This window comes from Ruditapes philippinarum, unplaced genomic scaffold (genome assembly GCF_026571515.1).
Source record: "Ruditapes philippinarum isolate M1 unplaced genomic scaffold, ASM2657151v2 ctg2006_1_1_1_1, whole genome shotgun sequence".
NCBI lineage: Eukaryota > Metazoa > Mollusca > Bivalvia > Venerida > Veneridae > Ruditapes > Ruditapes philippinarum.
The window spans coordinates 14,874-86,962 of record NW_026862248.1 but is presented as its reverse complement, the minus strand read 5'-3'; the positions used below and the strand labels follow the sequence as shown (position 1 = coordinate 86,962).

General features: G+C 33.4%; 1 protein-coding gene and 1 long non-coding RNA gene across 2 annotated transcripts; both read left to right on the top strand.

Moving 5' to 3' along the window:
• Positions 1 to 34,481: 34,481 nt before the first annotated feature.
• On the top strand, positions 34,482 to 36,953 carry LOC132718421 (uncharacterized). Its single transcript, XR_009624084.1, has 3 exons — positions 34,482 to 35,127; positions 36,404 to 36,530; positions 36,878 to 36,953. It is a non-coding gene; the product is annotated as an uncharacterized LOC132718421 (long non-coding RNA).
• A 3,275-nt stretch (positions 36,954 to 40,228) lies between these two features.
• LOC132718420 (uncharacterized) lies at positions 40,229 to 45,576 on the top strand. Its single transcript, XM_060702117.1, has 2 exons — positions 40,229 to 40,327; positions 45,112 to 45,576. The coding sequence occupies exons 1-2, from the start codon at positions 40,229 to 40,231 to the stop codon at positions 45,574 to 45,576; spliced, it is 564 nt and encodes a 187-aa protein (XP_060558100.1).
• The last annotated feature ends 26,513 nt before the right edge of the window (positions 45,577 to 72,089 follow it).

Genomic DNA, 72,089 nt, shown 5'->3' with positions numbered 1-72,089 from the left:
AATGGGGGATAAAACTATGCAGGCCGCATAGAGTGTTAGCTTATTGAAAAGTTAAATGCGTAAATACTGGATCGTTCAATTATGATTTAAACATGTAAAAATTTACGCATGCATACATATATTCAATATCAAGACAATAGAAAAAAATACAAAAACAAAGATTGAGATTAATTCTCGCTACGGAGTGAAACAGTGAAATTTCATAGTGAATACAGTATATTTATTAATTAGATCTAGATTTTCTCTAATGCCGGGATAAAAAGCTAGTAACTAAAACAAATTTTAATATTTTATAAACACCCATACGCACTGAAATTGCCTTTTATAAATTAAAATGGCCATTTTCTAGTTTTCTGTGATATTTTCTGCCATTTAGAAAATTCTGGCGTATTTGTGACAAACATGAAAATAAGATTGCCAATGTCCTGTTTTTCAAGCTTTAACCCATTACTTCATATACACGCCTTTTAACGCCTTTTTCACCCCCCCCCCCCTTTTGTGGTCTCAAATGGTGAAAAAATGCCTTATTTAGGCCCCCAACACTTGTTTTTGTTTGAGAAATGTTGTTAAAAAAAGTGACCTCTTTTTCGGCGCGGCCCCCCATCCAAAAGATACATCAGGGGGTTGCCAGAAGGGGGATGTGCCCCCTTCTGTTTGGGGGGTCTGAAGGGGGGCGGAGTCCCCCTCATCGCCAAGAAAATTTTGGACTTGTGAGAGGCTGTAAATGACCCCATATTGATCATAAGGTAACGTGTAACCAACGCTGAAAAGCATTTGACTCTATCTCAATCCATTGAGAAGTTGTAGCACTTTGAAGTCAATTTTGATGGAAAAAATCAACGCAAAATAGTGATTTTTGGCAATTTTGAGATGTCCCCTCGTTGCCATGGTAACAGAAAATTTAAGCCTGAGCATGTTGTTGCAAGGGCAATGGTCCAGTCAACATTTGTGCCAAGTTTGATTAGTGTTGAAGCAGTTTTTATAGTATTATAGCAGTTTGAACTTGTAACGGGAGACTTTTCAATGAAAACAGCCATTTTTCACAAAATGCTCATGAAGTAATGGGTTAATAGAACAACAACAGAATTCATTCTGTCAATAGTTACTGATTCTTTTTCATTAGGCCTATGCCGTATAAAAATATTTCAAAGAACCAGTGAAGGATATAATTTTATAAATAGTCTGGAAAGAACGAAAACCATGTGGCATTGACTTTTATAATTTTAGATTCGCAACAGACGATAATAAGATAATTTTGATATTAAAAATTATTCTTATGGTTATAAAAATAAAGACCTTTTCCTAGTAACTTATTTCATAGATATATAGATGTGTATATATAAGCGCCACTGGGCCGTAACATATTAATTAAAAGGGTGCATATGTTGTATATACAAGCGGGCACTTGCCTGTGATATCATAAATCACCAGGGTGCATTTTTTTTAGAGTTATAACATTACATCAGATTACGTCACTTTTGTTAGTTGTCAAAATTTTATAGTCGCAGTTTTGTTATGGATCATCCTAGGACTTTATAGGTCCATGCCTTACCGATTTGACACTCGATCCAGAGTCCTACCAACTGGCACAGTCAAAATACGTAAAATTATTATTATTTTTTTGAATATTTTGATAATATAAGATATGAATAAGATATGAATAAAAAAGTATCAATTTGAAAATATCACTTTAGCAGCTTAAATATATTGGTGGGATGTACGAGTTGACAGTCATGTACATTCAAAAGAATTTTTACTTTTTGTGCCTTTACATTTTTTTTTTAAATAACAAAAAATAATATTGTTGTTTTTCTTTGTCTAAGTAAAATCAAAATGATTTTTGTATACATTGCTTGCAATGTATACAGAGTTATAAGCTATATCTCAGAAATAGATACAGGTTTATGTTTTACCGAACAACAGAAACTAGTTCTTCATTCTGCAGTATTCCGACTACACATCATGAAAATAGTGTTTGCAAAGTTGTTTAAATGCTTTGAAAGTTCCAAATCGTTCATTTTCATGAAGTAATAGACTCTACATTCCTTTAAAGAAAACAAAAAATAACAGTTCATTGATAAAATCGTAGTTTATACCTACGCGTTAAACTTCGCATATACGCATGCGCTTGCTAGCATGAATGAATACATCGTACATATAGAAAAAGTCGTCAGAGTAAAATCGATACCGCTTATGCTAAAACAATACAAAATAAGCTTTTTTTAAACCGCTAGTTTGTTGTGATTAAATGTCCGATTTTAAAATATATTACACCAATAGAAAGCTTTGGATCTTAGCTTCATCACAATATAAACTTCAATACATCTTTTGACTCCAAAGTATTTAAATTAACTGTTAAACGTACCATATGTCAGACCATTTTACATGCGATTTATAAAGTGAGAGAATAGCCTGTCGTCTGCTAGTTCTGAAAGTGTATATCGGTGTATTATATAAATGGGAGATAGATATTAAATCAAATAAAATTCCTGATTTACATTTATGCGATAAAATTGCCCTAAAATGTTTTACAAAATGAGTATGGAGCTCCGTCACAAAATTTACCAGCGTATACCGGAAAATGTTTTTTTTTTTTTTTTTTTTTTAAAAAAACTGGCAATTATCGTGACTTCGAAAAATAGAAATTTCGTAAGCTATTCTTTTGAATACCTTTTTTACACATGATTTTCCTTTCACTTTTGTATGCCTTAGATTTTTTAAAAGAAATATGTTTCGAAATTCAGCGAAGATTGCCTGATTCAGTACGTATAAAAATAAAGATTCGGCCGCTCGACCATTCGACCCATTACAATTCGTCGAACTTGGGATATTGACGATTAAGCCAGAGTATGGAGCTAAATATAGGCATATGTGGCAAGATTCGACGAGAAGAAATAATCCTTTGAAACTGTAAATCAGTGTAAGCATTAAGAAATAAAAACATTATGTTATTTTGATCTGCTTATATTAATTGCCGAAAAACACCAAAAAAATACCGAAAAACACTTAAAATACAAAGAAATATTAATTCAGCAATATAAACAATTTTTGATGGTTATTTGATGAAATTGGTTTTTGTCGGTTATTTGATGAAATGGGTTCAATAATATCAGTTTTAAATCGATGATATATACAATTGGTATAATTCCAACAAAATAAGTTTATCTACTTTTTTCTATCCTTTAAATGATTAAAATTTACTTTCTTTTTGCAACCAGTGTAAATTAGAGAATGATTCTATTCTGTATTAAATGCGATATGAAAGTGTTTTTCGGCAAAGTAACAGTCTAGCGTCAAAAAACATGGAAAAGCCGGAAAACACATTTTCACGGGCATTAAAATAGTCGTAGTTAAAACAAGAGCCGCTATTTTTTTTCAACCTTTTAAATGAATAACTATTATTTTCTTTTGCTACCAATGTAAAATGTCGGTGATGTTATTTTTATAAATACAGCATGAAAGTGTTTTTCGGCTACGTAACGGTCTAGCGTCAAAAACATGGAAAAGCCCAAAATAAAAAAAAACAACACACATTTTACTTGCGATGAAATGGACATTTCAAAAATAAGAACTATTAAATAAAATTTTCAACCGTCTAAATGAATGATTATAGCATTATATGTGTAAGCAATGTAAAATATCAGTAATATTTTTGTAATATTGTTTATAGGCTATGATACTGCTTAGCGTCAAAAACATAGAAAAAATAAATAAACAAACAACACATTTTACTTGCAATAAAATACTAGATATATTTTTTTTAAAAAATTCTGCTAAATACATTTTTCAACCGTTTAAATAATTAACTATGACATAGAATTTATTACCTTTGTAAAATGTCAGTTATTTTTTGTAATAAGTACAGTATGAAAAAGTCAGTGGTGAAACTTATAGGTTGGCTCAGGGTGAGGTTAGCCTGGGTTCCAGTCTGTCGATTTTTTGTTATGTTTCTGTTTGGCAAAATCGACACTATCAAAACGACGAACGAATTTAAGCGCATATGTTATGAACAAAAATCAAAGCACAGAAGGCGCTGAATTTGTTTGGGTCTCAGAATGTAAGAAAGGTGCAGGTTGTGAGATTATATGTATAGTGCCACCAATGCTTTCCAGCGTTTTAATTGTAGTAAATTGGCTATAAGACTAATTGCAACACTGATATTCAATCCAATGTTTATTTGACTTTAACAATTTGAAAAAAAATGAGTTACCTTTACTGGGATTTGAACTTCAGACCTCTCGCTTCCTAAGCGAGCCCGAAAACCCTTCAGCCACGGTGAATTTATATGTGAACGGGCTGAAAAAAACCATATTATTCTAAATTAGGGCTTTGTAACGACTTTAACTGTTGTTTTAACACAGATGTAAATAATCCTGGAGCTTACTATAAAGCATTTTATATTTATAAAGAATCAAAGGGCTGCAAGTTCTGTTGGTATTTTCTGATCTTTGCAATCTAAATCAACTGTATATCTGTTATGCATTTTCCTGTATAGGTTTATTTTTATGTATTATAATTCATTTTGGCAAGGCACCAGAGTTTGATACATACGGAATTCTGCATAACTAGAGTTGCATCAAAAAATCATTTATGTTCATTTTTTTCGACAGCCACACTTTATCCTTGCATATCATGGCTACTTCCTTAACAAAAACACTTAAGGTAGACCATGGGTAATGGGGCACCATAAGGAACTGTAAAATTGACAAATAGGACAGTTATATGTCTTCAAGGTGAACTGTATGCAAAATTTAAATAAAAATTTACCGTGTGGTTTATGAGTTTATGGCTATATTTCTTAAACTAAGAACTTTGCCATTAGAAGGGCTTATTTTCAGAAATGAAGAAACTCTAAATAATCTGTAATATCATCATTATAAAAAATATTTTTTCTATTTACCCATTGTTAAAGAAACAAAGAGTAACATTCAGGTAACAAATTACACAAGCAAAATGTTTTTTCTAAACAAAAATGTTCTTAATTATGTATAAAAATGTTTACCCTACCCACCCCACTTTAAACACTAATTTTACCATTTCCCTATCTAAAAAGCCTTATTCAAAATATTCCTAAAATTTACCATAATGAGGGCTGTTTTTTCAAAGTTTGCCTAAATTTTTTTTAAAGGTCATATTGGTTGATCCTGCTGAAATATAAATACTTTTACCGTGTAGTTTTTTATTTTATTAAACTTTTAAAAATTATCTGGTATGCATATTTTCTATTAATTTTTGTCATTATTTAGGCCAAATAAATACCTACAATAATTATATAATTTAAATCAAAACCGTTTTTTTCTTTCATAAGGGATCAGAGAGATACATAAAAAATGTTAAAAAAGGAAAAAAAAAGAAAGAAAAAAAAGTTGCCCCATTTGGGGCTTGAACCCACGCCCCTCAATTTCAATGTAGTTTGCAAGCGAATTTAGCCTATTTGGAATACTCTTCAAAATGGAGTTTATGCATTACCCGTGGTCCACCTTAAAAAAGAATTTAACAAAAAAAAAAATTTCCCTCGACTGGGATTCGAACTCGAGACCTCTCACTCACTAAGCGAGCGCGTTTACCACTGGGTACACACGGATAAATTATACACAGAAGACTGAATAATATCAAGTCATTCTAAATTTAGAAAACTTCCATTGCATTTCGGGTTTGGTAATCCTTATTAATTTCGAGGTATTTTCGTTCAGGGTAAACCTGTTTGTTTAAAATTGAAGTAAATATTTTTTTTAGCGAAAATCCTCTCGCCAAACAGTCCGACCTGTAGAATCTATATATTCCACTACTCGGTTTGTGTAGTATTCGGTAATTAATAGTATTTTCATTGATAAAATCATATTCATCCGCGTTAATTTGTGATTGTGCATTTTTGACAATTCTATAAGCCAACGCTATTGTTTAACTTTAAATGCGTTGTAATTTGTTGGATACTTGTAACAAAATAAAATATTTCTTTCTTTTTAAATCGCTAGTTTTAAGCTGTTTTGAGAACTACTTGTTGTTAGGTTTGTCGTAAACTTCTGTGTCAGAGATTGAATGTCCGCTTTGGTATTTAGTTATTTTCGATCAGAAAATACAATAAAACAATATTAGAAATCTTCGTCCCAAACGGGGAAATTTCTTTGCTTGAAAAAAATTTATGGGGCCTGTCTTTGCCATCTTTAAAGCAGTTTATCTCCCCCGTTTTTTGGCTTTAGTGGGACATACCCAAAAAGGGGAAATAACCCCCCTTCAAAAAAAAAAGGGCTAAATTTCCGGGGATTTGCAAAATTAAAAAACATTTGACCTGAAATTTTGGGTACCCTTTTTTGTTTTGGGCTGGGCGGGCCCCAAAAAAATAAAAAAAAAGTTATGAAAAAGCAAAAAAATATTTTAACGCCCCGAAACCCCGGCTAGGTTTAGGTTTTAGATTGTTGAATTTGGCCCCTCCATCTTAAAGGGCAAAAACCCGGGGCTGTCCAATTTAGCATTTGGGGCGGAAAACCCACGGCCCAACCAAATTTTAATTTATCCGTTATGTCATGTTAAATATTAATCAACCATGTGTATCCGACGCTGACATTACAGTTGTTAACAATCTGCTGGTCATTTAGTTTGTGAACACTCTACTGGTCACACTTTTGTCCCAATTGTCACACAACATCGTAAGAATGTGTGTGACAGGTTTTGGTCGAGTTTGAACATGGATCACCTTGGTTGAAAATCAGAAGTATGTCACAGTAGCCAAAAAATAGAAAAAAATGTTTTAGCTCAATGGTTCATTTAAAGTTAAGAAGTTGGTAACACAACCTGATTATGGAAAACCCTTGTTAACTTGCTGTCCAAAATAAATGGATTTCTTGGAAAAGTTGTTCATGAAGACTATATGTAACAATTATTGAATAATGAAAATATTACAGTACATTTGAATTGTTGTGATTATAGATTTCATTTTTATTAATTAACGATAAAGTAATGCATTTGAAAATTAATGTGTAGAGATTAATACAACACACCGGAATATATTTATTAATGCATCAAAGTACAGTACATAGATGTACTTTAATTTGGTAATTAAGTCTTGTAAGATGATTCAATAAATTGACTTTGTATAGAGTTCAAGCCAGATCATGTATTTTATCAGATAGCATCACTGGAAACTCAATATGACTGTTTCAATATTCTATACTGCAGTCCATTTAACGGGTGTTTCAAAAAATGATTTCTTTATTGCTCATCTATCAGCTTGCCCTAGCAATACACAGATGGAACATTACATCTTCCTTGACTCATAAATAACTTTTGAAGAAAAAAGCCTTGGTGCATGTGAATCACTTGTTAGGGTCAGAAGATGATCCCTATTGTTTTCGAGGGCAGTAGGTTAAAATCAACATGGCTTTGATGACAAAAATGGATAATATTATCAAGCAATGTATACTTCAGTACTTTCAGTGCTTTGATTAATAAAGCCGTTTTTCGAAACTACAGAATCCTTACATTTTTGAAACTCAAAATATCTTTTGGGCATTGTATATTAGCAGAGACATAAATACATTATCTATTTGTTTGGTATAAGCAAGTTAGTACGATTTAACTGCCTGGTCAGATTTTTATTATTAAGAATCTAACGAAAATGGTCAGTTACCCAGCAATATGGTCTACTATTAAAACAAATCGTTAACCTTATTAAAGTAAACATTTTTATTAATTTCACCATCCTTTTTATGTAATATCTTACTCAATTACATAAATTTTGACAATTTCAATCTGCCAACCTTACAAGAGAAATGATCCCTCTATTATTGTACTTTATCGTATCGGCATTGTCCACCGTATCCCCCAATGACGTCATCCAAGGGCGACAACTTGAATACGGTCTTAAATGAAAGGGTCTATAGAGTGTTTTCACAAAACGCAGACAATATAGAATAAGAAGGTGTTTAGATTTGTATTTTTAAGATCAAAATTTTAAGATATTAGAGATTTATATGTATTTATATCTAAATAATTAATTAGAATGTTAAAGAATAGAAATATTTTTTTATGAATATGATTTTTAGTATTAACTAAGGTAACGTCAAGAACTATTAAATAGTGATATAAAAAGGTTTTTTTACATACTATGCTTCATTTGAATTAACTTTTATCATTTTAAGATAAAATGTCTAATATAAGTTTTGTTAACTTTAATGAGGAGAATTTTAATGGGGACAATTAAGTAAATTTCAAAATAAATTTAAAGAGCAGAACATATTTTTATTTGATTTTTATACTTATTCTATCTACAAAGAAATCATCAAATAAGTAGATTTATTTTCTTTAATAAATAAAGCGTTTTAATTTAGCGGGTTATTAATGCATGATCGTATCAACACTCGTCGAAGCGTGTATAAAACTGGTTTAAAAGTTTACACAGTTATCTCTGTCACGTGAATTCCGTGCAGCTTTAGTAAATCACTTCTAGTTTAAATTCCAACGTGGTAACATCGCTCATTAAAATTCACAGCCGATGTTTATATAGCAGCTGATATGGTTTTAAATGCTGATTCCGTCATCTAACATTCAGATAAGTATTTTATTTGCCATAATTGTTTTTTTTTTTTTTTAACTGTTAGAGATGGTATTCTATGATTTTAAGTTTTACCTCTCATGTACATTGTATTTCATAGTTAGTGAGTTCGCTACCTTTGTTCTCTACCTTGCCTTAATTAAATAAATCAGTTAGCTTTAGTATTATACAATATAAAAGTGCATGATTTATTTAATTTCCGACTGTTTAATACATTTGAATATTCTTTTACTTTTTGAAAACCCAATTTTCTAGTTATCTAGACACATCAGCACGAACACGTGCTTGGTTTCTCCTAAACAGATAAAGTGATTCAACATTGACGATTTATACTGTTTATCTATATATTTGGTTTATATTTCCATATATTACGAATTTCAATTACAGCAGTATATGTCCTATCTGTAGCAGAATTCTGTCGTTATTCATTGAATGAATTTAGTTGGGTTCTTTTTCCTCCGCATAATATACAGGGCTGGGAATCACAACTGCGTCGTATCCTACAAAATGTAAACAAACGCCGCCATCTTGGAGCGAAAAATGTATGTTTTTGTTTATAACTCTTTTTGTTGGAAATGACTGAAAACTAGATATATGTATTAACACGCTACACTATTTTCCGCTTCGTTCGGTATATGTTGCTTGCACAACTATTTTGTAAAACAAAAGTTATAGCGAACTTGCAACTCGAAGCGGGGCAGAATTTTTATGAAAATGTGTGGATACGACGCAGTTCATATTGCTTTATCTATCGTTTTTTCCTTCAAATCAATTATATACTCGTTTTCAGAGTTCACCATAAACTTCAAAACATAATTTTGGATCATTTACTAAACTTTCATTAAGAAGAGATGTTTATTTTTCAAGAAAATAATGATTTTTACGAAATGATACGACGCAGTTGAAATTAAAATATGATACGACGCAGTTGTATTTTCATTGCAGGCTGCATATTGGTTAAACTATTTAAATTATGTGCTAGGTATGCTTATAACGTCCAACAACATTTCTTGTTTACGACTTAAGTAAAAAGCAGAGGTCACTCATTGGTTTCATAAAAATGGAAATGTAATACAATTCTATTAAGGCTGCATTTTTCGGTCGCATTTTATTACCTATCATAAGCATCTACAAATTCCGAAAAGCTGTATCAAATGCAATATACATTACAAGTATTATGAAATTCACGGATCCGTGAATGTTTATATATATATATATATATCGAAATCTTTATTAACTTTATTAATTTTTTAATGGATTTTAATATAACGTAACGTAACAATGTATATTTCCCGCCATCTTGGACGTTGACGTCGTGTGACGTCTCTTCCTGTTTATTCACTTCCTGTTTATTCACTGATGAAGAACATACTTGTTCGAAATCGATTTGAATAAAAAATAACTGAATGTACGCGTGTGGTTGTTCTTTTTGGATTCATATGCAATATACATTGAAACACGTGATCGCACACCCATATGACAACGTGTTCTAGTGTTGCCTTAGCATGCTTATAAACTTGTTCCCATGAGTTCGAAATGGGAGTGATTAATATTTTTGATACAAAACTCAATATTCCAGTGTAACCTCTCCTGGACCCTGTATTAATCAGGAATGAACTTTTTTTTTAAAAAAAAAGAGAAAGAATTACACATTTTGAAAAGGTCTCTCGCTATGCGCAAATTGCATGCCTACCTTTGTTACTTGTAATTATCAATAATTTCCGTCAATTCCGTTATTACTTATGTCTTTTACCTGCCGATTTTATTGTATTCATTTTCTTAATAATCGGTGAGGACAGATGAGATTTATTATTTGACTGAACATTGAATTTTTAAAATTATTTTATAAATGGTTTAGCTACAATATATTTTTGCAAGTAGGTTATGCGTTCCGTTTAGTCATTTTATGTTCAGCGCCGAGAACTTTACCGCTGATATTGTCGTATTGCATTTCTTTATCGCCGTTGGGAAAGGTCTACGGAATGTATTTTTTATATTTGCACTTAAGTATCATTCTTCTCCATCAAAAAAACTTTAAATTTTCAAAATCGAGTTACATATGATACAACTACAAATTATTTTGTCAAGAAGGTGTCCGTTTTGTAAAGGTATTTTTACGCTGTGCACACAGATATAGGCAGACAAGATCTTTTAACAGTAGTGAAGAAGTTTTCACAATATTGAACAGAAAATTTAGGTCAGATTATTGCACCGAATTATCAACAGACTAGAGACATGACATCTTAACAAACCTTCATACTAAAGTGTGATTTTTATTTGATAATGAATTGCCTGAAAACTTAAACAAAAGTTTTCAGAAAATGACTTCACAGAGGATAACCCCCTGTTTACATTGAAAATTTCTCTGTTAGTCATACCGAAATAAGAAATTTAAATGTTATTCTTTTTATAATTAATTCAAATATTTATAATCTTAAAACTTCACGCCAGAAGTTAATAAAAAAGCTGCTTATTTGAGATGTGTGAAGTTGGCGGCCTAGCGGCCTGGCGGCCTGGCGGCGTGAAGTTCGCGGCCTGGCGGCCTAGCGGCCTGGCGGCGTGAAGTTGGCGGCCTAGCGGCGTGAAGTTGGCGGCCCAGCGGCCTGGCGGCCTAGCGGCCAAAATTTTAATGTTGTAAAAATGTTTTTTTTAACAATAAAACGGCATTTAATGAAGTTTTAAAGATAATTATTGTTATTTAAACGATATATCTAAAGAAAAAATCACTTTCAGAGATTTTTTAATTTTGTCAGTTTTGTGAAGTTGGCGGCCCAGCGGCCTGGCGGCCTAGCGGCCAAAAATTTTAATGTTGTAAAAATGTTTTTTTTTTTACAATAAAACGGCATTTAATGAAGTTTTAAAGATAATTATTGTTATTTAAACGATATATCTAAAGAAAAAATCACTTTCAGAGATTTTTTTAATTTTGACATTTTTGTGAAGTTGGCGGCCCAGCGGCCTGGCGGCCTAGCAGCCAAAAATTTTAATGTTGTAAAAATGTTTTTTTAACAATAAAACGGCATTTAATGAAGTTTTAAAGATAATTATTGTTATTTAAACGATATATCTAAAGAAAAAATCACTTTCAGAGATTTTTTTAATTTTGTCATTTTTGTGAAGTTGGCGGCCAGCGGCCTGGCGGCCTAGCAGCCAAAAATTTTAATGTTGTAAAAATGTTTTTTTTACAATAAAACGGCATTTAATGAAGTTTTAAAGATAATTATTGTTATTTAAACGATATATCTAAAGAAAAAATCACTTTCAGAGATTTTTTTTAATTTTGTCATTTTTGTGAAGTTGGCGGCCCAGCGGCCTGGCGGCCTAGCAGCCAAAAATTTAATGTTGTAAAAATGTTTTTTTAACAATAAAACGGCATTTAATGAAGTTTTAAAGATAATTATTCTTATTTAAACGATATATCTAAAGAAAAAATCACTTTCATCAGAGATTTTTTTAATTTTGTCAGTTTTGTGAAGTTGGCGGCCCAGCGGCCTGGCGGCCTAGCGGCCAAAAATTTTAATGTTGTAAAAATGTTTTTTTTAACAATAAAACGGCATTTAATGAAGTTTTAAAGATAATTATTGTTATTTTAAACGATATATCTAAAGAAAAAATTCACTTTCAGAGATTTTTTTAATTTTGTCATTTTTGTGAAGTTGGCGGCCCAGCGGCCTGGCGGACCTAGCAGCCAAAAATTTTAATGTTGTAAAAATGTTTTTTTTTTACAATAAAACGGCATTTAATGAAGTTTTAAAGATATAATTATTGTTATTTAAACGATATATCTAAAGAAAAAATCACTTTCAGAGATTTTTTTAATTTTGTCATTTTTTGTGAAGTTGGCGGCCCAGCGGCCTGGCGGCCTAGCAGCCAAAAATTTTAATGTTGTAAAAATGTTTTTTTAACAATAAAAACGGCATTTAATGAAGTTTTAAAGATAATTATTGTTATTTAAACGATATATCTAAAGAAAAAATCACTTTCAGAGATTTTTTTAATTTTGTCAGTTTTGTGAAGTTGGCGGCCCAGCGGCCTGGCGGCCTAGCAGCCAAAAATTTTAATGTTGTAAAAATTGTTTTTTTAACAATAAAACGGCATTTAATGAAGTTTTATTAAAGATAATTATTGTTATTTAAACGATTATATCTAAAGAAAAAATCACTTTCAGAGAACTTTTTTATTTTGTCATTTTTGTGAAGTTGGCGGCCCAGCGGCCAAAATTTTAGTTTTGTAGAAATGTTATTTTAACAATAAAACGGCATTTAATGAAGTTTTAAAGATATTTATTGTTATTTAAACGATATATCTTAAGAAAAATCACTTTCAGAGAACTTTTTTATTTTGTCATTTTTGTGAAGTTGGCGGCCCAGCGGCCTGGCGGCCAAAAATTTTAATGTTGTAGAAATGCTTTTTTAACAATAAAACACATACGCGTTATTTCATACTTGTTCGTGTTTTAGATAATATCGATCAGCCGAACAGGACATAAAGAATGGCAGACTGGATCGCAGGCTAATATATGGTGTACAATTTCTGTAACAAATTTGAATTGTCCTTTATGAAGTTTTAAAAACATTTTTTCTGGTCCCATCCAATTTTATTATCCCCGTTCAATCCATGAGTATAAGTCATCCTTTACTGACTTTACAAAATAACTTTTGCTTACACATTTATTAACAATAACTCATGATTACAGATGGGGGCTATGGTCATACACTAAATGATTACCTCCTTGTTATTGGATGAAACTGAAAAGTTGAATGGTTGGGATTCTGATTGCTAGCACAAGTTATTCGGGTGAAAAATGTATTGAATGTTTCCATGTTGTCATTTTAACGCTATTTTTTTTTTAAGTTCAAAACGTTAACTTTGTAATTTTTAAACATTGATTTGTTTTTTTTAAACATTTGTATATGTTGTATGTTGCTTGTAAAAGTATGTAGTTGTTTACATTATTATCATGAATCACATGTTTGTCAATATAACGTTTTGCTATTGCTGTACTTTAACACTTCATTCTTATGGTGTTGTATATACGGATATTCCCAAAATAAATATACAGTACCTTTGCTTTGTAAGGTTTTGCTCCCATTTTCCATCTGCATCGCATAATTGTTATACCTCAACACCGCATAAATTATGGTAAAAAAATACATTTTGTTACAATGGTGCCAATATTTGGAATAGAATCTTATTTTATAACGGTCATATTATTCTTTAAAATCTTTTGAAAATAAAAATAAAAACATAACTTGTACACGAAATAAATATCTTTATAACCATATCATTATGTTATAAATACTAAATTATGCATGTATATAATAAATAAAGTATTGTTATGGCGAGTGGTTAGCGCGTCGAAATAGTCAACTATGTATCGCTCACCGTGTGGGCACAAACCAAGACAGGGGCAAGCCGTTATTTCTTGAGCAAGAAACTTAACACTAAATGAACAAAGGCTACCAGGTCACGAAACAACGGAACTACTATGGCGAGAGGTCGAAAGTACGATGACGATGATACGATATTATGCCGAGTTTTCAACATCGTGGTTTCATTTGTTTTTGTTGTTTTTTTTTCTATTTTTTTTCTTCTTTATTTTTTCGACTTTTAACCATCATAAATTCGTTTTAACGCTGTTTCGCGTTATATGTGTGTCGTGATGGCTGTAATGGGACATCGTGGAGATCCCTCAAGAGCAATATTCCAAAGCAAATATATATAGTTGACACTTGCAGTCTCTATTTTCTTTGGAGTCTATTATTGAGAGATAATAAATTATATTATACCTCATTTGCATACGGTCTTCTATATTCAATATGACCGTCATCCGGTCCAAAAAACCGCATACAGACCGGGGGCGGTCCATAATTCTTACAAGTAAAATGGTTTCCTGCGGGGAACATTTTTTAAATGATATAAGATATTTCATTTAACTATTTTCAACATTGTTTGGGGGACAAACATATAGTCGATCAATATAGAAGAAGGTCATTGGAAACTGGTGACCGTTGATGACCGGAGAAGGTCGAACATAAAACAATTATTTCTTTTTAAGAAAATGATTCAATAGGCCTACCATTTTATGAATAATTCCGAACAAAAAAATAAGTAAACACACAAGTTTACGCAGAAAATATCTCTATTTATTATGGCATATGCCACTACGATCGAATATTTCAATTAGTATGTATCTCAAATTTTACAGACAATAAATTGTTTATATTAAAGAAACATTGATAATTTTCAAACACATCATTCAAGTTTTTCAACCTTAAACGGTAAAATATTTAAACAAAAATTACAAATATCACGTAACAGTTATTTGTTCTAATTAGATGTAATTCTGCCTAATTCCCCAGAGGTAAATCCGTCACGAACCGGCAAACGGTATTCAGCCAGGTTTTCGAAAAGTTCAATTAACCAATCATGTAAGGTTTACATATCCCGTGCTCCTCCATGTACCGAAAACAGGTCACGTGCTCCTCCATGCCTCAAAAAGTTAAACGCGTACCAATACCCTGCGGTCTCCAGACCGCAGGTTAAACGTAGCTTTCACGACGTGCGAATTTTCACGACGACACAAACAGACGATAACTGTCAAAATGGATAGGCGATTTGTCTCTTTATCAGAGACATAAATGTACTACATGTTTGATCAAAAGTCATGATTTTTTTTTAATTTAGTTATAAATTTTATTTATACTGTTTGTGAAATTCTTAAAGTCCGGGTTATTTTGCCTAGTAACATTAAATTAATATTTAATTTCATTAACAAAAATGGAATCACAACTCCTAAATCATCGGTAATCGGAATATTAAAAGAAGAGCATACACAAAAATCCGTTTAGGGTTTGAGATATTTCACACACTGAACAAGTAAAATTATTATTTGAAAGCAAATAATAGTAAAAAATGACAGCACAAAACAAGGGATGAAAGGATTTAGATTCGGTATAATAGAACAAATAAAACATGGCCTTTCGTGGAAAATGCAAGATTAGGGACTAGTTGGTCAGACTTCGGAAGGTATATGGACCTCAGCTGCCGCTTCGGGCCAGACCAACCAGTCCGTAAGCTTGCATTTTCCCCGAAAGGCCATTTTTATTTCTTAAATAAACCCCATATATCATTTCCGATATAGGGCCTTTTCTGTTCTAATATGTTTGAAACCGGTTGTACCGTCCACAAAACTGGATCCCGCGATAACGCAAAAAGTACTGAAAATATTTTTATGAAACTTGATATATGGATAGATGGGCAGTATGGAGATTTATGCACGTCTTTTTCTTTTCTTCCTATGTTGAAAATTCTGGTTGCTAATGGCAACAAATAGTCTGAAAATATGGCAAATTTAATATAAGTCAGATATATATCTGTGATAACGTTTGTGTAGATGAGCTACGCAATTCGCTGGTCAGTGATTTCCAGCAAATATTACGAAAATTTTCAAAACAACATTTTTTAATTATAATTATTTAGTAACATAATGGTCAAGTCTACTATAACGGTGTAAAACAGATATCATATTGTATTTATCATCTTTCAACTATATAAATAAAAAAAACTACTAATTTGCCAACTGTCAACTTAACGCAGTAGGTAAGACTGTTAGTTAAATTTCTATTTGAATATCAATGCAAGGCATGTTCGATTCGCAAAAATTATTTCTGTATGAAGAATATTTTTATTGTGTTGTGTTATTTTTTTTTTTATTTACTTCTCATTTCACTTTTTCTTTTGTTTTCAATGTACACAAGAGAAAAAATATTATAATCTGTGTATTAAAATTATTAGATATTGTAACAAAACTACCTTGATATCCCAATTCATTTGCATATATCATAAAATTGATAAAATAAGGAAAAGAAAAATGTTAGACAATTTCTTAGGCTCGAACTCGTGGTAAAATTTTAAGTCGTATCGTATACCAACAACTTTACCAAATTTGCCATAAAGTTGTTTTTAAATGGTACTTCTTATCTTGTATTATATTCTTTTCTTCAAAAAAGCTGTTTTACCTATTATCCCGAGATGATAATTTGGTTCTAACGGTACTTGGGAAAGTCCATTAAAGGGTAAGTCTGCATATTATCGGAGATTGAAAGTGTCAACAACTATATATAGTATAATTTCTAATAAAAATGTGTACCATCGTAGTGGTTAAATTGGTAAATCAGGGTCACTGTAACTTCTTATGAAATGCACTCACAGGTTCGAAACCGACGCTCATACATGACATAGTGATGATGTTATTTTGTTTTGTTTTTTTTTTCTTTTTCTTTTGTCTGTCTTTTGTATGATCGTTTGAAAATATTTTGTTCTTCCCAATTTCTCTTTCTATTTTTTTTTTGTTATTTGTTTCTTGTTCCCCTCGTTTTAAAGCAAACTGCTACATGTCAAGTGATTAATTAATTAATTAAAATTAGCATTTTAAAAATCAAACTATTTTAAACGCACTACGATTACGAAATTTTTATAACTTGAATATATGGATCAATATATAACATACTTAACTTCATTATATTGTTACATTTATGATGATGTCTAACTGTACACAAGTGCATATCAACCCGTGTCCAAAAAAAAACAACAACATTGAGGCATCAATGAGGGAATTCGGTAGTTTCATATAATAACCGGTTTATTTGTTATAAGTCGATATTACTAGTAATACATGTATCATACAAATACTGTACATCTTTTATGAATATTTCAACATTATATCGTTTACCATTTAAGTAGTAATTTTATATGATACCAGATCTTCAATATATGGATCCAAGTAAGTCATGTATGGAACCAGATGCTATTATATGAAACCGAATTATCAATATATTAAATCATTTTACAATATATGAAACCAGTTTATCAATATATGTAACCGAAGTAGCAATATAAAAGTTGATTTTTACATTATATGATACCAGTTCTTCAAATATATGATACCAAAAGTAGCAATATATTGAACCAAAATGTCATTATACTGACGGGAACTTTTTTACAGGCTGTATTCTATCCTTGCACCGGTATTACAGTCCTTTGTTTAAAGAAACATCGTGCTTCACTGACTGCATACTGACTGCATACTATAAGGAAATATTTGAAATTAACGTCACATTCACTTAAAATGGGCTGGGCAGGCAAAACTTATCGTTATATATGTAGGAGTTGTAATGTCATAATTTAAGCTATTGAGTCGTAAACTGACCATTAACAAAAAACATATTTAAAAATAAGTTCATCTCGACTTTACCTTTGATCAAAAAATAGGCAGTGCCAAGAAGGACACATCAAGGTTAATCTACTGACAAAGTTAAAAAATAACTTGTCAAATAATAATTGATTTCATGAAAAAGTTTATGCATTGTAATAACAGAACCCAGTGACCTCTTTGTTGACTTGAAAATAGGCTATTTTGGTTCCATATAATGACAATTGCTATCATAGAATGTAACATCAACTTATATACTAGCTGCTACTTTGGTTCGATACATTAATAAAATGGTTCCATATGTTTGTAAAAATGACTTAATATAATGATAATTCGGTTTCATATAAGGGCATATTGAATATCTGGTATCATATAATGTGACAATCAACATATATATTGATACTTCGGCTCCATACATTGATAAAATGGTTTCATATATTGTAAAAATGAATTAATATATTGATAATTCGGTTTCATATAAGGACACCTCGTTCCATATATTGTTACTTTGGTTCCATATATTGAATAATTTGTATCATATATTGTAATAACCAACTCATATATTGATACTTTGGTTCCATACATTGATAAAATGGTTTCATATATTGTAAAAATGAATAAATATATTGATAATTTGGTTTCATATAAGAACACCTTGTTCCATACGTTGTTACTTTGGTTCCACATATTGAATTATTGGAATCATATATTGTAATAACCAACTCATATATTGCTACTTTGGTTCCATACATTGATAAAATGGTTTCATATATTGTAAAAATGATTTAATAATATTGATAATTTGGTTTCATAGAAGGACACCTGGTTTCATACATTGCTACTTTGGTTCCATATATTGAATAATTTGTATAACCAACTCATATATTGCTACTTTGGTTCCATTCATTTTTTTTTAGATATATCGTTTAAAATAACAATAATTTATCTTTAAAACTTCATTAAATGCCGTTTTATTGTTAAAAAAACATTTTTACAACATTAAAATTTTTGGCTGCTAGGCCGCCAGGCCGCTGGGCCGCCAACTTCACAAAAATGACAAACTTAAAAAAATCTCTGAAAGTGATTTTTTCTTTAGATATATCGTTTAAATAACAATAATTATCTTTAAAACTTCATTAAATGCCGTTTTATTGTTAAAAAAACATTTTTACAACATTAAAATTTTTGGCTGCTAGGCCGCCAGGCCGCTGGGCCGCCAACTTCACAAAAATGACAAAATTAAAAAAATCTCTGAAAGTGTTTTTTTTCTTTAGATATATCGTTTAAATAACAATAATTATCTTTTAAAACTTCATTAAATGCCCGTTTATTTGTTAAAAAAACATTTTTAACAACATTAAAAATTTTTGGCCGCCAGGCCGCTGGGCCGCCAACTTCACGCCGCTAGGCCGCCAGGCCGCTGGGCCGCCAACTTCACGCCGCTAGGCCGCCAGGCCGCCAACTTCACGCCGCTAGGCCGCCAGGCCGCCAGGCTGCCAACTTCACGCCGCCAGGCCGCCAACTTCACACATCTGCTTATTTGTACAGCTGTCAGACGTTAACAAATTTTTGTTGAAAAAACAAAATCAGACAGGTGTGTCCGACCGAGGCCAAGCTGTTTATGTTTACTGAATTCAAATCACTTTGAACTGAACTGCTATGAATTCGAAAACCACCAGGGACTTTTTATTCTTTCATGTGGAAAACCTATCAAGCTAGTTTCAAAATGTCGATGGTTCTCTGCAGGTGCAGCATTTTGCCTGAAATAATGCACAACGGCGCACCTGAGGTCCTCGCCCGAAGTAAAGCTAATGTGTAGAGTGAAAGTTTGAAAAGAAACCACAAAAAAAGCAGTCATTACCCAGAACATGCAATACCACAGTTAACTTAGAGCGTAGCTAGCCAAAATGAATTCAAGTTCATAGATTTCTTCATTTTTTTGCGAAAAAAAATAGGGATAACATTTAACATACAGGAAAATATAAGAAATTATTTCAGATATTATGATTAATTAGGTAACATGTTCATGTTTAACTGAAAAGAAGCTTCCATAATGTAAACTTTCAAATTATATGTTATATTGGACATGACACAATGTATTCTTAATAATCAAAAGCAACAGAACATTGCTATACACCGCAAATGATCTGGATTTTTTTATCTAGCGCAAGTGATTATTCCATAAAATAGAAATAAATTGCCAAAATTATCCCTGTTGAAAAGACTGCCAAAAATACAACTGCGTCGTATCATATTTCATTTTCAACTGCGTCGTATCATTTCGTAAAAATCATTATTTTCTTAGAAAATAAACATCTCTTTTTAATGAAAGTTTAGTAAATGATCCAAAATTATATTTCAAAGTTTATGGTGAACTCGGAAACAAATATATAATTGATTAGAAGGAAAAAACGATAGATAAAGCAATATGAACTGCGTCGTATCCACACATTTTCATAAAAATTCTGCCCCGCTTCGAATTGCAAGTTCGCTATAACTTTTGTTTTACAAAATAGTTGTGCAAGCAACATATACCGAACGAAGCGGAAAATAGTGTAGCGTGTTAATACATATATCTGGTTTTCAGTCATTTCCAACAAAAAGAGTTATAAACAAAAACATACGTTTTTCGTTCCAAGATGGCGGCGTTTGTTTACAATTTGTAGGATACGACGCAGTTTTGATTCCCAGCCCTGGTTTTCTTTTCTTATGAAGAAATTGGTCATTCAAGCAGTAAACAATATGGCATAGTGGCATGGCATGGTTTTTGGTTGACAGTTAACAAAGATCAATACGCATATGGCGTCGAGGTAATTGCATATTTGATAAACAGTTCTTCTTTTTTTCACTTACGATAAGATACGATAATTGTTACTAAACTATAAAGCATCGAATGCAGAACTTTTCCATGAATAGAACTGTTCTCGCACATATATCTCCCCTTTGATTTGAATATGCAGCATGTCTCTAAAATTCATGTTAATTTCCTTGAAAATAATACTCTACATAAAAAAAATTAAAAATACAAAGTGAACAAAGAACGTAATTTACATATTACGGGTACTTTCAGTCCACGTAAATGTGGGATAAAATATTTTTAAAAAAATGCCTTTGCTGTGTTTTTATCACACGTTATACAAAAATATTGTTTTGCATATGTCATTTTATTCAAAATGTGTGCATAGTTATTTTTCCATATGTTGACTTTCTAAAATTTTCTTGTTATCTCATCTGTAGGGCTGTAGCTTTAAGTCCTAGCCGATATCATTGTACTGAGTGTATACTTGCTTAAAGTGACGCTGTGTTCCTTTTTTCATTGTCAAGTCGTATTTTTAAAAAGAATAACTATTTTAATAGGCTATAGTGAATGTACAACAATATCTTATTACAGATTGATTTGGTAAAATATAAAAGATATCACAATATATTATGATACAATGTACTGATACAGAATGTGACTTGAGTTCAATGTAAGAATATAAGTATATGTATGTCTCCCCCTCGTAATATAAGTAAAAATCTATATTACCTTAAAATAAATCGTGATTGTAATAACAATATTAAGAAAGGTATTTTCTGATTGGCGAATTTTATTTCATAAAATATTGTGTGGCCCTCAATACACGCTATTATGTGCATTTCGGTGCAAAGAATGTTGTCCGTCAACATCATCTCATTATATACGGAGATCTCTGAGAGTTCACCTTCGCCTCGTTTTCTCTTTAGCTCTGAATATGTAATTATGCCCCCACTTCAAAGAAGAGGGGGTATATTGCTTTGCACTTGTCGGTCCGTCGGTCCGTAGACCAAATGGTTTCCGAGTGATAACTAAAGAACCCTTAGGCCTAGAAACTTCAAACTTGGTATAGTGATTGGTCATGACCAGCAGATGACCCCTATTGATTTTGGGGTTAAGGGGTCAAAGGTCAATGTCACATTGACCTTGTAGGTACAAACGGTTTCCGATCAATTAACTAAAAACGCTTAGGCCTAGGAACTTCAAACTTTGTATGGTGATTGGCCGTGACCAGCAGATGACCCCTATTGAGTTTTGGGTCAAGAGGTCAAAGGTCAAGGTCACATTGACCTTGTAAGTGAAAACGGTTTCTGATCAATAACTAAAGAACGCTTAGGCCTAGGAACTTCAAACTTAGTATGGTGATTGGTCATGACCAGCAGATGGCCCCTATTGATTTTGGGATCAAGGGGTCAAAGGTCAAGGTCACATAGACCTTGTAAGTAAAAACGGTTTCTGATTTCAATAACTAAAGAACGCTTCGGCCTAGGAACTTCAAAACTTAGCATGGTGATTGGTTCATGACCAGCAAATGACCCCTATTGATTTTGGGATCAAGGGGTCAAAGGTCAAGGTCACATTGACCTTGTAAGTAAAAACGGTTTCTGAACAATAACTAAAGAACGCTTCGGCCTTAGGAACTTCAAACTTGGCATGGTGATTGGTCATGACCAGCAGATGACCCTTACTGATTTTGGGTCAAGGGGTCAAAGGTCAAGGTCACATTGACCTTGTAGGTAAAATGGTTTCCGATCAATAACTAAAGAACGCTTAGGCCTAGAAACTTCAAACTTGGTATGATGATTGGTCATTTGCCAGCAGATGACCCCTATTGATTTTGGGGTCAAGGGTCTAAGGTCAAGGTCACATTGACCTTGTAGGTAAAATCGGTTTCCGATCAATAACTAAAGAACGCTTAGGCCTAGGAACTTCAAACTTTGTATGATGATTGGTCATGACCAGTAGACGGCCCCTGTTGATTTTGGGGTCAAGGGGTCAATGTCATATTGACCTTGTACTTAATGACGGTTTTCTGACCAATAACTCAACAACTCAAGTTGCCTTGGTTGATATTTTTATATTAAAACTAAAAGTGCTTTTAGTATACACATTTTGAAGGTCTTATGTAATATAACAACTTGGCTGTCATTAATGAGGCCTACATGATTCATAAAATTTATGCATATATTATTTGGTAAGATTGTAATAACTTAAATTGCTGCACACAACCTATGGGTCACAATAATTATTACCTTGTGACTAGTCATGACCAGTAGATACTAGATAACCCTTATTAATTGTTTGTTCACTGGATCAGAAGTCATGCATAATAACCTGATCACATGACTAATTGGCTGCCGATAGGGGGCATACATGTTTTACAAACATATCTTGTTTTCTACTGGATTTTCCATGCCATACGACTCCATTTCCCAGACCGTATTGTAACAGAATTTAGCATATTTAGCGCTTATAATCATAGTTTCAGCACCATTGCGTTGCTATGTAGCTGTCCAAGCATTTTCGCTGGGAGCTGTCTTTCATATTTTATTCATTACATTATTTCATTTTTTGTTTTCATTGACATTTATTTGCACCAAATGCTTAATAAAGTCACGGTCTTATCCCATTCAATTATGTTTGTTATTTCTTTGTCTGCAATGGCAAATTACAATGTTGTTACAACTGTTAAATAAACCTTTTCATTTAAAGACCGTTATGTGTTAAGAGGTTCTAAACAGGTTCTACTAAACATAGTAAATACAAAATAGAAGATTCTTGGTTCTACTTGTGGCGTTAAAATGGTGTGTTTATATTTCGCTTTCACAACATCATCTTGCTAATTGATGACATCATAATGTCCCTATTTACCTTTAAAGACTATTTATGTGTTAGGCATTTTTCCGGCTGATATCGAACCTCAATTTTTTTTATAAATTAAAACCCGCATAGAAATTAATTAATAAAATAATGTTATAAAGCATTTATAATTATTAAAAAAACAAAAACAATGTGATGTAAAAGTGTGAATATAATTATCATTAAAAAACGTGTTTATCATATCAAATCACTATATATCTATATTGTCTGCTTTCTTTGCAAGTGCTTTATACTCTATATTGTCTGCATTTTACTATATATTCTATACTGTAAATAAAAGAAATACAATTCTGTATGTATGTAGTTAATGCTTAATGAGGGTCCATCCGCCCTTTTGGGCACAAAATGCAGCTTTCGCTGTCGAGTACGGAACCCGGACATGTCACCAGTCAAGCCCTTAAAGAGTTAATTTTGAAGCACAAAGTGTTGATAATTTTCCTCTATGCAATTTCCACGGAGTATTAGCCAAAGATATGAATTTTGAGTCAAAAGTAGGTCACTTTCCGACGGTCAATGAGAACCTAAATGTAGAGTTACCTGTGACAATATGAAAGGGTAGCCCTGAAAAGGGCTGTTGGTGCCAGCAAAAGGCCTGCCTTACAAACCGTCTATCTGTTCTAGGGGCTCACGCACCCTAGCACACCTTCCTCGTCGTCTCAGCCTACTTCGTAGGGCCACTCCCCTCGGCATTAGTCAGGACACCGGCAGCTAACTTCATGCAATCTATCTAGGTCGTGTCGCCTTAAACGTTACCCCGAGTAGAAGAAAATATGCGAATTTGCCGCCTTAAACGTACACAATCCTTCAATTATCTGCCGATGCCCTGTGCCTTCTCAGCGACGTGCACGCTCCGAGAGGAAGTGAGAAGAAATACAATTCTGCAAAATTCATTTACACTATATATCTATATTGTCTGTGTTTCTCGCAAGTACTATATACTCTATATTGTCTGCATTTTACTATACTCGGTTCCAAAAGAAAGTGTGCACTTTTTTACATTAAAGGGAACTGTGTATAGTAATTCCTTATCCCCATACATAGGGAAAAACACATTTGTTTTCCCCACGCTTTAAATGAACATGCCTAACTAAAATCAAAACAGCAAAAAACGATGCTTTGTGGCGACAAGTCCCCCAACGTAGTACCCGTTCGGTTGTAAGAAACACAATATTCGTTGCGCCAGCTTTTCCAGAAAAAATGGGGTAAGACCCCCTAGACCTAGCGGGGGTTAAAAACCCCTCGAACGACAGCCCTTTACGTTGACGCACCTTCGAGCTCGTTTTCAAACGGCGACAAGTTCTGCAAGGCAGTATGGTATCAGCAATCAGACAGTGTTGCGCCGCCTCAGGCAAGCCCGGCAACCCATTCGGCCAAGGAGGCCCTGTGTGGGACAAGTGCTTACAGCACGTCATCGAGCTGCCCGTTTGCAGTGGGCACAACGTCATTTCCGTTGGGGGGCGACCTAGACATTCTCGAGACAAAATCGCATCCTAATGACACCGGAATTTAAAGTTTAAAGTTCACGATTATAATGTACATGTTTCTGATCTTGATTTTGGTACCAAATACGTGGACATTAAGCATAATGGGCAATGGAAAATCGCCGGTAACAAAATTTTTTTTGGAACCTAGTATATATATATTCTATAACTGTTAATATAAAGAAAAACTACATGTCTTGCAAAATTCATTTTAACTATACTTAAGGACAGTGAAAACGCACGGTCGGGATAATTGCATTTTTAACAAGGAAAAAATATATTTCTTTTAAATATTTTTTCACAGTTTCATAAAACCGAATGCATTCCGGTCATTTAGATAAAATGATTTGCATTTTAATGAAAGTTATTGCATAATAAAAACAGTACCCGTGAAAATCAAAAGTAACACTTTTGGCTAATTGTGAAAGATTCACAACAGAAAAGCAGATTGAACCAAATTCATGGTTACTTTTTGAAATGAAATTATTTATTTTTAATTATTAACTTGTTTTACACACCTTCTAGAAATGTTAGACCACAAATGAGCAATTAAAATCTTTATGAAAATGAATATTAAACTATGCTAATGGTCAGTTTTAGAAATCGTAAAAAGCTCACATGGAAATTTTAATATTTCTCACTTTTCCTCTATAAAAGGTGATATTTTTTCAAACACTAACTGAAGACTTGCTAGCAAATTGTATGCATGGTTCTACAAAGAAACCATTACCGCTAGGTAGATTTAGGACAGATTTCAGTCAAAAACAAAGCGCCAACCGTTTTTGATGATGTCCATCGGTCTACAATTATCAGGCTTCACCAGCGTTTTTGCATACACTACAGACCCGAATGGCGTCAGATTCCCCACAGGTGAGCTATCCGCACTGTGAAGATCTATGAGGCGACGATGTACATCTGCAAGAGACCCTGATGGAGGACATTGTCGTTTTCCAAAAGATCCCGACGGTGAAATTACGAATAGACATTAATGAGTGACTTTTGTTTTGGATTTTTCATTTTGGTTTTTGCCTTTGTTAAGTTTGCATTACTTGTGATGAAAAAGTGTGATTTTTGGGATTTTCACCTTAGGTTCTTTCGATTTAATGGTGTACATTTGATTTCAAACATTTCAATTATTTTCAGTTGTTAAATGTGTGTTTTTGTATTAAAGTAATGATATTAATATCTAATTGAGTCGTTAGTGTTTTGTTTTCACGTAAATAAAATGCATATAGTGCGGGCGGGCGTTTTTTTCATTGTCCCTTAAGTATATATATATCTATATTGTCTGCGTTTTCTTGCAAGTACTATATACTCTATATTGTCTGAATTGAACTTTATGTTCTATTTACTGTTAATAAAAAAATACATGTCTCAAAATTCATTTTCACTATATATCTATATTGTCTGCGTTTCTCACAAGTACTATATATTCTATATTGTCTGCATTTTATTATATGTTCTATACTGTTAATAAAAGAAGTACATGTGTGCAAATTTCATTTTTTTTACTATATATCTATATTGTCTGCGTTTCTTTGCAAGTACTATAATACTCTATATTGTCTGAATCTGAACTTTATGTTCCCTATACTGTTAATAAAAGAAATACATGTCTGCAAAATTCATTTTCAAATAATATCTATATTGTCTGCGTTTCTCGCAAGTACTATATACTCTATATTGTCTGCATTTTATTATATGTTCCTATAAACTGTTAATAAAAGAAAGTACATGTGTGCAAATTTCATTTTTTTACTATATATCTATATTGTCTGCGTTTCTTTGCAAGTACTAATATACTCTATATTGTCTGAATTGAACTTTATGTTTCTATACTGTTTAATAAAAGAAATACATGTCTGCAAAATTCATTTTCACTATATATCTATATTGTCTGCGTTTTCTCGCAAGTACTTTATACTCTAATATTGTCTGCATTTTACTATATGTTCTATACTATTAAATATAAGAACTACATGTCTGCAAAATTTTCATTTTCACTATATATCTATATTGTCTCGATCAAAAATCTCCTCATGGGTGGACATAATCCCCTTCATGTTTTTTGCAAGGCTGGACAAAAATCCCTTATCTTACCCGGACAAAATCCCCTTGTTTCATAGGTTTCTAATGTATTATTATGCACCATAAAAAATGATAAATAAGTATTAATTATGTGCTCCATAAAAATTGATGAAATAATTAACTTTTGTTTTTGTGTCGCCTCTACGGAGTAGTGGCGACATATAGGGATCACTTCTCCGTCGTCTGTCTGTCCGTCTGTCTGTCTGTCTGTCTGTCTGTCCCGCACTCACAGGACAGTAGTTATGTGGGCTAGAGGGGACCAATATGTAACTGTTCTTTCTCTTTGATGTCATTCCTCATTCCGTAATGCTTTTATGTGGCTATTTTCTTTTGTGTGGCTAAAAAGAACAATAGAGGGAAAACAATAGAGTAGCCACATAATTACTTCCTGTCCTGTGAGAACGTCTGTCTGTCCGTCCGTAAAAAAAACTTGTCCGGGACTAATCCTCATAATTTACTGGTGCAATTTCATCCAAACTGTACAGGAATGATCAGTACTAAGTCTAGTTGCTTGCATTTGTCAGCATTTTCCGGTTCAAATGATTTTTTGTCAGAGTTATAAAAATTGCCCTTTAATAATTTTTATTTTAAAAATTTTCCGGACTACTTCTCTTATACCACTAATGCAATTTCAATGAAAACTTTACAGGATTGATCTGTAGCTCAAGTCCTTGCGCATATTGCACGGGTTTTCTGGTTGAATGATTTTTGGCCGAGTTATGGCCCCCTTTGATAAAAAGTAGGTGTTTTTTCTCTGTGTGTTGTCAGATACACAAAAGCTTGTCCGGACTACTCCTCATAAACTTACTGGTGAATTTCATCCCCCAAACTTTACAGGTTTAATCCAGTACTAAGTCTTTGTTGTGCATATTGTCCAGCATTTTTTTCCGGTTCCCAACGCGGGATTTTTGTTCTAGAGTTATGGCCCCGTTTAATAATTTATTTTTAAAAAGTTTTGTACGGGCTGTACCCACTAATTGCAAATTTCAATGAAAACTTCACAGGATCCGATCTGTTAGCTCAAAAGTCCTTTGGCGCATATTGCACGGGTTTTCTGGTTGAAATGATTTTGGCCGATTATGGCCCTTTGATAAAAAAGGTGTTTTTTTACTGTGTGTTTGCCAGATTATCACAAAAGCTTGGGTTCGGACTAGCTTTCCTCATAAACTACTGGGTGCAATTTTAAATCCAAACTTTAAGGAAATCAGTTACCCAAGTCTAGTTGTGCACTGTCTGTCTGTCTGTCCGTCTGTCACAAAACTTGTCCCAACATGAAATCGGCCAACATGAGGCGACACATGTGATCTTTGATCGCTCTTGTTTGATTTATAATTATGTATCAAGTAATCTTTATAATTATATGAGCTTGATAAGGCATATTTTTTATTTGTTCAGATTAATTATCAACCAAATTATCATTAAAAACAATTTAATTAGTTTAGCAGTGTTCATTATAATTATGGTAAATTATCAACTGCATAACACATATATTTGATTAGGCAATTTCTTTAATTGTTTTAATTGATTAATTTAATTACCATTTTAATTAATTTAACAGTGTTCATTTTAATAGTGTAAAACGATGGCTTAATTGTCCATCTAGCATAGGCCTTAGCAACATAACCAATATTCCCCAATAAAGTACTAACAATCACCACATAGCATAATGCAGCATAATGCAGTATGTTGCTCCCACTTAATAAATAGAAAATTCATCTGAGGCGGATTTTGTCCTAGATAGCAATTTTATTAAGGGGATTTTGTCCACTTCAAAATTTCACACATGAAGGGGATTATGTCCACTCATGGGGGGATTATGTCCAGATATACAAAAATACATGAAGGGGATTTTGTCCGAAGGGGATTATGTCTGACATTCAAGAAATACATGTCTCAAAATTCATTTTCACTATATATCTATATTGTCTGCGTTTCTCGCAAGTACTATACTCTATATTGTCTGCATTTTACTATATATTCTATACTGTTAATATAAGAACTACATGTCTGCAAAATTCATTTTCACTATATATCTATATTGTCTGCGTTTCTTGCTTATTGATAATAGTTGTGTATGATAAGGTAAGTGTGACTTCACATTTGCACGATTTAATTTCCTATAGCCTCTAGGGATTAACATAGCACCTTATTTAAAGATAAGTGTGACCATATATCCTGTGTTTTTTTCTGGGGGGCGATTTACATTAAATGTATTTAATATTTAACAAAACATCAGCGTTTAGAGAGGACAGTACCCCTCACAGATATATAAACTCCATGGTATCCTTGAAATTCAACAATCTCAAAATCTCTGAACTAAAGATATCCATTTATTTCATTTAAATATAAATGTATAATGAAGAACAATATAGATTAATAGTGAAAATGAATTTTGCAGAATGATTATTGTATTTCTTTTATTAACAATATAGAACAAATAGTAACATGCAGACAATAAAGGGTATATAGTACCTGCAAGAAACGCAGTTAATATAGTCATATAGTGAAAATGAATTTGCAGACATGTATTTCTTTTATTAACAGTATTGAACATAAAGTAAAATACAGACGATATAGAGTATATAGTACTTGCAAAGAAACGCAGACAATATAGATATATAGTGAAAAAAAATTGCAGACATGTATTTCTTTTATTAACAGTATAGAATATATAGTAAAATGCAGACGATATAGGAATTGCACGAAACGCAGACAATATAGATATATAGTAAAAATGAATTTTGCAGAATAAATACTGTATTTCTTTTATTAACAATATAGAACATATAGTAAAATGCGGACAATATAGAGTATATAGTACTTGCGAGAAACGCAGACAATATAGATATATAGTAAAAATGAATTTTGCAGACATGTATTTCTTTTATTAACAGTGTAGAATATATAGTAAAATGCAGAAGATGTAGAGTATAATTATATACTCGGTTCCAAAAGAAAGTGTGCACTTTTTACTGTTGAATATTTAGAAAATTAACAGACGTTTCTTTTGCAAATTTTGCATTGTTAGTCCTAAGTACACACTACATCGATCCAATATAAAATCTATCCCGTGCTGCACGGAATTTTCGCTTTATATGGCAATACATAATATAGCATGATTTGCACGTGCAGTCCGAGGCGAAGGTACATGTCACAGGAAATGTGTATAGACATAATCCTTATACCCACTACATTGGGAAAAACACATTTAATTTTACAGCGCTTGTCACTCAACATGCCTAGACTGAATCAAAATCAGCGAATTCAAGCATAAACGATGGTTGCTCGTGGCGATAACGTCTCCAACGTCAGAAGAGCGTTCGGTTGTCACAGAAACACAATATTTTAGTTGCGCCAACGTTACCGACAAACAGGTGGGGTAGCAGATCGTCGTAGACCCGGTAGACCGAGGGTTACAAACCCTCGAACGGACAGATTCACTACGTTGACGCACCTTCTACGTCGTTTTCAAACGGCGACAAGTTCTGTAAGGCAGTATGGTATCAGCAAAAAGACAGTGTTGCGCCGCCTCAGGCAAGCCCGGCAACCCATTCGGCCAAGGAGGCCCTGTGTGGGCCAAGTGCTTACAGCACGTCATCGGGCAACGACATTTCCGTTGGGGGCGACAGCAGTGGGCTCGGGTTCTATTCTCGAATGAGTCTAGGTTTAACCTAAGTCATTATGACGGTCGAATTCGAGTTTTTAGAAGAAGAGGGGAAGGTTTTGCTGATAATTGTCTCATTGAAAGGGACCGATTTGGAGGTGAGAGTGTTATGGTATGGGGAATTCTTGGAATTGCAAGAAACGCAGACAATATAGATATATAGTGAAAATGAATTTTGCAGAATTGTATTTCTTTTATTAACAGTATAGAACATATAGTAAAATGCAGACGATAAAGAGTATATAGCACTTGCAAGAAACGTAGACAATATAGATATATAGTGATTTGATATGATAAACACGTTTTTTGTGTCGCCTCTACGGAGTAGTGGCGACATATAGGGATCACTTCTCCGTCGTCTGTCTGTCCGTCTGTCTGTGTGTCTGTTTGTCCGTCCGTCCGTCACAAAACTTGTCCGGACTACTCCTCATAAACTACTGGTGCAATTTCATCCAAACTTTACAGGAATGATCAGTACCAAGTCTAGTTGTGCATATTGTCAGCATTTTCCGGTTCAATTATTTTTGTCAGAGTTATGGCCCTTTAATAATTTTTATTTTTAAAGTTTGTCCGGACTACTTCTCTTATACCACTAACGCAATTTCATTGAAACTTTACAGGATTGATCAGTAGCTCAAGTCCTTGCGCATATTGCACGGGTTTTCCGGTTGAACGATTTTTGGCCGAGTTATGGCCCTTTGATAAAAAGGTGTTTTTTTCTGTGTGTTGCCATATACACAAAAGCTTGTCCGGAGTACTCCTCATAAACTACTGGTGCAATTTCATCCAAACTTTACAGGAATGATCAGTACCAAGTCTTGTTGTGCATATTGTCAGCATTTTCCGGTTCAATGATTTTTGTCAGAGTTATGGCCCTTTGATAATTTTTATTTTTAAAGTTTGTCCGGACTACTTCTCTTATACCACTAATGCAATTTCAATGAAACTTTACAGGATTGATCTGTAGCTCAAGTCCTTGCGCATATTGCACGGGTTTTCTGGTTGAATGATTTTTGGCCGAGTTATGGCCCTTTGATAAAAAGGTGTTTTTTTTCTGTATGTTGCCAGATACACAAAAGCTTGTCCGGACTACTCCTCATCAACTTCTGGTGCATTTTTATCCAAACTGTATAGGAATGATCAGTACCAAGTCTAGTTGTGCACTGTCCGTCTGTCTGTCCGTCTGTCACAAAACTTGTCCCAACATGAAATTGGCCATCATGAGGCGACACATGTGATCACTGATCGCTCTTGTTTAATGATAATTATATTTATATTTTTTACATCACATTGTTTTGCTTTCTTTTTTTTGCATAATTATATATGCTTCATTACATTGTTTTATTAATTATTTGATGATTACTTTGTAGATAGACTACATGTAAGTATAAAAATCAAATAAAAATATGCTCTGTTCTTTAAATTTATTTTGTAATTTACTTTATTGTCCCAATTAAAATTCCGCTAATTAAAGTTTACAACACTTATATTAGACATTTTATCTAAAATTCAGTTTTAGACCGACCCCCCATTGTAGTACTACGTACAACATAACCACAAAAAAATATATGAATTCATAATTAGTTCTTACACTGATTTGTCTGAATGGACATTTTCATATTAATATACATGTATTATACATATTTAATTTGAAAATTTAAAGACTCTTTAAAAAATCAAATGACAACATTAACATAGGTTTAATGTATTTGTAAAATTTTGCCACAGTCATTCTGAAAGTACGAAAATATTTGCTACGAAACAAAAGATCTATATCAATCAGATGCACATAACCAAGCCTTTGCTTGAACTGTTATTGTGTGGTAATTAGACACTGTCATAGTTCTGGCTTCCAAATTTTGTTGTTGTTGTATTAGGTTTATTTTAGCTCGGCGCCGGAAATTCCATATGTCCGAGATCTCAGCGTCCATGCCGGTCCACTCTAGAAGTCTCATCGGGGACGTCTTTTTCATGCCGATCTTCCTAAGTCCTGTACTTCGTTCGATGGAGGAAAGACAATACCGGAAAAGCATCAAGTTCCGTGACGGCTGCAAACAGGCGGTTGACATAAAACGGCTCTTGTTAGCGCCACCCTCCAGAGTTAGTCACGACAGGTCAACCAATCACCTCTGGTACTTGAGATGACTTGACCTTGACCTGCCGTGTGCCTTCTCCGCGACGTGCACGCCTCTGGAGGGATTTGGTGAAGTGGCTTCCAAAACTTTATAAGCCGCTATTTAACATTTTTGTTTTTCATCTGATGCGGCATTAAAGTTTTGGATTAGACCCGTTACGAAACCTAACCAGAATAACATAAGTTGATTTAACCTTATTTTTCACTTGCAAATACACTTGACCCAATCAATCCTTGTGCATTTTACGATAAAACAATTATTTTAATATCATTCTATACCAATTAAAGTATCAAAATATTAATACCGTCATTAAAATTGCCTATTTAACTGTAAAACATCAATTTACGCCGACAACAGTCGGCCATGACATTCAGGTGCCACGCGAGACTTCGTATGACGTCATTCGCGGGAACCGATTTGAATAGAGTTGTGTACTATATTTAGAACATTTTATTGACATGATTTCGATGTTTTTATTCAAGATAATGTCTTTATTTATTATGCCCCCCTTCGAAGAAGAGGGGGTATATTGTTTTGCTAATGTCGGTCTGTCTGTCGGTCTGTCCGTCGGTAGACCACATGGTTTCCGCTGATTATCTTAAAAAGTATTAATCACAAAGTCTTCATATTTCACATAGTGATTGGTCATAACTAGTAGATGACCCCTATTGATTTTGGGGTCACTAGGTCAAAGGTCAAGGTCACAGGGACCTTAAATGTCAAAATGGTTTCCGCTGATTATCTTAAAAAGTATGTATCACAAAGTCTTCATATTTCACACAGTGATTGGTCATAACAGGTAGATGACCCCTATTGATTTTGGGGTCACTAGGTCAATTGTCAAGGTCACAGGGGCCTTAAATGTCAAAATGGTTTCCGCTGATTATCTTGAAAAGTATTTATCACAAAGTCTTCATATTTCACATAGTGATTGGTCATAACTAGTAGATGACCCCTATTGATTTTGGGGCACTAGGTCAAAGGTCAAGGTCACAGGGACCTTAAATGTCAAAATGGTTTCCGCTGATTATCTTGAAAAGTATGTATCACAAAGTCTTCATATTTCACACAGTGATTGGTCATCACTAGTAGATGACCCCTATTGATTTTGGGGTCACTATGTCAAAGGTCAAGGTCACAGGGACTTTAAATGTCAAAATGGTTTCCGCTGATTATCTTGAAAAGTATTGTATCACAAAGTCTTCATATTTCACATAGTGATTGGCCATAACTAGTAGATGACCCCTATTGATTTTGGGGCACTAGGTCAAAGGTCAAGGTCACAGGGACCTTAAATGTCAAAATGGTTTCCGCTGATTATCTTGAAAAGTATGTATCACAAAGTCTTCATATTTCACACAGTGATTGGTCATCACTAGTAGATGACCCCTATTGATTTTGGGGTCACTATGTCAAAGGTCAAGGTCACAGGGACTTTAAATGTCAAAATGGTTTCCGCTGATTATCTTGAAAAGTATGTATGACAAAGTCTTCATATTTCACATAGTGATTGGTCATCACTAGTAGATGACCCCTATTGATTTTGGGGTCACTAGGTCAAAGGTCAAGGTCACAGGGGCCTTAAATGTCAAAAGGGTTTCCGCTGATTATCTTGAAGGTATTCATCACAAAGTCTTCATATTTCACCTAGTTATTGGTCATATAAGTAGATGACCTCTATTGATTTAGGGGTCATTAGGTCAAAGGTCAATGTCACATTGGCCTTAAATGTCAAAATGGTTTTCGTTGATTTTTCCATAATTGAACACTTCCATGTAGCCATTTTCGGCAAGTTTTTGTAATAAAATTACCAATTATGTGAGTCAATGGCTAGAAAGGCGGTATATGTGTCGTTCGACATTCTTGTTTTCATTAATTTTTGGTACTTAAATATGATTTTATTGAATATAAAAGTCAGTAAATCCCCTTTTTCAATATCTTTAAAAAAAGTAATTTATAAAAATATTGGAAGCACATGGGTTCGTAAAGGTCAATCTCGTAATCACGTGGTTAAACATTTTGGCAATATGGCGGCCAAGTGCTTACCTGTCGGAAACTATAAGGTAGTTTATGTTCGTAATAAGATTTTTATTTGTCCATCCTTGGCTTATCAACAGATTATATATAGTTTTATCAAGGTATGCTTCACTTTACTTCATGGCATGTTCGATGGATGAATACGAGCGTGTCAGATTCCTGGCACGATTATTGGTGGACTTTCCCTACGGGGTTGTCTTCAGCGTTCACGTCATGTCAAACTATATAAACGGGACCCTCGAAGACCTTAAGCTAACACTGTCATAGTTGTGAGTAGTGGGTAAGTACAGTAGTAGCTATTCTATGTAAATTAAGAAACTCAACTTTCAATAACACCTGTATTAATCGAATATTGAGGGTAAGCAGCTGAGACGTAAATGAACTTCACCCCCTAGGCCTCCAAGTCATTATCGTTCAACTCGGAACAGGACAAGTATTATAGTTGGCCGTTGTTACCTGTATACTAAAGAGTTGAAGTAAGTGTAATCATTAAATTGGAGATCTATTAAATTAGGAAAGTGCCTATGTCTGATCTAATTAGGAAATAGTGAAGGGTGTTATACAGGACACAACATATTTGTATGAACAGAACATTTATTTTACTAAAATCATTTAAACAGGTATGAAAGTGAATTATATACAAGAAATTAGAAGTATTTATTGGTGTATCGCCAATATTTGTCATCCGATTCCAATCATAATTAATGTATAGTCAATTATGCTTTGTAATGAATCATTGTGACAGAGCTCTCTCATCATGTCTCTATTTTTGTTCCTTTTGAATGTTACATTCTGTAACATGTTCCTCTGGTGTATTATTAATTTTAGATCGAGCATTTTTTAGGAATTCATTACAGTCTGTCCGATTCTGGCAGAATGAAACTCGTGTTGTCCGAGTTAAATTCTCTTAACGTCAGTCCTTGTCTCCGAATAAAGTTTCAAAAAGCTTATAATATCCGGCTTGAACTTTGATATTTCATTTATAAGCTACATATATCATATGTCCTGCGTATTTTTATTTCCACTATCTTATAATTATTTTAACTCAGGCGGTCAACTTGAGCTGAATATTAATATTCTCATGGTGTATGCAAATTGCAAAAGGGAGATAACTCTGCTGAAATAAACAATAATGACAAAGCCAATGTTTGTTAATGATTGTCATTGATATTACATGTAACTGATAATAATACATTATAACAATTTTCAACATTCAACTCGGTTGTTATAATTTAATTTGTGAAATGTCTTGGCGATAAAAAAATCATACAGGCCAGAAATAAAGGTGATGGCCCTTGTGGCCTAAAAAATAATGACTTTCGCAAGACTGGCTCAATAAATATTATACATGTTTCTTAAGTTTATTTAAAACATTATTTTGAAAATATATCATTTATAATTGGAAAAAAGTCTAGTTTTTATTATTAAAAAATCTGTTCAGGTCCCACTTTTAAATACTTTCTGTAGTTTCATTTCAGTATGTTAAATTGAATGCATTCTTCAAATGACTGATGAGATGACGAAAGTAAAGAATAATCTAACTTCATTTCTTTCAGTTAAAGGAAGAACTTAACATACCGAAACTCGCACCTTGTACTTCTGAATATGCAACTGTGAAGAAAGTCCACTGTTGAAAAGACATCACTAGAGGAACAAGAACTTCAAATTTCTGCGTTGAAACAGGTAAAACTTGTACAATCAACTGGGGGGTTGATATAGTTTTTTATTTATTTTTTTTGTTCACTTTGTGTAGATTTCGGCTTGTTTCAACAGATGGAAATTATGGAGATTGTCACCCCATAAAATTCCTGCCAACATTTACTGATTAAATTTAACCCTGTTGAAAATTTTGAACAAGTTATGAAAAATAATAGGACATGTCATTTAATTTTTATGCTAAATGTGTAATTGTTCTAACCTATAAATAGAAATGTAAATTACATTGTATTTTATGTTTTGATGTTTTTAAGAAAGTGTGGTTTATTATTTATGTACAAAAATGTATCTAGACTAAAATCATATGTATTTAGTGCAAGAAATGAAGCTGGTAGTGACCAAATTTATGAAGATATGCCAGGGTTGGATCATAATGATATTCATGAACCAGTATGTATAAGTAATATATTATTCTAACACGACCCACATATACAGTGCCCTCCAAAAGTACTTGGACAAACTATTTTTGGTGTTGTTTACACAATTAAAGTAATGTAAAACATAAATCAAAAGTGAAATGATGATCAATTTAGTAAAAGTATTTATTTAGTTTTGTATAATCAGAAAAAACATTTAACATCTCAGTATAACACATAAACAACAAGTAAATTTGAACATCAACGTGATGCAAATTATGAAAGTAGTGATCTACTTCAATACTTTTGTGTGACCTCCTCTGGCCCTTATTACAGCTTGAATCCTTAGTGATATGCTTCTTACAAGTCTTTTACATGATTCATAACGTACTGATTCCCGAACAGTTTTCACATTTTGTTCCAGCTCACGGAGATTATGGCTGTGTTTATTTCTGAGTTCAATTTTCACAATCTGCCACAAATTTTCAATGTAGTTAAAATCAGGTGACTGAGTAGGCCATTTTAAACACTTAAATTCATTCTCCTCTTTCTACTGTTCAACAATTCTTGCTCTATGGCAGGTAGCACCATCATCCTAGAAGATGAAGTTGTTACCATATCCCAACAAATGCGCCGAAGGTATAGCAAAGTCCTCAATAATCTTGATTTATCCTTGTGAATTAAGTCGGCCATCAACACCAGACAGAATTCCAGTGCCATATAACTCATTGCTCCCACACCATCACACTACCACCCACAAATTTTACAGTTAGGGTAACACAGTCATCTCTTAATTGTTCACACTGAACGTCTGCGAACATAAACACGCCCCATCACTTTGGAATAAATTAAATTTAGACTCATCTGAGAACATCACAGTCGACCAATCAACCCAAGACCAATCAGCATGCTCTCTGGCAAAGTTCAAACGGAGTTGCCTGTGTCTTGGTGAAAGCAAAGGCTTCTTTAAAGCAAAATGACCATAAAGTCTTGCATCATGTAGACGACGTCTCACTGTTGTTGCAGAAGCAAACACATGTGAGGTTTGCCAATCTCGTCGTAGCTCATTCACTGTTGCGTTCCTGTTTTGCAGTGAAGGTCGCACTGATAGTCGGTCATCTCTTTTGTCTGATACATTTGGCCTCCCCGTCCTAGCACGATCTTTGTGGGTACCAGTGGCCTCGTACCGTTTCAAAGTGTAGTAGACTGTTGACCTGAAGTAAACAAAGACAGATTAGAAAATAAAATTAAAGCAGCAAGATTAATAACATATAGCAGTAAATGAAAAATGACAATTTGATTGAAATTTTGAACAAGAAAACATTTTAGAAAAAGCTAATCTCTTACCTTGGTCGATCCATCTGAATGGCGATATCCGCTACTGAGACTCCCTGCTCCCTCATAATCTGGCATCGTTATCTTTCATTTTGAATAGGAGTTGACTTACAGATTTAATATTTTCAATACAAAACACACTTTTGATGCAAAACATGGAGGAAACCTTTCTTATAAGAATCTTAATTTTATTGTTTGAAATTTCATATCTTTATTAGAGAAAGTAAAATATTAAATATTTTATTTATTAAATCACTCATATTGCTGAATTTTTATTAAATGCTTTTTTTATTTACCCCCTTTTAATTCTACCCTGAACAGAACCAAATATTGTATAAACTATTGACAGATGAAACAAATTTTGCCAGTGAATGATAAATTTTAACTGTTGGCATTCTATACTTAGATATGTGACGTAATCATTATACATATGACGTAACTACTAAAAATACGACCCGCGAAACTAAGTAGGCGAAATGTAGCTAAATAGTCAGGTACAGTTATGTTGTGTTAGAATCGGAATAATATATCCAAATCTGTGATTTTATCGCTTTATAGAATCACTGTTTGTTGTTCGGATGCGCAACATTATATAACTCGGGTTACGCCCTCATAATATAATTCCTCGCATCCATTTTATCGATTTTATTAAGCGATTAAATCACAGTTTGGGAAATATTTTTTCTTGAAAAGAAACTGCATATACCCACCTCTGAAAGTATGAAAGCTTAGTAAACACGTTTAAGGACAGGAAGGGAATGTTTTCATTTAGCTTACCCCTCTGGCATCATAGCTTAGTCGGAAAAAATCAATATGCATATCCCTCTAGGTAGGGCTGTCATTGATAGAAAATTTTGTATCGATATATCAAGAGACAAATATCAACTATATATCGACTTTGACAGTAGATACAATAAAAACAAATTTAAATATGTGTTATAAATTTGGATAATAGTGTTATGAACATTTGTATTAGACATTAAAATACTAAATAGTGCAAATAAATATTAACTTGTTAACTGGAGCAGAGTTTTGTTTTAGGAACAATAATAATGGCATTTTTTAAAGACTTGATAGGCCTTTAATGTTTTCTTAATTCACTGCAAACATTATATACATGTTCACTATGAAAATTTGACATTATTTCAGACAGAGGGATGATCCTATAACATATTTTTGCAGTTATGCCCCTTTTTTGACTTGTACTTTCTTCCTGAGTTCAGATTTAGATCAAAAACAGAAACTGTTACATTTATTTCATGCTTTCCAGTGTTTTATTGTAATATATCAGATGATTATATTCTGATAAACCACTAGTGAAATTTATAAGATATAATTTTCACTGTAGCCGGACTATATCTGAATGCGAATGAAAAGAATATCATAACTAAATGGAATAACAGGCAGAAAAAAATGCCGTCATACGTAAATTTTGCTTCTTTAGGAAGAGAAAGTCGATGTCACTATAAATCATGTTAAAAATGTAACAAAGTTAGAGAACTTTAACAGAACTATATTTCAAAATCGATCATGTGACGTCATGATGTGATGACGTCACAAAGGAGAATGCGCGACGTTACGCGGCAAAATCAATAAAAAATACTTCAAATCACTTAAAAAAACATGAAATAAAAAGAAAATTTATTTGTTTTACATATAAGATTGAAATAAATGTCATTCGTGAACACCAGCTATTATATTTTCACTCGTGGCTACGCCACTCGTGAAAATATTGCATCTGGTGTTCACTCAGTGAAATTATATTTTAATCTTACACGCAAAACAAACAAATATCCTCTATATATTACTTCAAACTTTGGAGTATTTGTTCACTTTTAAATTTGGAATGGATTTGTAGTGGGGTTGAGGTAATCAAAAAAAAAAATTTTTTTTGCTTCATTATTTCTCTTGTTTGACTGTCTTTCCTTTTCTTCTTTTATATTTATCTAACGTTTATAACTATTTGATTCACAGATGGAGCTTGGACCAATGTATACCGCTGTCAAATTACAAGGTTTCCCGGATGCTGATATCCACAAATCCTACTCAGATCAAGATGAAAATTTCTCTGAGGTTGGTTTTTTTTCATTTATTTACATTTTTTCTTCTAAAACGTAAGTTAATAATTCGTTTTTTGCTTAACAATAAAATACATGGTTTTTTAAGTATTGCATAACCTGTATAAGTAATAGTGGTTTGCTTTGTCGTATTGTTTATCTTTAATTTGCATAAAAAAAATTATGTTTTGTTCCAAACGGCATAATCCTGGATTCATATATCTGACATTAAGTCTTTGAAATTTTTCAAGGCAAATTGAAAGCCCGTACAAATGCAGAGCGAGTGCATTTTATGAAGGGGAGTAAATTTAGAGGGTCTCTTGGCCCTGAAAAAATTATCGAGGCCTGGGTGTGGCTTTATTTTATTTTTTTTCTTCAAGACAAGAGAATTTTTTAAATACATGTTAATGGCCATCATTCCTGTTTCCAGGCAAGTTCTTATAATATAAGAGTGTGCTGTAGGAAGGCACTTTTTAGCTTGACTTTACGAAGTATATGGAGAGCTGTGCTACTCGCCGCGTCCGCGTCCAGATTTCAGATTAAAGTTTTAGTGCAGTTGAATATTTTTCACTATAACTTTTTCATTTCTTAAGGTATCAATTTCAAACTACGAATATATGTTCCTTATCATCAACCACATCTTATGTGACAAGGTTCATAACTCTAGCCCCAATATTTTCAGATTTATCTCCCCATGAACTTAGAATTTTCCTTAAAAATTATTTTTTTTTACTGTAACTTATATATTACTTAAGGGATCAACTTCATACCTCCTATATATGTTCCTTGTCATTAACCACATCTTATGTGACAAGGTTCATAACTCTAACTTTTTCATTTCTTAAGGTATCAATTTCAAACTACGAATATATGTTCCTTATCATCAACCACATCTTATGTGACACAGTTCATAACTCTAGCCCCAATATTTTCAGATTTATCTCCCCTTGAACTTAGAATTTTTTTAAAAAAATATTATTTTTACTGTAACTTCTTTATTACTTAAGGGATCAATTTCATACTTCAAATATATGTTCCTTATCATTAACCACATGATATCTTATATTCATAACTTTAGTACCAATGTTGCAAGAATTATCTGCCCGTTAACTTAGATTTTTAAACTACTGAAAAATGTTATTTTTTATTTAAACTTCTTTAGTTTTAAAGGTATCTACCTCAAACTTCAAATACATATTCCTTATCATAAACAATATCTTATGTGACAAGGTTTATAACTCTTTTCAGATTTATCTCCCTTTGAACTTAGAAAATTCTTAAAGAAATATTATAACTTCTTTACTTTTTAAGGTATTTACTACAAACTTCAAATATATATTTCTTATCATTTCACACATGCTGTGTGACAAGGTCCATAACTCTATAGTGTGACTATTCTAGAATTTTTTCCCCTTGAACTTGGAATTTACGTTAACAACAATAACTTCTTGTCATAAGAAGAAATATATTTATATCATAATTACACCCCCAAAAATGAAGTTTTGGGGGGTGGGGGGGTATATAGGAGTCACCCGGTGGTCGGTCGATTGGTCTGTCTGTCGGTCCAGCGGTCCGTTTTATTTTCCTTGTCCGGAGTATGTATGTATATTACTGATAGGCACCTTTCTGGTATGTGAATCATCTCTAACTTTCCCCTTCAACTGTGGTCGAAGCACCCATTTGAGTAGGAATAAAGGTTTTTGATTTCGATTGCTCAAGCCAATCAAATGTTTCTACTAACTCAGTTCTTTGACTTTAATTACAGAGTTTATCTAGCCCTTTGATTAACTAATTGCTTGTCGGAAGCCATAAGCTGACAAAACTAACTGGTGTTGAAGACTCGAATCATAAACTTCATATCAATCATGATCAAGCACAATAGGGAAGGCCTTGCATAAGAACCCATTAAGCGTCTATCGTAACAAGCTACACTACGATCTCTCCTATATGCTCATTTTGATATATTTTTCCATTGTACTGGCGCTCCTCGTTCTGTTTAAGATCGGACTATTAGTTAAGTTGAAAATCTCAATATACATCATACATAAGATTGTACAAGTGATGCAATTGAGAAGGTAGACAGTGACAACAAAAGAAGTCATCAACTCCATTTGGGTGTTACAGAGTTACCGTCACCTTTGTACTACTTTTCCTATAGACCTTCACAGAGAGCATAGTGGAAACCTGGTTGGATCAAAACAACTTCATCAATGGTCAAGCACACATAGTGCGAGTGCATTTTACTATATTATTCCCTCTTTGGACTCTTATTTTAGTGTTGGAGATATAACTAGTGTTTATAGTACGGTCATTGTGATGCGGCATATTCAATTATAACTTCATTACAATGGTCAAGCCATTGATTAGAGGAGGAAGGTGCAGTGCATGAGGAACATACTGCATCGTGTATCTTAATGAAATTCTGTATAATCTGCCTTTGTTATGACTCTTTCTCCTCTGTAGCTGGTAATGCCATAACTATCCCCTGGACGGATTGAGAATTCAGAGTACAAACTTCAATGCGCTCAGTATGTCAAGCACATTAAGAGGAATTGCATTGCACAAGATTATATAACTTCCATTTTACAAATTACTAGAGTTATTGCTCCATTATGATACTTTTTCTTTACTGTGTTCTCCAGTAGCATAACTTAAAAAAAATCATAGGCATGGTTTGGAATTTAAAACTTCAACTTCATTTAGTGCGTAGCTGCACCCCTTTTCCGTACTTAGATTCACACGATTAGAGCAGGATTTGGCATTGTGCACAGATTTTGAGAACCATTATACTGCCATTTGTTTGTGCTAAATTACAGTATGTCCATACCCTAGCGCTTTAGTAACTTCTCTTGTCACCAGCCATACTTTGAAACTTACTGGTTGGAATTAAAAACTTCATTAACAAATTGTTCAAGCACAGAAACTTTAACTGTGTTCCAGGAGACTAATTATTAGAGTTATTGCCCTTTGTTACTTTTCCATTGCTTTTTTTCTTGTCCAGCAGCATAACTTAAAAAACTACTAGTTTGGAATTCAAAACTATTTCAAACAATGGTCAAGTATATTGAGAGGAAGTGCAGTGCACAGAAACCATAACTCTTTTTTGACTAATTCAAAAGTTTTTGCCCTTTGTTACTTTTTATTGTAATGCATAACTTGGAAAATTAATGGTTGGAATTCAATGAAACTTTATACAATGGTCAAGGGCAGTGAGATGAAAGTGCAGTGCACAAGAACAATAACTCTATTTGGACTAATTTAAGTTATTGCTTTGTAACTTTTTTTTGTCCAGTGCATAACTTGAAAACTAGTAGGAATTCAATACAGCTTCATACAATGGTCAAGCGCAATGAGAGGAAGTGCAGTGTACAATAACCATAAAACTCAATCTTCAGTATTTTTTAGGGGTTATTGCCCTTTGTTTCCTTTTCCTTTGTCTTTCTGGACTTCATCAATGGCCAACCACATTGAAAGGAAATGCAACATACAAGAACCATAACTATCTTGCCCACAACCATAACTCTATTTCAATTCTTTACAAGGTTACTGTTACTAGTAACATCCTCATTTCCGAAGCAGTCTTGCGGGGGTATTAATCACATTTAGTGATAGTTCTAGTTGGCTTTCCTTTTATAGTTTTGTATTCCTTACTGCGTCCAGTATTTAATTTTGCCCCCGCCATATAATGGCCGGGGCATATAGTGTTACCCTGTTCCGTCATTCTGTCATCATCAGTTTCTGTTCATTATCTTAGTAACGGTTGCACACATTTAACTCAAATTTGACATATGGATATGTCATAAGAAATTACAGGTCAAGTTTGAATTTGGTCATGGTTCGATGATTTTTGGCAGTAATGCCCCTTTTACTTTAAAAATAATATGAAATTTTCAGTTTCCGTTCATTATCTCCACAACGGTACAAGAGATTCAACTCAAACTTGACAGGTGGATATGTCATGAGAAAATTCAGGTTTAGTTCAAATTTGGTCATGGTTCGATGATTTTTGGCAGAATTATGCCCCTTTCACTTTGAAAATAATATGAAATTTTCAGTTTCCGTTCATTATCTCCCCAACGGTACAACACATTTAACTCAAACTTGACATATGGATACGTCAAAGGAATGCGCAGGTCAATTTAAATTTGGTCATGGTTCGATGATTTTTTGGCAGAGTTATGCCCCTTCACTTTGAAAATAATATGAAACTTTCAGTGTCTGTTTATTATCTCCCAACAGTGTTTACATATTCAACTCAAAATCTGACATATGTAATGTCAAAGGAATGCGCTGGTCAAGTTGGGAATTTTGGTCATGTTTCGATTATTGTTTGGCAGTTATGTCCCTTTTACTTTGAAAATAATATGAAATTTTCAGTTTCCGTTCATTATTTCCTCTAGGGTTTATAACACATTCAACTCAAATTTGACATATGGATACATCAAAGAAATGTGCAGGTCAAGTTTGAATTTTGTCATGGTTTGATGATTTTTGGCAGAGTTATGCCCCTTTAACTTTGAAAAAAAGGAAATTTTCAGTTTCCATTCATTATCTCCCCAACATATTCAACTCAAATTAAAGATATGATAGAATGCATTGGTCAATTTCGAATTTCGAAATAATTTGTGCAAACAAATTTGGAACTAAATATTATTACATCTTAAATTTTGGTTGCATGCGGGGGCATCCGTGGCATGATGACATATTTCTAGTTAGTCAAGCTTCGCTGTCTCCTGTGACAGCTCTTGTAGGTTTTTATTCTTTTTATAATGTGTTAGTGTATGTCTTTTACATTTTCAGACTTCCTGCCATAACAGCAATGGGGAGATTTACAAAAACACGTGTGGTCATCCTTGTGTGTATTGTTCTAAAATTAAAGACGCTATTTCTGAGGATCATAATTTCTGTGCCAAAATAAGTACCGTATCTGTTGGTACGCAGACTGAGGACGAAACTAATGAAAATGAGAATGTTTGTAGTAAGGTACTCTTCTCAACACCTAAAAAGAAAGATGCTGATGTTGCATTGAACATCCCATCAATCAGCATAGGTCTTGACGATTCTGAATTGAGGGATCTTTTAGCGTTAGAAGCCTCATTCAGAGATGATTCTGATTCAACTTTTACTTGTTTAACAGATTCAGAGTCAGACAGTGACAAGGAGAAAACAGACAGTGAAAGTACTATTGTAAGTGAAAAGAAGTACATAGTGTTTGAGTCAACCCTTGAACAATTATTTCTTGCCCCATTGCAATTGCCCAATTGACCCAGATGACATTAAAAGAACTCATATTGAAGGCAGTTTTCTGTCATGTGAAATAATATGTACAGCTGGTCATACTATCATGAACAGGAAGTCTCGACCTATGTTGGGTAAGATGCCGGCAATTAATCTTTCATGTAGTGCAGCAATATTATTTTGTGGGCAGACGTACACGCATATAGCTGAGTTTGCTAAATTTATGAATCTTGGATTTATGTCTGACACAACTTTCTATAGGATACAACGTGATCAAGTGATGCCTGTTGTGTTGGATACTTGGCAACAGATTCAGTCTGAACTTCTGCAAAGTGTAAAAAAATCTGGAAGGCCACTTCGTTTATCTGGTGATGGAAGATGTGACAGTCCTGGATATAATGCTAAATACTGTACTTATTCCATTATGGACTTAGAAACAAGTGCCATTTTAACATATGTTGTAGTTAGTACAAGTAACTGAAACAGGCAGTTCTGGGAGAATGGAAGCAGAAGGTTTCCGTAGGTATATGAACTTTCTTTTAAATGAAGGTTTTGTCATAGAAGTTATGGCAACTGACAGGCATGTGTAAGGGAAGGAGTTTAATGTTTGGCATCTGGCAAAAAATATTAAACAAGAGGGCCATGATGGCCCTGAGTCGCTCACCAGAAACAACTGCTTTTCAGTGTTGGAATGTCATTATATTCTATTATTAAATTTGAGCATAGAATATGTTTAAACAATAATTTGAAGAAATGCCATGACCTGGGGTATTTAAGCTTTAGCTTAAACGGAGCTAGTCAAATTAATATTAGCAAACTTGATGAAAGACTCCATAAGAATGCTACAAAGTTCGGTGATCATCGATCAATTATTTCAGTAGGAAATGATGTTCAAAGGTTTTTTTCTAATTTTTAGCTTAAAGGGGCTAATTAAATTAGTATAAGCAAACTTGGTAAAAGAGTACCGAGGAATGCTACAGATAAAGTTTGGTGATCATCCATCAATTGGTTCTGAAGTAGAAGTTGTCTAAAGGTTTTTAACCAGGTTTTCAACGAAAACCGGGTTATTGTCGAAGTTATTGTCGGGTTATTGTCCGAAGTCGGCGGGCGGGCGGGCGTCAACTTTTGGTTTCCGCTCAATAACTTAAGTTTGCTTTGGCCTATTGACACCAAACTTGGTGTGTAGGTAGCTTATATCAAGAGGCAGCTTGGGATTGCTACATATGTGTCTGTGATCAAGGTCAAGGTCACTGTTACTAAAAATAGAAATTCAGTTTCCGCTCAATAACTTGAGTTTGCTTTGGCCTATTCACACCAAACTTGGTGTATGGATAGCTTATATCAAGAGGCAGCTTGGGATTGTTACCCAGGTGTCTGCGATCAAGGTCAATGTCACTGTTACTAAAAATAGAAATTCAGTTCTGCTCAATAACCTGAGTTTGCTTTGGCCTATTGACACCAAACTTGATGAATGGGTAGCTTTATATCAAGAGGCAGCTTGGGATTGTTACCCAGGTGTCTGTGATCAAGGTCAAGGTCACTGTAACTAAAAATAGAAATTCAGTTTCTACTCAATAACCTGAGTTTGCTTTGGCCTATTGACACCAAACTTGATGAATGGGTAGCTTATATCAAGAGGCAGCTTGGGATTGCTACCCAGGTGTCTGTGATCAAGGTTAATGTATTTAGTTTTCATGTTATAACTTTAGTTTGCTTTGACCTTTTGACACCAAACTTGCTGAGTGGCAGCTTTGGATTGCCACTTAGATATCTGGGAGCAAGGTCAATGTAATTTGCTTAAAATAGAATTTTGAGCTTCTATATATAACTTCAGTGCACTTTGACCTATTGATCAAAACTTGGTCGTTGAAAACCTGGTTTTCGTCGCATTGCGGCGCTTCTTGTTCTATTTTTAGTTTTAGTGGCCCCTAAAAGGGGCCAATCAAATTAATATGAGCAAACTTGATAAAAGATTACCCAAAAATGCTACAGACAAAGTTTGGTGATCATCCATTAATTAGTTCTGTAGAAGATGTTTAAACGTTTTTCTATTTTTAATTTAAGCGGCCCCTTAAAGGGACTAATCAAATTAATATGAGCAAACTTAATAAAAGACTACCCAATAATGCTACAGACAAAGTTTGGTGATCATCCATCAATTAGTTCTGTCGAAATACACATTTAAATTCATATGAGCAAATTTGATAAAAGACTACCCAAGAATGCTACGGACAAAGTTTGGTGATCATCCATCAATCAGTTCTTTAGAAATAGACATTTAACGGTATTTCTATTTTTAGCTATAGAGACCCCAAAAAGGGGCTAATCAAATTATTATGAGCAAACTTGATAAAAGACTACCAAAGAATGTTCTTCCATCAATTAGTTCTGTAAAAATAGACATTTAAAGGTAGTTCTATTTTTAGCTTTTGCGGCCCTAAAAGGGGCCAATCAAATTCATATTAGCAAACTTGATAAAAGACTACCCAAGAATGCTTACAGACAAAATTTGGTGATCATCCATCGAAATAGACATTTAAAGGTATTTCTATTTTCACGGGGGAGGAAGTGTTACACGAAGGATGGAGTTCTTATGATAACTTGTTCAGGAGTTCTTGTGATAACTGTCACGGAGTTCGTCGGAAAACATCTGTATATACTACAAAAACACTCGTCAAAAGTGGTTATTTTCATTGTTCAAAAATGAGTTAAACGTTAATGATTAAGCTTGTCTTACATCTTGTATTATGTGTCAAAAACTAATTCACATGCTATTTTTCATCGCCTCTTGCTTCAAATCTGGTAGTTTTGAGTAAAATTTCCAAATTATTTGTCAATTCACAAGTTTTGACCGGTTTATTTCTTGTCTTCATCCTTGCCATACACAATTACCTAATTACTAGTACATATTATGCAAAATTGCAAACATAAAGCACCTGCTAACAGATTTATACTCGATCTTTTAAATGTCCCGGAGTTCTTGTGATAACTCTGAAGATGTCACAGAGTTCTTATGATAACTTTTGCTATTGCCAGTGTGTTTCTTGCGCTAAATCACGGCACGTTTTGGCTTTTATTATCATTCAATAAGATTGTAAATCATTATGAAATGCAGAACGATCATCCTTTGCACAAAAATGTGGGCAAAACGTTGGTCTTTAGTGTCTGCAAAGGATAAATAGGTGATAGGCTATCATCAACAGTAAAAATTGAACTAGCGGCCACTGATATTCAGCAGTATAATGGCTTAAACCACAAAACAAAAGATGTCTCAAAAAGTACACGTTGTTCTCAGTTTCACATGTTTTAAGCAACCACCTTTCTTAAGCAGACAATATATAGGCATATTTCCTTACCTAAGGGCTAAGTAATATGTATCATTTTATACCATAAATAAATAAGTATATAACCAGGATAATTTCCCACCTATGTCTTAAAAAAGTACGATACATGATAAAGACTCAACAGCGGTTGGCTCTATCTACCAAACTCTCGAAAAAATTTGAACTGTCCCTCCAGGTTCCAGATTTACCTAGAATGGGATTTCAGTTATTGTGCATGGGCATTTAAACTAGAATCACCCAGGTGTTGCTTGTAAGTGTTGCAAGTTCTCTAATGTAACTTTAATTAAACAACTGACAAAACTTTGAAACATATTAATCGCAGTACTATTATAACTGCTGTTTTACATAGAAAACAAATGTTTCTCTGATTGATGCAGTAACATAGATGCTTAACTGAGAATTGCTTGTCTGGATTAAAATGATAAAGGGCCAGAAAACTGCTAGGGGCCGGAAACTGCTAGGAAACCAGTACATGAATCCTTTTTCCAGTCTCAAACAAAAAAATATACTATGAAAAAGAAACGGGGGGTAAGACATAATATCTCTTGAACTAAAATTCACTCAAAACCAACATTATATATCCTTTTTTGCGCAAAGGATAAGCGCACTACATTTCATAATGATTTACAATCTCATTGAATAATAAAAAACGCTAAAACGTGCCGTGATTTAGCGCAAGAAACACAATGGCAATAACAATAGTTATCATAAGAACTCTGTGACATCCTCAGAGTTATCACAAGAACTCCGGGACATTTGAAAAATCGAGTATAAATCTGTTAGCAGGTGCTTTATGTTTGCAATTTTGCATTATAATTAGGTAATTATGTATGGCAAGGATGAAGACCAGAAATAAACAGGTAAATACTTGTGAATTGACAAATAATTTGGAAATTTTTCTCAAAACTACCAGATTTGAAGCAAGAGGCGATTAAAAATGGCATGTGAATTAGTTTTTGACCCATAATACAAGATGTAAGACAAGCTTAATCATTAAAGTTTAATTTAGCACCTAAACTCATTTTTGAACGATGAAAATAACCACTTTTAACGAGTGTTTTTGTAGTATATACAGATGTTTTCCGACGAACTCTGTGACAGTTATCACAAGAACTCCTGAACAAGTTATCATAAGAACTCCATCCTTCGTGTAACACTTCCTCCCCCGTGATTTTTAGCTTTTGCTAAAAGGGGCCAAGCAAACTTGATAAAACACTACCCGTGAATGCTACAAAGTTTGGTGATCATCCATCCATTAGTTCTGTAGAAGAAGATGTTTAAAGGTTTTTAGCCCTAGAGACTCGTCTGTAGCATTCTTGGGAAATCTTTTAGCATATTAGCTCATATGAATTTGTTTGGCCCCTTTTAGGGGCCGCTAAAGCTAAAAATAGAAAAACCTTTAAACATCTATTTCGACAGAACTAATTGATGTAAGTTCATTACTGAATTTATTGCACTCGTTTTAACATTTGATCAAAATTAAACTTACACAATGTATGCATGTACCTTGATATCAAAGGATTTATGAATACATAATTCCTTTCTATATACAAAATGTGACACTTTTCGTCTTTGCACTTTTGGAACTATTTAAGTTTTTAGTAAATGCCATTTTTTGATAACTGTTGGCCTTTGGGGACTGTTGTTTCGATTCATCATTATTATCATTATTATTTGTTTTGTTTTTCTTTTTCTAAATAGAAACCACGTTTAAGGTTAGCTATTTATTAGTTTACATGATATTTTTAAATGATCATTTTAACATACATAACATGTAGGTCTGGAAACTATACCTACAAGTATATATTTGTATGCATACTAGTATATATTTGTATACATCTGTATAATGTGAATATCTTATAAAAAAAAACTACTTACGAAAACGGAGAAACTTTGTAACACATAATGGAGACGTGAGACTTGGTTTATGATTTTTTCGCTAGCCAGGTTTATTATATAGTAAATGGAGCCACATCTGGTTTGTGAATTAAATAAATTAATAAAATAACTGAATAACTTCATGTATTATTCATCACAGGTGAACGGCTCGTGGACATGACTTACTATACCCCGTTCCCCCTCTACAAACCTTAAACATCATCCAAACATCATAAGTATTGACAAAAATAAATTTTATGAAAAAAAAATTTTATGACTAAAAAATCATTAAGGTATTTTACTCTACTTTCATCTAGCATCTATTTTATCAGCGCATATATTCATCAATTTTTCAAAATGAAAGTAAAATGGCCCAGCAGATTGTTTTCAAATGGAGTATTTTTACTGGTCACATGAATACCTCGGACCAATAAAAATATTCCATACAGAAACAAATCTGCTGTGCCATTTTGGATAGAGAATTTGATATATTGGAGAAAGCTGCGCTATAGTTTCATTTGATTCTTTGATTGAACAATTATTACAATTTAATTTTATCATATTTAAATACGCAATACAAAGAAATATTCATTCACTTTGAATTAAGTGTGTTTTACTCGTGAGAGTTATACCGAAACAGTGCAATCAGATCTCTTCCGAGTTTCATTTGATGACAGTTGGCCACGCGACGTTCAACTCGAAGATACTTTAAACTGGAGTCGATGAACAGGTAGTTCATCGACTCCAGTTTAAAGTATCTTCGAGTTGAATTTTGTTTTGAAATGGAAGAACTTGCATAAACAGCATTCAAAGTTATTGGTCAAAAGAACTTCCAGTTTTACCCAATTTCTGAGCAAGTGCATCAAAGGTTTCATCGTAAAAGACATTTGTATTGAAAAAAGTGCATTTGATTACCTTTAAAGGCTACCATGAGAAAGCTGTTGTTTTTTATAGTAAAAACTAGCTTTTACTTGTGTACAGCTCATAGATGGAAATATTTTTAATAATAAATGTTTGTACAGTTAGACTCCAGTGGTCTGGTTAAAACTTGATTTGCTTGATAAACTAATTTTATCATAATCGACTGAAATGTATGATATATTTTAATCTTAATTGAACTGTACTTTTTTTCAAATAGCAGGTTTAGCTATAATTGTACATCTGCCTGATGACAAAAACCGGTTTTAAGAATGCTAAAACCGGGATGCTTTTACGGTGGCCCATGAAAGATATACACGTAGTTCAGTTTATATGTAATCATCAAGGTTTAACGTTTTGCATTATGTATCAAAATTATACAGAACAGATGACAAGATTGGTTGACATGCAACTATCATTTATGATTGTAAAACTGGATATCTGTAGTCAATATGTGTTCCAATTACAAGAACACTAAGTTGGTTCTAAATCACCAACCTGTAACCTGTAACCAAACACAATTGTTTATTCTTTTGCTTTGTCACCGTAGGAATTTTTTGTTATATGGATAAGGGGTTATATGTTAAGGGTGCCAATATAACTAATTTTTTAGTCATATTGATCACGTGATCGACTTTCCTGGATAATTACCAAACATAATTTCTAAATCTGTGGTGAGAAACAAATAACAATTAGACATTATCCGACATCAATTGTCACTGACTAATCGTACCAATTTAGTGTTCTTCTTACATTATACATAATTAACTTTATCACACACCCGTGCCGATTTTGCGACTCCGTAAATATGGTATTGCACGGCCGTGCATATATTTTGACGTGACGTCATTAGCGTTATAGTGTGAAGACGCGCTAAATGTTAGCGTTATACTATAGGCGCGTCAATGAAAAATGACTCTTATTTCACTTAAAACGGTCTTTATTTTGGGTATGCGATAAATAGAATATTAAATTCGTGTAAGTTCATTACTGAATTTATTACACTCGTTGAATAAAATAATATTATGCTCGCCAGAGGCTTGCATAATATAATTTTATCCAACTCGTGCAATCAATTCAGTATTAAACTTACACTCATTCAATATCCTATATGTACAAAAACGTTTAAAACAAACATGTATGCTGGCATTTCAAATTTACCATATATATTTATATATTTCATGTTCGTGGTGATTTAAACTAACAGTTTGAAAGAAGTTCAATAGTTGGCTCTAAGAAAGAACGTTGCCTCTTACATATGGTAATCAAGCCAAAGAACTGAAAATGACTAAGAAAAAAAATTAAATTATTTCTAAATTTTGATAAATCCATGTAAAGATCTTTAAAATCTAGAATGTCAGTATTGAGTTTGGCTTATTTTCATTTAAAACTGATCAAAGAACTGTACCCTAATAAAATCTATTACATTCTGAAAGATTATTGGAATTATTTCCTGACTATTAAATACATTTTTTTGTTTCATTTCAAACCAAACTATGGCCTGAAGTGCCATAGTTAAATCTCTTTAATCTCAAAGGATCATAACTTACAAAACGAGTAGGTGATATTAGGTGACATTTAGTCAATTGCAACCAGACTTTTTTAAATGAATTCAATTATCTAGATAGTCTTGAAAAATCTTATAGGACAATAATATATTTAAGCTGTCAAACATTAAACATTTTACATTTCATTAAACATCTGACGATAAGTTAATGTGAAAAAGCAACAGCTTGATCTACTGGAAACATCTTCGCATATACATTTTTAAATAGCCATACAGATGGGCAACTTCCTAGCCAGTTAAAATATCATGCGTGCCTGCTAAAACTTGTAGCAAACCAGATATCAAAATCAGTAAAATAATACATTTTCTGAAAGCTTATGCATTTCAGGTAGTTCATGGCTGAACTGCATGGCTGCAGGTAGTTCCCATTTAAATAAATGTTACATCGTCTTTTAAAGAGAACTACTATAATAATTTTTGTTACAAAACTATTCAAAAAACTGGCGCAGTGGGTATGTTCTGCCATGTTTTTCTAAGCGAAAGGCATGGAAAGTTAGCACATGCAGCAATAGATAAAAGATTTACCTTTCAAATGGTATATTATATTTAAGAAATAATATATCCAAAACAGTGATTTTATCGCTCAATAACATCACTGTTTGGAGTTCGGATGAGAGGAATTATATCACGAGGGCGTAGCCCGAGTGATAAAATGATGCGCATCCGAACTCCAAACAGTGATGTTATCACGCGATAAAATCACTGTTGCGGATATATTATTTCGATTCTAACTCGAAATCAACAAATAAATGCTGCCGTACCTGATATAAACCTATATTGCGCCCGATTTGTTTCCGTACTTATTTTGAGCGCGTCACATTTTTATTGGTTACGTCACGTGTATAATGATTACGTCACATGTCTAAATATAGAAAGTCAAACTGTGATTTTATTGCATAATAACAATTCAAGCTTCCATACACTTAAGATAGTTTCCTCAGGTGCATCATCGGTCTGATATTCACAGATACATACGTATGTACTTTGTATGTTGTAGTTTGTTTATTTGTATTTATATGTCTTTAAGATATGGCGTTAAGGGTAGCGATATATTGCATTAGTCGAAATTTTTCGACATTTTGCGTAAGCGTTGCGACATATAGCGGTAGACGATTACAACATATCGTGTTGATTGCGACATAATGCATATCGTGACATATAGCGTTGATTGCGACATATTGCAAATCTTTCTCATCTTCTCCCAACAAGACAATATCATCTGCATAAAGTAACTATTGTCAAAATAGCTACTTTATAAATAAAAAGAAACACAAATGTCCGCCATTTTGTATTATTTTTGTTTTGACAAATTGTGGCGTTTTATCAGGTAAGCGAGTTGTCTGAATGAAATGAATTTGGAAATAAAAAAAGAGAGGAATAAAAAATTGGTTTCGAAAGAAGCTTCAAATATTGTAATAAAGCTTTTTTTTAGCAAGTCACCTTGTTGATGAGAAGGTCCGGGCAGTAAATAAAAGCAGCAAATAGAAAACGGTCGGCTTTCTTGTCAAGAGGCCTTTTAGCAACGGTCCGCTTCCAAGAAAAGAAGCAAGTACAACTCTGAATATCGATAAAATCTCATAAGTGAAACAAAAAAGTTGACAATTGGGGATTTGACAGTCCGGATCACTTTAAAGAGATTTTGATAAACTGAGCAATATGTTTTACGAAAAGGAGTAAAGCTTATCCGGCAGCAATTTATTAATGTTTCTTCAAGAGAAGGAAAGAGCCCGAGGGCGTGAAGAACACAGAAGACAGATGGAAATAAGTTTTGAGCTCCAGATGAAGAAAAAAGATCTTGAGATAGAACGGATCCAATCCAGCAAAGTAACCACAAGTGAGGGAAGCAACTCACTCAGACCAAATAATATTATACCTAAGTTTGATCAAGCAAATGATAATATTGACTCTAGAGCGATTTAAGAGATTTGCCATCAGCCAATACTGGGAGAGAAAAAAAGACACTTGGGCTCATTACTGTCAGGGCAAAGTCTGGAAGTATTTTCAAGTTTGTAAATTGTTATGATTACAATTGATGGAGTTGCTTAAGTCTTACTTTTGGCTAAAATCTTGGCGGTTGTGGATTTCGCGACACGTTTCCATGAAGCCGTGCCGTGCCTTTGGCAAGAATAGACACCGACAGCATTGCTGAAGCACTGCTTGAAATATATTCGAGAGTCGGCTTTCCATCAGAAGTTCTAAGTAACAGATGTAGTCAATTTACAGCAGACCTAATGAAAGAGATATATGCCGACTCATATCTGTGAAGCAACTCTTTACAACACCTTACAACCCATAGTGTAACGGCTTGTGCGAGCGGATGAAGCGGGTGCTAAAAAGTATGCTGCGGAAGATGTGCTAGGAAAGACCAAAGGATACTTACGGGCTGTTTGCATATAGAGAAGAACCACAGGGGAGTACAGGATTTTCCCCGTTTAAGTTGCTGTATGGAAGAACAGTCAAAGGAAATTCTAAGAGACATGTGGATTCAAAGAGAAGAACCTGAAATTCAGAATACATACCTGTAAGTGCTGAACCTGAAGCAGCGCTTTGAAGAGACATGCAATATAGTTGGAGAAAGCCTGATGAAAGCCAAGAATACATACAAGCATCACTACGACAAGAGAGCCCGAAATAGAGTTTTGCAAGTGTTACTGCTTCTACCCACAGACAATAATAAGATGATGCTTCAATGGAATGCACCTTTTCAAGTTGTCGAAGTTATCAATGAATTTGATTACAGGATCAAAATTGGAGATAAGCTGAAGACGTTTCACATAATCTTGCTAAAAAAGTTTGAACAGCGTCATGAAAAGATTGGATCAAGTGTTGCAATCATAGAAGATGTTGAAAACAATTAAGATGGAGCTGTAGATGATGAAAGTCTCCTGGACTTGACTAACGGCATAAGTTGAGAGACAAACCAAGATGTCAATATCAGCGAGGGACTTACTTCTGAACCAGTAGTTTAGCGAAGTATTTTCAGAGCGACTAGGAACAACCCCACTGATAATTCTTGTCTTACAGACAAGAATCCTGTAAGAGTGAAGCAGTCATATGCCAAGGGACAAGATGTGGAAATAAAAATACAAAGCATGTTAAAAGCAGATGTGATTGAAACATATGTGTCAAAGCAATTGTCAAGAAGAAAGATAGGAGTAGTAGATTTTGTATTTATTTTAGAATATTGAATGCCGTCACCAAATTCGACACCGAACAAATGCATGCGTTGATGACATAATGGCAAAGCTGAAAAAAGTTTATTGGCAAATCCAAGTTGCTGAAAATTGTCGCACATTTATCGCATTAGCAACGGATAGAGAGAGTTATCAATTGAAGAAAATGCCTTTCGGCATGGTTAACACTGGGGCCACATTCAACATAATGATGCGGAAGTTATTGTCAGGATGTGATTTTTGTTGACAACTATGTTGACGATATGATAAGACATACAACAACCTGGACAGAACAGATGTTTTAAAACGATACCTATACCATTTTTATCTGCTATGCGCGTAACCTGTCAATAATCGATAACGCGCCGCCCCCTATTGAGGCATCAATGAGAGAAATCTGTAGTTCCATGTATCTATGAATTACCGATTTATTTCGATACTACTCGTAATGCAATGTATGATACAAAATTTTAATACATCTTTTATGAATATTATAATATTATATCGTCAATATTATATCGTCTACCATTTAAGTAGCCATTTTATTAATTAAGAAATTGTCGACCAAGATGTATCAAATAATATAGCATAGAGGTAAATCGCACAACCAATGTAACTGCCTTTATGTATATGTGAAATTATTATTTATTTATCCCGTAATCTGATATCTTTTATATTGAGTTTATGAACTTAAGTACGAATTCGAGAGCGTCCTCGTTTTCTTACAATGTACAGACAACATTTTTATGTGAACGCCTATATATGAAAGGTGGTCAGGTGTCCCTTACAAATTTCTAAAATATTTTTTACGATAGTCTTCGGATGATCAATTCTTTATTAATCAATGAAAAAGATATGAAAATTCATTGAACGTCCACTAGTAAATCAAACACAATTTATTGTATGTCCCAGAAGAAACTGAATCTATAAAATTCGGGATAATAAGTCAAGAACGTCATTGATCGAGAAATACCTTTTATTTCTATCAAATTATGTCAAGCATTTATATGAACTGGTCGGGCATAAATATATAATATCCCGTTCTTATTTGTACATGCACGGACTTTAAAATTCTGTCAGGAGCACAGTTTTTCGTTTTTATATTTTAACGGATTTTCATACACGAGGCAGAGTGAAACTGATATAATATTATAATAATAATGATTATAATTATGTTTATATTCCAAGAGTTTGATGACAAAAAATTTAAAAAATGACTTTGATATGACGATTTAAAATTACAGAATTTTTTATATCAAAATCAATAATTTACAAAGGCATTTTTTTTCAAATATGTATTTTTTTATGAAGATCAAAGACATTAATGCATAAGGTTTAAATAAATAACAATAATTACTAAAATACGTTGGTTTTAAAGTGTCTGTTGTCGCCTTAATCTGCAAATTTTCTGCATTCAAATAATAATATTAATAACAAAATTTAAATCGCTTAATCAAGGCACCCCACATTTTAGATTTATGATAAATCTAGTAGAATTGTAGCGAAATATAAAGATATTATAAAGTATTGACCAGACAAATAAATTTTAACAGGATTCGTAGAGAAGAATTTTTTGTTCAAAATGCGTAACAAAATAAAAAAATAATAAAGAAACAAATAAAAAAAATCAACGGTCTACCGGTCGAATCACTTCAGACCAGTTATGTGGGTTTAAAACAAGGGGAGCCACTCTCACCTCTCTTATTCATATTTTTCGTCAATGATATGCACAGCTAATGACACTGTTGGCTCTTTCACAATAGACGATATACAAATATTTCTTTTATTATTTGCTGATGACACAGTGTTATTTTATTATTCTAAAGAAGGACTACAACATCTTTTAAACAAATTGTATAATTATTGCAACAATTGGGGAATTGTTGTTAATGTACATAAAACTGTTGCCGGTGGTAATCGAAATGATGATTTAGTGGTCTATTATAATAACGAACGTCTTAAAGTTGTTATATCATTTATATAACTTGGTATTACCTTGTCATCTAATGGGAATTTTTATCAAGCTCAAAAATCTTTATCCAACCAAGCATTAAAAGCATTGTTTTCGTTGAATTCTTCATTTGATTATATTCCATTGAATGTAGCGATACTATGATTTTACCAATTTTGACATATGGATCAGAGGTAATGGGCTTTCATAACTCACCGGATATTGCTAAAGTTCACTTATAATTCTTAAAACAAGTTTTAGGCGTTCGTCCGCAACTTCGGCAGTACTTGTACAGATTTCCTATGACAGTATATCGCAAAATTCGAATAGTTAAATTTTGGTATAGAATTATGGTATGCGCAATACCGTCTCATATGCAGCATAATGCACTTTCAATGCAAATTATTTGCTATTTATTGCCAAAGATACGTAATAATTATTAATAAATTCTGAAAAGGTTGATCCTACGAAAGCAACGACAACTTTGTAAACACAAAAAATTGCTGACTATGGATTATTCGCAGTTGTTTCAAGTAAAGCACCTCTGCATATTCTGCACATATAGTGTCAATACGTATACACAATAAAAAATATTAAAGATTGAATTTGGATTTATATTCTGTTTACTTCTCGCATTTACTCGATATTAATAGCCAATACTCGTTACACTAATAAGCAATACTCGTGACACCGGCGCAATACTCGGTTCACTGACATGTGTATTTATTCTCAAAATGCGTTGTTGTGTATTTATATGAAATGAATTTGGAAATAAAAAATTTAAACAAAAAATTTGGTTTCAAAAGCAGATTCTAAAGTCAGAAAGCTAATTTCAGCAAGTCATTAGGTCCAGTGAAGGAACCAAAAAAGCAGCATGTCTAGAAAATGATCGGCTTTCTAGTGAAGATTTGAGCCTTAGCAACGGTAGATCTACGCCTCCAAAAAAAGAACGTTCCGCTTCCCAGAAAAGAAGGATGTCCAAGGAGTGCAGCAAGTCCAAGAAGCGCAGCAAGTCTAAAGAAGCGTAGCTAGTTCAATAGAGCAGCAAGTCCAAGGTGCGCAGCAAGTATAAGAAGCGAAGCTAATCCAATAGTGCAGCAAGTCCAAAGGAGCGTAGCAAGTTGCTTGTCCAAAAGTGCAGCAAGTCCAATAGTGTAGCATGTCCAATACTGCAGCAAGACAAATACTGCAGCAAGTGAAACCAAAGTTGACAATAATCAACACAAATATCAAGATATTTCCGGTATACAGCAAGATTATTTTATTATAATTGACGTAATCCAGACTTAACAGTAAATCAGTCAGTATGTTTGGAGATAATTCTTACACACAGAATCATATAAAGATTGTACAGCACACAACATTTTACCTTTATGTCATACAAATTTTCCATAGTAAATCTTTATTTATATAATAAAGTGCCTTTTTAAAATCAATAAAAGAACGTTTTTTTTCCTATTATCAATTATGTTTGTTGGTGTAAATATATTATCGAAAGTGCTTCATTTCTTTCTAAACATATTCTGTCAACAATGATATCTCAATTTGAAGCCCAGTTATTTAAAATAGCATAAAACAGTTTATAAACAGAACAAGTTAAAGAAATTCTCCTATATGATAATTGTTTTGGCAATTTAGTGGTCATTAGCCTCGACGTGCCCGAAAATATCCGAATGAACCCAACATAATTGTGGTATCACACAAAAATTTGTGTTCACTTCTGAATATTATGACCTCTACACCGAACATTATCAGCTGAACTGAACATAATAATAGTAACACAAAAACACTGAACATAACGACCTTTGCAACGAAGAACACATTGATTGACTGAAGAAGATATCAGCACACAAGATAATGATAGTAACATTTACCAGTTCTATTTCATGACTGAACTCACCCAACAGCATGTCATTACAACTTAAAATAACGAAAGTATCACCAAATAATACACTGCCTCAACCTAACAAAATGATTGTACCACTCAACTGTTCATTTTCATGATTAATTTTTTCATTGATGAATTAGCTGTGGCCCTCTGTTGTGTGGTCGTGTGGGTGTTGCGTTCATTGCATGCTACCATTTCTTGTTGATCTTGTTTTTCGTATGTTTGTTCTGGTGATAAGGTGGGTGGTACACCTAATACTAAGATTTATAAGAGTATTAAAAGCCTGTGTCAATTGTTTCGGAAATACTGCATATCGTTTTGAAAATTTATAGAGCTACTTTAGTATTTTAAACACATGAACGAAAAATATCTACAGGCATTACAATTAATTCCTAAGTATTTCGGTTATAGTGATTATACCGTAATCAAATGTTAAAGGTCCCCTAAGAAATTTCCTTTGGAATTTAATACTAAGTGTTAGCACCAAAACATAAGAGAGGTACGCCAGATTGCTTTGCCAATCTTTATCGGCAGGATAACTAGTTTCATAAAACATGATTTCTCACAATCATGATCAAATGAACAGAGTGTCATTTTCTTACTGTATACGCACCTTCGCACCCATGAAGATTTCAAGTAGTAGACAGAATGTTCTTAATATATGAATAGGAAAGAATTTAAGAAAGCAAATTTATGAAAGAGAAATCGGGGATGCTACTTATTAAATTATTTGCCCCTAAAAGGTTTTTTTTTTAATCCTTATTTTCAAAAGCAAAAGTCAAAAAGCAAAGGTATACTGATATTAAGACATAAAACCTGACAGAATTCATCTACCTGTGAAACTGGATTGAAAATGTGCTATGTAAAGTTGCTAGTTTAGCCGGGTTTTTTTCAGAGCAAAAGTTCAGTGTAAGATCGGAATATATTTCACCGAGTGAGCACGTATATTATGAACTTTTGGTGTTCACGTGGTGAAATATATTAATTACTATTGAGACTTTTGCTTTTAAACAAATTTTCTTTTTATTATATCAATATGCAAAGAAACGTTTAAAAAGACATTTTTACCTAGTGTTAAATGAAAAGGGCGCCAAATAAAAATACATTAATTTGGTTTCCAGTACTGTGAACGCTTGTATTTCACTGAAACAACGTAACGGGCTCAAATATTCAAAACAGTGAAATTATGAAATTGATAATTACACTGTTAAAAACAGTGAAATTATCAGTTTTTATTTAACTGATATATTTCTATAAACCACCGAAAAGCATGTAATAAATCGTTTTTACATACATGCTAAGTGCGGTAACTGCAGTGCAGGTATTAGTTACCCGTACTCCAGAGCATGTCCATTGATTGACTCTTTTTTTCTGGGGTCCTTTAATTACGATAGAAATGCCACATTCTGAAGCTGATTCTGGGGTTTCATATTGTTACAACAGGGAACGTGGATTTAATTCTGCCTATGATACAAAAGAAAAAGAACCTCAAAACACTCGGCAAAAACTTGACAAATCAGATAGCCTCGTGATTCGATGCTCTTTCTTATTACATAACATAGATAATGACTGAAGTAAACTTGAATTTGATGTAATGTTCAGAAATGAGTTTGTGTGGAACGTGTACGATCCTATCAAGGTAGCCTACAAAACGTCACCAATTACATACTCAGATGCCCGTCAGAAGCAATTTTGCAAAGGGTGGCACCTTAGTTCTTTCTCCACCAGTATAGCTGAAGAGTCGCCAAAATGACCTACACTGTCTTTGTGCAACGTTAACCCCCACCCCAAACAGAAAATTAAATGAAATGAGGCATGAACTAAAATAATTTAAAAATCTCAAAGAAAATATTTAGATATAATATCTTTCCGTTTTGTCTAGAAATGTCCGCTTCACTGGCGTTTAATTTTTCAAGACATCAAAATTGCTATTTTGAATAGCTTCTATACATTTTTTCTTCGTTGTACTATACAAACATGACAGATTATTGAGTGTTCAGAAAAATCAATAGACATTTTGCCCGTTTACACCGTTGTACCAAAAATCTCCGTTGCGTATGTTAGTCATACCCGATGAATTTTGGGTAACTTCTGTACAACTGGAAAAACCTGAATCAATAGCTTTTGTGAAAAATGCATTTTCTAGCGTAATTGTTGTAAAAGGGTTGGTTAAAATGTAGGTTATTGTTATCATAGTTGTGTAATATTGTGATTTGTGGAATAGATTTTTTGGACGCATAATTTACCTGTCGGACCTCAGTGGAGCTCCTTTAAAAGGCTTCCGTAGGTTTTCCATCTACACCATTTGCTTTTCAAAGTTTACCAGGGCTGGGAATCAAAACTGCGTCGTATCCTGAAAAATGTAAACAATTCATTTTCCGGTCGCATTTTTAGCACATGTCATAAGCATCTACAAATTCCGGAAAAGGTGTATCAAATACATTGAAACACGTGATACAACGTACGTGTTTAATTAGGTGCTGCCTAAGCATGCCTATAAACGTGTTACTAATGGGGGTTTGTTACATTTTTCATAATGCGCAAAAATTGCATGGCTTCCTTTGTATTATTTACAACAATTTGCGGCAATTCCGTTATTTTACGCGCCGATTTTATTGAATAAATTTTCTTAAAAATCGATGAGGACAGATGAGCTTAATTTGAAACTTAAATCGGTACTTGAAAATGGTCATTTATTCTGAACAATAATTCAGATTTATCGCTATATTGTCTCATAAATATGCAGATTTGACAGTTTGAAAATTTGAATCAAGAGACCAACGCATTTTTCTCCAATTTCGACATTATTTATGCATGCCTAGAAAATGTAAATCTGCAAAACGTTAGTCCTTCATGTTAGGAAACGTTTATAAAGTAAATGACCAGTGAAGCTATTTTCCTGTTCGTTAAATGCGTTTGAAAAAATAAACAAGCGAGTTGATTTGTGCAGGGTTACAGCATAGACCTAGCGATTTGTATTCAATTTTGTTACAGTTTATACCCAGATTTCGGTTAGAGTTTGAATTCGATATTTTCTATATATACTAGGTAAAATGTATGAATGTTACATAGACTTTTAAATCTCTGTGAGCTTATTGGCCCGATGGTTATTCGTCCGTCTGTCGTACATATGTGTGTGCAATCTCATCCTCTCAGTAACTACTTGACTAAATATGATGAAATTTACATGACTTTCTACCAATTAAGTTGTTCAAATGGTTTCGGTTGCAATCGGGGATACGAAAATCCAAAACATAGATTTTGAAAAAAGGCAATGTTTAAAGACCTTTTCATCTCGAACCAAAAAGCATTCAAATCAAATCATGATCATGGCGTCATTTGAATGCTTCTTTGTTGAAGTTACGATTATTTTGTCATTTAAAAGTCGTTTTTTTTTTTATTTTAGACATCCTGTATAGCAGTTTTCATGTTTCTGAAAAAGTTATAGAGTATAAATTAAGGTCAGACAATTACAATATCTTCTCTAGTGAGCCTGATGGAGGTACATATAATAGTGGCAGAGTCGGGATAAGGCCGTCGACTACAAATCATCTTTCATTTACTGGTGTAGTTGAAATCCAATCATTGGGATTCTGTTGTTATTTGTGCCGTGTTGCGGCTGTACAAAGTCTCCCCGTACATTTGATTAATGATGTTATATTTTCGATCCTTGAAGATCGTTCAGCACGACATGCACTTTCCAGTACCGTCCATGAACAGGGTCAATCAAACCGAGCCAACATTTTCAATTTTTGCGTGTTGGCCTTTCTTTAGGGATTCTGTTTTTCTCTATTTTTTTGGGTTCTTTGTATGTGAGAAATCAAGCTAATTTACGGAAAGTCGGTGGTACTAGTCAGGTGCCCGCTCGTGTCTGAAATGTTTCACAAAGGGTATCTGGGGTCTTTCTTTACACTAAAGCAGGAATGTTTTCACATGACAGTGTCGATGAAACTTAAAATCCAAGAAAGACAAACGTAACAAACCCTTTTAAATACTTACAAAATACATTATGGTAGATGGAAATTCATACATAAAATAAAATTTAAGGTTGCAGTATTGCTCACTTAAATACTGTTTAATCATTCTTAGGGTATTGCCTGCTTGTTATTTGTGTCTTTTGACAGCTTATCTATGGTATGCAGGATTCATAACCTCAGAATTTCATTTTGTTTAGTTTTTCACTCATTGTATTATCGTTTAGGGCACACGCAATTTTTAACCTGGGGGTAATATGCCGCTTTTCATAGAATGGCAATAACGTGTCACATTGATGAAAACCGCCATATGAAAGATGTTTAAAAAAATCTGAAGTGTACCAGTTCATGTTTAATGTGAATTCCGCTGAAGCCGGTTCTAGGAGGCGTGGACGGTAGCTTGCAGTTATCACTACCGTCCATGAACAGGTTTAATCAAACTGAGCCTGCAACATTTTCATGTTTTCCGTGTTGGACTTCTGTTAAGGATTCTTTTTTTTCTTTATTTTATTAGGCATTCTTATAATGTGTAATGAAATCAAGCATTAATCTTTCTTCTCTTAATACAATTCGATAAAAGTTACTGTTGTTGTCGTGAAAACAGTCCTTACTTGGGACATTATTTATTCTGCAAAAAGTCTCAATTTGAAACTTAAAGTAAGAAAAATAGCAAACTATAACTTTTCTGCTGAAGAAAAACGTAATACAACCTTTCAAAAATGTATTAAATAGAAAGGTTTGAGTTATTTCATAAAAATAATGGATACACGAACTTTGTTTGAGATTTGGCAAGTATCTAAACTGTAACAGAAATCTGTGTATAAACTGTAACAAAGTTGGATCAAAAACGCTAGGTCTATGCTGTAACCCTTCAAAATAAACCTCGCTCTATACTGTAACAATGTTTATTTTTTCAAACGCATTTTACCAACAGGAAAATAGCTTCAACTGGTCATTTACTTTAATAAATGGTTCTAAACACAAAGGACTAACGTTTTGTAGATTTACTTTATGTAGGCATGCTTAAATAATGTCGGAATGGGAGAAAAATGCGTTGGTCTCTCGATTCAAATTTTCAAACAATCAAATCTGCACATTTATGAGACAATATAGAGATAAATCTGCGGTGCAGGGTCTGAAGAAATATATGACTAGATACCGGATTCTGTTCCTTACAAGCAAAGCACAAAAACATCTTTTAAAAAACTTAACTACTAGAAGTATGGACCTGAATAAAAATCACCTACCTCGCTTCCCATAAATAATCCTCCATCTTTAAAATTCTATACTGTAACCGAAAAACGCGATACTGTAACACGTTCCCTACGGGGTGTTAATACATATATCTGGGTTTCAGCCATTTCCAACAAAAGAGTTATGAACAACATAACAAACATACCTTTTTCGTTGTTTGTTAACATTTTGTAGGATACGACGCAGTTTTGATTCCCAGCCCTGTTTTACCTTTTACTTTTTTGACTTTCAAAACAGAAATATCACTATATCAAAATCACCGTTTACAGTGTATTCTGTAAAGTATTTTCGCCATTATCTCTATGAACGTGAATTTCTTGCAAGAACTGATCATGGATCTTTAAGATGGTAAATGAATAAAAGAAATCCAGAAGGACAGGTTGCTCGCTGGTTGGAGATCGGATAAAAGTAGAACATATACCAGGACGATTGCACAATAACGCTGATAGCGTGAGTCGAATACCATGTAGACATTGTGGTTTAACTGATGAAAAGAAAATACAAAACATCAGTACAAACATAATTTCTTTCCATAGTGTGTCTTGTATTAATTCAGTAAACAAAGATGATCTGTTCCAAAATGTACAAAAGCAAGATAAAGATCTCAACATAGTGATAGAATGGGTTTCAGAAGTAAAACAAGCTTCTTTTAAAAATATTGGAGCAGAAATGGAATCAGTTTAAGTTGTTGGAGCTTAAGAATGGTCTTTTGATAAGGGATATTTTACATAATGAAATTGAAGAAAACTTGTACCGATATCACACAATAATGCGCATGATGTGCTGGACATTTAGTGAAGACACTTTCGAAAATCAAACAAAAATATTATTTTCGAGGATTGGGAAGTGTTGTTCGATTGTATATTCAGCAAAAACAAATTTTGCCCGTCAAATATAAAGAGTGGGGTCGGAGAACCATCCCCACTGCCCCTTACAAAACTCTTTGCATATAATTTTATACTCTTTATCATGATTAGAAGTGTTATTTAGTTTATGGGGTTTCTGTTTTTTATAGAAGAGAAATACAAACAAATAAAGCAAACATTTTCCAAAGACTATCTAAAACATAAAATAAAAGGATTTGTTTAAATGCTTCATTTTGAAAAAGATAACCATTTTTTTTTGTTTCAACTTATCCTCTTGAGAGTTGCTTCCTTTTAATTTTTTTTCCTTCTAATATTTGTTGGAATAAAAAATATTTTCATCAAAATTACAGTGGTAAAAATTCAATGTCACAAAAAAATGTTTGAAACATGATTTATGTTAAGAAAAATTGTTACATTTACCCAAATATTTACCTACTTAAAAAATAGATGAAAAATCTCATACAACAATTAACTGAGTCTTTACTAATGACTGAGCTGGTCACAAATCTGCTACCATGTTCAATAGGAATGAAACATGTTATCTTTTTAGTTTTAACACATTATGTTCCTATTATTAAAATCAAACGAAAAGTGTGTATTTATTTCAAAATGGTGATGTCACTTTGAACACATAATTTTACTTTAAAAAACTTTACCCAAATAATACCATAATTTACTTTCCTCAAGTAAATGTGAAAACTATCGTGCAATATTTACCTGAAAATTTATTGGATACTGAGTTGGTCAAAGGGAATTTTAACCATTTTGCAACTATGTGCATTAAAATTAGAACTGTCATATAAAATCAATGTACTTAACTATAACTTTAACAGCTATTTTATTCTATGATGAGCAACAATTGGTCAGTGTGTTTTTGTAAAATCTTGACAGTCAGTCACTTTTAACTTGAATTGTTTCTTTAATTTACAAAGAGTATAATCTACTCAAGACAACTTAAACATTTAACTGTAAAGAGAAAAAATGAACTGTGTGATAGTCATTATTGTTTAAACATAATAAACAAAACAGAGCCAACAATTTGCTTAAAACTATGATATTCTACTGAAAGGAGGAAGGATCAGGGTAGGAGAAACGGGGAATTGAGGGGGAGGGAGGAAAGAGGGGAAAATAGGGAAAATATTAAATAATCTCTGCTGTTTAAAAGACATATCTTTAAACAGTATTTTGGGTTGGTGGAAGGCTACATACATTGCAAGTTTACCAAATGCCTAGTTTAAATACATAAAAGATGGCTAAGCAAAAGAAAATTAATATTCTGAATTATATTGAAAGACACAAAAAAACTCATACTTTGAAGTTTGTTTTGCAGTATATTTTTCAGTCTTATTCAGACTACTTTTTGATTCTTAAAATTTTCCAGATTAGGCCTTATTTTCTTAAATCCAACTGTAATATATAATTTTTGCAATCAGAATTATTTTGTTTAAAACAATATCAAGTTTTGTTCTGCCAAATGTTACCAGCCAATATTATTATGGAAATCTGTCAATTTGTACATTTGTCTTTAACATAATTTTGAACTTTTAACCAAAATTGTTTTATTTTTGAACAAAGTTTCTGATTCATTTTGACAAAATGCATTGGTATAATGTTCACAAGGTGAAATATATTTCAATCTTACACTAAACTAAACAAATTTTCTTTTTATTACATGCAAAGAAACGTTTTAAAAAGACATTAAACCTAATACTGAATGAAAAGCGCGCCAAATAATAATACAACGTGACGTCATTTACGACGTCACGTCATAAAGTTGGTTCCCAGTACTGTGCACGCTGGTATTTCACTGAAACAACGTTTCAAACAGTGAAATTACCAGTTTTATATCACTGATATATTTCTATAAACCACCAGAAAGCATGTAATAAATATTCTCAAATCTATCATTTTGAGTTTGTCATGAGATTCATTCCATAGGAATTTAATGAATAAGTTCAAAATGTACTTAAAATCAGATGCTTTAGTTTTGCTAGAGCACTACAATTTACAATTAAAGGCGAAAAGATTCTTTTTGATCAATTTGCAAATAGTTTTTTAATTGCTTCAATTTTTAAATCATAGTTCAAGTCTACTATTTCTGAGAGATGATTAGAAAATTTGACCCCAAGAATACTTCGATCATTGACCATGCCAGATTATATTCTCGACAAATAATAGTGTAACTATTTTTCCTCGACCCAATCATATTGCCTTAGTTTTCTCTGTATTTACCATCCAAAAACAAACTAATATCATCAGTATATTCTTTACTCTGAATTATTATCCCTTTAATATTTTTGTTATTTCTAATTAGAATTGAAAGTATCTCAGCATATATGGTGACAGAGCATCGCCTTGACGGCATCCTCTATGAAGTAAGAACCAATCCGACATGTGTCCGTTCACAATGACAAACAATTTTATTTATTACATGCTTTTCGGTGGATTATAGAAATATATCAGTGATTTATAAACTGGTAATTTCACTGTTTGAAACAGTGAAATTATCAAGTTGATAATTTCACTGTTTTGAATTTAAGCCCGTTAAGTTGTCTCAGTGAAATACCAGCGTGCACAGTACTGGAAACCAGCTTAATAACGTGACGTCGTAAATGACGTCACGTTGTATTAGAATTTGGCGCGCTTTTCATTTAGTACTAGGATAAAATGTCTTTTTAAACGTTTCTTAGCATGTAATAAAAAGAAAATTTGTTTAGTTTAGTGTAAGATTGAAATATATTTCACTTCGTGAACACCAAAAGTTCATAATACACTCGTGGCTGTGCCACTCGTGAAATATACGTTTTGGTGCTCACTCGGTGAAATATATTGCGATCTTACACTGAACTTAACAAATATCCTCTATCTATTTAAAGTTAAAGAACTCTAAGACTTGGTGCATGGAATTCCATGACACAGCGTCGAAAGCAGCAGCAAAGTCAATAAGGAGAAGTAAACTAAGGATATTATTCTTCTCCGTATAAAATAAAATGTCATATCACATTCTGATATAAGATGTCTGGTTGCTCAGCTTTACACTGAAAGACTTTTCTAACGCAACACTTTACAGTTCAAGATATCTTACTTATATTTTACCAGAACCGGTTTGACTACTTTTTGCAAATATTTTCAACGAAATCATTCAACCATGACGGATTATCGGTTCCGCACGTTTTATAGGTATAAAATCAACTTTTTGCACGAGGAAAACGATTTTGGCAAACCTTTTCGATTTTATTTCAATATAACTATAGTATTGAGTTAGCAACATTGAAAAATCATAGATATCCTGTGAAACGTTAAATGGTTCGCATGCAATTACAAGAGCGCGCACGCGCAATCGGCATGGTTCAGGCTGGTCATTCAGCCAGACAGGTAAGTTTGTGCTTTATTTTTGAATACTAACAATGCCAAGTTAATACTGCTTTATGTATGATATTTCTGATATGATTAATGATTTGCTCAAAACATAATAAGAAGAAAAAAAACATCACTCTTGTTTGTATATTTTCAAGTGGCGCGAGTTTTTGGCTGAAATGTGTCTGTCATAGCCAAACATCTGTGAAAGTACCAACGCACCGGCCGAGTTGAGGACGAGCGGCGGCAGCCTCGTGGAAGGGTCACAACACCTGTACAAGATGCCCAGATTATTTCAAGTCATCTTCAAAACCGTTTTAAGACCGCCGAATCGACTGCATTAACAAAAGTTGGTACACATTGCAGACGCATTGCAAGACCGTTATCAGGCGTCTCCGCGACCGGAACATTCGAGCAAGACGACCATATCGTGGCCTTGTCCTGCACGTCTTCGTCAACAAAGGGAACAGTGGGCCCGCCGGCATCAGCGCATGACACGTGCAGTGTGGGCAAATGTCCTCTTCACGGATGAAAGATGAATTTGTTCCATAGTGACGGTCGGGTTCGAGTTTACCGACGGCGATGGGAACGGTTGAACGACGCCGGCATCATTCAACGAGTCCGGTATGGCGGTGGTTCCGTAATGGTTTGGGCTGGTGTGTCCCTATATACCAAGACTGACTTGATCATTACTCGAGGAAATCTGACTGCTGAAAATATCAACAGGACGTTCTTATTCCTGTCACTTTTCCTCATCTTCAAGCTGGTGACGGGGCATGATACTCATGCACGACGGAGCGCACAGCACATGCCATCCGGAACATACTACAACAGCAGCTACCATGGCCGTCCAAGTCTCCAGATTTGAATGTTATTGAACACGTGTGGGATCAGTTGAATCGGCGTGTGATCAGGCGAGCGGTACAACCGCAGGAATGGAGGAACATTCCACAGCGATTTCTGAGAAATTATGTAATGTCCAGGAGACAGAGGTGTATGAAAGTTATACAAGCTCAGGGAGGACATATTGGATATTAACTGATTAATATTGTTATATTAATACTGTTACTCATGTTTTATTTCTGTTAAATTTTATACTTTTCCATTCATAAAACAGTGAAATTACCATTTTTATTCCACTTATATATTTCTATAAACCATTGAAAAGCATGTAATAAAAGTATTTAATTCACGCATATTTTTATACATTGTTCATAATGTATTCATATGATTTTTTATTTTTTCAGATAACATACCGTGCCCTGTCTCCCGCGTGAGTGCATGGAACCGTATTAAATTATTTTTCCTTCCACAAAACCGTAGAAAATGACACAAAAATCACCTCTGCAAAATTTTATAAGGATCTATTGACCCGTTATAAAATAATCAAAATTTAAAAAGTGATCGGTGAGAACTTTTGTTAAGTGTAGTTCGCGGGAGTTAGGAAGAAACGAAATTTAAAAAATAAATGTAAAACTTTCTCTCAAATCCCTTTTATTCATTGTACAAAACGACTGGACAAACAAACAAATCAAAGCACTGAAAGTACTGAAGTATACATTGCTTGATAATATAATCCATTTTTGTCATCAAGGCCATGTTGATTTTAACCTACTGACCTCGAAAACAATAGAGGTCATCTTCTGACCAAGGGTCAATGTCCCTAACAAGTGACTCACATGCACCAAGGCTTTTTTCTTCCAAAGTTATTTATGAGACAAGGAAGATGTCATGTTCCATCTAGGCAAGCTGATAAATGAGCAATAAAGAAATCATTTTTTGAAAAACCCGTTAAATGGACTGCAGTATAGAATATTGAAACAGTCATATTGAGTTTCCAGTGATGATATCTAATAAAATACATGATCTGGCTTGAACTCTATACAAAGTCAATTAATTGAATCATCCTACAAGACTTAATTACCAGATTATAGTACATCCTTTTGTATAGCTTTCCATGTTACAGATCTATGTACTGTACTTTGATGCATTAATACATATATTCTGGTGTGTTATATTCATTTTCAAATGCATTACTTTATCGTTTATTAATAAAAATGAAATTTATAATCAAAACAATTCAAATTTACTGTAATATTTTCATTATTCAATAATTGTTACATATAGTCTTCATATACAACCTTTCCAAGAAATTCATTTATATTGGAAAGGGTTTTTCCATAATCAGGCTGTGTTACCAACTTATAAACTTTAGCTTGAGCTAAAACATTTTTTCTATTTTTTGGCTACTGTGACCTACTTCTGATTTTCAACCAAGGTGATCCATGTTCAAACTCGAGCAAAACCTGTCACACACATTCTTACGATGTTGTGTGACAATTGGGGCAAAAGTGTGACCAGTAGAGTGTT

Bases quoted from the DNA above. Each gene is read 5' to 3' on its own strand.
- LOC132718420 (XM_060702117.1), top strand. From the start codon at position 40,229: ATGGAGCTTGGACCAATGTATACCGCTGTCAAATTACAAGGTTTCCCG. The intron at 40,328-45,111 runs GTTGGTTTTTTT...TTACATTTTCAG, and splicing joins AAGATGAAAATTTCTCTGAG to ACTTCCTGCCATAACAGCAA.